Below are 72089 nucleotides of genomic sequence, written 5' to 3'. Positions count from 1 at the left end.
ACAAATTTTACTATAAGTCTAGGAACAAAAAAATTGGTACATATAATATATAACCAGAAAATATCCGCCAGAAGTTTGACCAAAAAAACACTGCTTTATTTATTGATTTTTAACAATTTTGGTTTGTGCGTTTTCCAGTCTTGGCACGAAAGTGACCCTAAACTTCATTTGAGGGGAATACTGTAAAGAGGAGAAATATTCTCCACTAAATTCCACTGCTAGTCTCAAAACAAAGTTTGGCTGTAGGTATAACAGGTTATTGGTGATTTACAATACAAAATTGAATTTCATGAAATTTTTCTTATTTGGGATAATATTTTGGTAATCTCATTGGACCAAATTTTCAAACTCAGTCCTACATTTTAGGGTCATCATACTAAAGGAAAAAATATTCTACGCTAAATTTCATTATAAGTCTCCGAATAAATAAAATTTGGTTCATATAATATATAACCAGAAAATATCCGCCAGAAGTTTGACCAAAAAAATACTGCTTTATTTATTGGTTTTTAACAATTTTGGTTTGTGCGTTTTCCAGTCTTGGCACGAAAGTGACCCTAAACTTCATTTGAGGGGAATACTGTAAAGAGGAGAAATATTCCCCACTAAATTCCACTGTTAGTCTCAAAACAAAGTTTAGCTGTAGATATAACAGATTATTGGAAATTTCCAAATTAAATTAGAATTTCAGAAAAATTTTCTTATTTGGGATAATTATTTGGTAATCCCATTGGACCAAATTTTCAAACTCAGTCCTACATTTTAGGGGCATGTTACTAAAGGAAAAAATATTCTACAGCAAATTTCACTATAAGTCACCGAACAAATGAAGTCTCTAATTGTTATATGTTTCTAAAAAAATCGCCTCTCATTTGGCACAAAAACCGAAATTTTAATATTGATGAAACATGGAACTCTTTTCGACCTCATAGCCAAATCTCCCAAAAAATTTCACTTTAGAGCAATGATGTTATTGGAAGATAGATTCTACATCGAATTTCAATTAGGGTCTCTGAAGAAAAGAAATTCGTAGGTTTAATATTTCATTCGAAATTCTCGAATTTATTTGTGGCACTTTCTTATACCTTAATATTCATCATATAGGGCGTATGAGTGTTGTCAACACGTATACGCACTAATACTACTTGGAACTAATAAAAACCCGGAGAAAAATTTATAGAAGACGTAAATATAGCCTACGTTCACATTTTTACAAATATATTTTTTGAAAATTGAATAGAATTCACAAAATTAATGTTATCAAAATAGCAAAGTGTTATAAAAATAGTTAAGTGTTAGGATCAAATTTTCTACAACAATCTCAACTTTTAGAAGCATGATATCAAAGGAAAAAATATTCTATAGAAAATTCGACTATATGTCACATAACAAAAGAAGTCTCTAATTCTAATAGGTTTCTTAAAAAATCCCCTCTCATTTGGCACAAAAACGGAAATTTTAATTTTGCTGAAATATGGAACTCCCTTCGACCTCATTGCCAAATCTCCCAAAAAATTCCACTTAAGAGGAATGATGTTAATGGAAGATATATTCTACGTCGAATTTCACTATGGGTCTCTGAAGAAAAGAAATCTCTAGGTGTAATAATTCGCTCACAATACTCGAATTGATTTGTGACATTTTCTTGACCGTTATTCTTTTATTAAAACATCCGTGGTGCGTATGAGTGTTGTCAGTACTTATACGCACTACAGTTTCTATATAAAATAGGGAATATTTTGGAGGTCAGAAAAGCTAAGACATTTCGTAATAATTCTATATTTTTCTATCTTTCCTCCTGCATCTTTTGATACCTATTTTCTAGAAATTACAACCAAGGAAGTTTTATATTTTAGTTATTTTTCTTTTTCATTTTATTTATTTTAAAGGCTGAATGGTGTATTGGTGATGTGGCCCGCAAAATAATATCCCGCTGTGCTGCCGCACATGGAACCAATGATGGTATTTCCGATATAAAAATTGAAAATATTTTATTTTTTTAAATAAAAAATTATTAAATATTCTCCCCTTGATTTTAGATGATTTGCAGCAATATCTTCAACTAAAACCGGCAGCATCCGATCCGGCAAAATGTTTCCGAGGCTGTCTATTTCAGGAGTGTCAATTGGTAGGAACTTTTCTTATATTAAAATTAAAAAAAAAATATTATTTTGGAAAATTATTTCCAGTTCAAAGAAGATCACACCTTTAGCTCTGACCTGGCCCGTCGTACCGCCTTCATAACTTCCTATGGCAATTGGGAAGTCTACAAGGTTATGGAACAAAATGCCAATTATTGTATACAACACATAAAGACTGGAGAAAATACGTAAGCAAAAGAAAATATATTTTTAATATATTTAAAATATTTGAAATTTACTCAGATTTTAATTGAATTGAATTTATCCTGAAATTTAAAATGATAAGAAGAAAAAAAATCAAAATTCGGAAAGATAAGAAATTTTAATGAAAAATGGTTTATTTTACTCTTCTTGGGGATAGATTTGGAATTGTGGATGTGGAATTTTCCCCATTCATTTTCTATATTCTATTTTGAAGTTAAAAATAATAAAATTGTCTCTTTTTTCCAGCTGTGATTCTGCAGAGGAATTTTTACAATGCTATGTGAACCACAGTCCAATTCCCATATCTCTGCAAGCTTTGTTTCAATAAAATTGTGAACGGATCCTAGACAACAGAAATGTGAATTAATCGGAAACACAAATCAAACGAATTCCTCTATTTAAAAAAATAATCAAAAACTTTAATAAAACAATTTGTGGTGGTTTCTTGTGCTATCAAAAATACGAATAAATATATTTACATATCAAAAGTTTTACGAATTTTTTCATTAACCTATTGGAGATACAGATTTATTTTATTCCAGGACCTCAATTGAAATTCGATAAAGAATAATTTTCCCTTTGAAGTCAAGACTCTGAAGGGAAGTTTTGTGGGAGAAATCGAGGCACAATTGAAATACCTAATAATTTCAAATTCAATTCCAATAAAAATTTAGTTAAGTAAACCGAATTCAATTCTTCAAAATAGTATCAATAAAGATATGAATTTTTGGCAAATATGCAGCTTCAAAATTCAGCAGCTACGCTCTCCATTTCATATTTAGTAGTACTGGTGCGTATAAGTATTGTCAAAACTCATACGCACCATTGGATGTATTTATGAAATATTAACACCTAAGAAATTGTCACATATAAATTCATTTACAGAGTTTTATATATTGCACCTAAAGATTTCATTTCTTCGGGAACCTATAGTGAAATTCGATGTAGAATATATTCACCCTTAGCATTAATATCCTAAAGTGGAGATTTATTAAGAAAAATAAGCAATCAATTAGAATATGTATGAAATTTTGTTTCAAAAATTTTCGGTTTTTGCATCATAATTCGAGGCGATTTTTAATATAATCTATAAAGTTTAGAAATTTCTTTTGTTTGAAGACTTATAGTGAAATTTTATGTAGAATATTTTTTCCTTTAATCCCATGCTCCTATAATGTAGAATTCTAGGAGAATATTTGGTTCAATTTGAATACCCAGAAAATTAACACTTAAAATCTCAACAAGAAATTAAGTCATAAATAAGTTATGATATTATGACTGACAATAATGTATCCCTACAGATTTCATTTCTTCGGGGACCTTTAGTGAAATTCGATGTAGAATATATTCTCCCTTAGCAATAATCACCTAAAATCGAGATTTATTAAAAAAAATCAGCAATCAATTAGAAAAAGTATGAAATTTGCCTTGCAAAAATTCTCGGTTTTTGTACCATAATTCGAGGCGATTTTTAATATAATCTTTAAAGTTTAGAAATTTCTTTTGTTTGAAGACTAATATTGAAATTTGATGCAGAATATTTTTTCCTTTCATCGCAAGCTTCTAAAATGCGTATAAGTATTGTCAAAACTGATACGCACCATTGGATGTATTTATGAAATATTTACACCTAAGAAATTGTCACATTTAAAATAAATTATAGAGATTTATATCTGACACCTACAGATTTCATTTCTTCGGGAACCTATAGTGAAATTCGATGTAGAATATATTCACCCTTAGCATTAATCTCATAAAGTGAATATTTATTAGGAAAAATAAGCATTCAATTAGAAAAGGCATGAAATTTGCTTCAAAAAATTTTCGGGTATTGCATCCTAATTCGAGATGATTTTTAATAAAATCTAAAATGTTTTGAGATTTTTTTGTATGGACACATAAAGTGAAATTTTATGCAGAATATTTTTTCCTTTAATCCCAAGCTCCTATAATGTAGAGTTCTAGGAGAAAATTTGGTTCAATTTGAATACCCAGAAAATTAACACTAAAAATGTCAATATGAAATTAAGTCATAAATATTATCCGATATTATGACTGACAGTGTATCCCTACAGATTTCATTACTTCAGGGACCTATAGTGAAATTCAATGTAGAATATGTTCTCCATTGGAAATATTCACCTAGAATTAAGATTTATTAGGAAAAATTAGCAATCAACTAGAAAAAGTATGAAATTTTGTTTCAAAAATTTTCGGTTTTTGCATCATAATTCTATGCGATTTTTAATAAAATCTGTAATGTTTAGGATTAAGAAAAATAAGCAATCAATTTTCGGTTTTTGCATCATAATTCTATGCGATTTTTAATAAAATCTGTAATGTTTAGGATTAAGAAAAATAAGCAATCAATTAGAAAAAGCATGAAATTTTGCTTGCAAAAATTTTCGGTTTTTGCATCATAATTTGAGGCGATTTTTAAAATAATCTATAAAGTTTAGAAATGTCTTTTGTTTGAAGACTTATAGTAAAATTTGATGCAGAATATTTTTTTCCTTGATCACAAGCTTCTAAAATGTAGGTTTCCAGCAGAAAATTTTGTTCAATTTGAATACCTAGAAAATTAACACAAAAAAAGTTATATGAAATTAAGTCATAAATAAGTTATAATATTATGACTTTTCTGACTTATGACTTATTTCCCCCTACCATTAATATCGTAATGTAAAGATTTAATAGGGAAGATTTTAAATTAATTCTTAAAACTACAAAAATTGGCTTGCGAAATTTTTCTGATTTTGCATAATAATTTAAGATGATTTTTATGAAAATCTATAGCTTATACAGATTTATTTTATTTGGTGACTTATTGTGAAATTTAATGCAGAATATGTTTTCCTTATATCGCAAGCTCCTAAAATGTAGGTTTCTAGGATAAAAGTTGATCCAATTTGAATACATCGAAAATTAACCCCAAACCAGTCAGTAGGAAATTATGTCGTAAATAAATTCCGATATTACGATTGACGGGTATCCCTACAGATTTCTTATGTTCAGACATCTATTGTAAAATTCGATGTAGAATATATTTTCCGTTTACAAGAACCTCTTAAAATTAAGATTTATAAGGAAAAATAAGCATTCAATGAGAAAAAATATGAAATTTTCTTTCAAAAATTTTCGGTTTTTGCAACACCATTCGATGCGATTTTAAATAAAATCTAAAATGTTTTGAGATTTCTTTTGTATGGAGACTTAAAGTGAAATTTGATGCAAAATATTTTTTCCTTTGCTACCATGCTCCTAAGATATACCAATCGGGGAGAAAAATCGGTTCAATTCAAATGCAAAAAAAGGTAAAAGAATCAATAAATACATTATTTAGATAAACTCAAAGGAAATCTAAAAGAAATATCTTTAAGAAATTGAAATTGTAATAAATGTCTATTATTCGAACAACCCATTTCTCCCTCTTTCAGATTTGTTGTTAGTGGTAATGGGGCGTATACGTGTTGACAACACTCATACGCACTATGACTACATTTCATGAAATATTAACTACTAAGAAAATATAATAAGCAAATTCAAATATTGTTATTGATAGGCTACACCTACAAATTTCGTTTCTTCCGAGACCCTTAGTGAAATTTAATGCAGAACCTTTCTTCTATTGACATCAACCATGTAAAGTGAAGATTTTTGGGAAATTTTGCATCGAAATCGAAAAAAACATGAAATTTTATTGCGAAAAAAATTTGCCTTTAAGTGGGTTTATTCAATGGCAATTTTTAATGAAACCCAGAGTATTAAACGATCTATTTTATGTGAAGACCTATAGTGAAATTTAATGAGGAATATTGTTTCCATTGGTAGACTGCTTCTAAAGTATAAGATTTAGTGAGAAAAATTGCTTCATATTAAATGTCAAAATTTTTAAAAATCAATAAAAAATATTTTGGTTAATTCAAAATAAAATTTCAAAGAAAAAATATTTTTAAGTTTGAATTATAGCAAATTTGCATTTCTCGACCATCAGTTTCTTCCTCTCTGTGCCTCTCTCTTTTCAGAGTTGCTATGGTATTGGTACTATGACGTATATGTGTTGACAACACTCATACGCACTATGATAAAGTTTCCTAATATTGACGGCTAAAAAAAATGACATGAGTTAATTCAAGTATTGTGATTGATGTATTCTTCTAAGACCCTTAGTGAAATTCAATGCAGATTCTTTCCTTCATTGACATCATTTATGTAAAATTAAGATTTTTGGGAAATTTTGCAATGAAATCGAAGAAAATATGAAATTAAAAAGGAAGGACATTTGTATAAAAGTGGGTTTCTTTGAGGGGATTTTTCGTGAAACCTGTAGCATTTAGAGATTTATGTTGAGTGGAGAACTATAGTGAAATTTAATGAGGAATATTGTTTCCATTGGTACCCTACCTCTAAAGTATAAGATTAGGGGAAACAAATCGTTCATGTTAAATGCCACAATTTTTAAAAATAAAAAAAAAAATATTTGAGTAAATTCCAATGAAATGTCAAGAAATATAATTTTAAATTTTAGCAAAATTTTATATTACTCGACCATCAGCTTCTCCCCCTCTCTCTCTCTTTTTCAGAGTTGCTTTGGTATTGGTAGTATGGCGTATACGTGTTGACAACACTCATACGCACTATGGCCTAGTTTCTTAATATTGACGGCTAAGAAAATGTCATGAGTAAATTCAAGTATTGTGATTGATGTATTACCCATAGATATTTCGTTTCTTCAGAGACCCTTAGTGAAATTCGATGAAGAATCTTTCTTTCATTGACGTCACCTATCTAAAGTGAAGATTTTTAGGAAATTTTGCAATGAACTTGGAAAAAGTGCAATATTTAATTGCCAAAAAATTTTTGTTAGTGTGAACTTATTCGAGGGGACTTTTCAATGGAACCTATAAGGTCAACAAAATTTCTTTGTGTGAAGGTGTATAGTGAAATTTAATGAGGAATAATTTTCTCTTTACGATCATGTCCCTAAAATGTGGTATTGGGGGAGAAAAGTTGACCCAATTTAGGAAAAGAGAATTATATATTTTTATTTTATACTTATTTTTCGAATCAATTTTTTCTTATTATATATTATATAAAGAGATATAGTTTATTTGGAAACCTATAGTGAAATTTTGTGTAGAATAAGTTTTTCTTTTAATGTCAACTTCGTATATTGGAGATTTAGGTTACTTTCAGGTACCCAATTGAGAAGAGAATGGTATAAAATGTATATTTCTTTGTTTTTAAATTATTTTTCTCAATTATTTAAAAATTTAAATTTCATGTTTATGAATTTATTTCGATTAGAATCTGTATTCAGAGTAAAACAACATTTAAATTATAAAAAATTGTTAATTTTATTTTTTTCAAAAAAATGTTTCCTTATTTCCTTGCCCCTAATACCCATATATCGATACCAAAATTCCATTCACCTTAGAATAATCCCTCATATGATGCTCCGTGGGGTAGATTGCTGCGCATACATTGCAAAAAGTCTTCAGTTTTATCGCAGCTATTAATAAAAAAATAAATAAAATTATTTTTTTTCTCTTCTATACGTTGGGCGCCACTTTGGTTTTCATCACATTTTCATACTTACATATTATAACTCCAATGTGGACTTTCAAATGTGATTTCTGGCAGTGATTTAATGCAAAAATTCGCCACCTCTATTGCATGATTCCAGAGGTGAGGATTTTTACGGGTAAAAGCAAAGGCTGTGGTCTCCGCTGCATTGGCGGCAAAGCTGCCATCGCTGTTGTACTGGAAATGAATAAAAGGGAAATTATTAAAATTATAGAGGGTAAAGGCCAGATCCTCTAAAGATTCCCTGGAGGTCCCAAGTGCTATTTTTTTTTTTTTTTTTTTTTTTTGAGATTTTTGGACTTATTTAAAAATTATGAAATTTGCCACTAAAACTTCCTCTAATACTCACCGCCTTACAGTCCACAAATTGGCAGGCTCTGTAACATTTCATGTGATAATTTCGGGCCGGTTTGACATATCTATAGTCATGGTAATCAGCTGAGAAAAAAGGTTTCAAAATTATTTCATTTTAATATTTTTTTCAATTCCCAAACCTCTTACCAATCGATGCTCCATAAATGGCCCCGCAACGCTTCAGGGAATTTTGTAAAAATTCTCCACTACACCAGTCATTCTAAAAATTCAAATTTTTATATTAAAAAATTTTCAAAATTGAAAATAAAAAAATCAAAATTCAACCTACCGGTTTCAAAGCTCCACTCCCGCTGCCATTGAATATGACATAAATCAAAATTAATCCAATTATTGACTTCATTATGAAGTTACCCTGAGAAGATCCAGTTCAATAATAAGTGTGAATTTGAATTAAATACTGCTGTTTTATATTCAAAATTTTTCTTCAAATAATTTTGAGATTTAATAAAATGTGTGTTTGAGAGTAAAAATTACAATTGTGTAAATGGGTCATTGCCCTTGTAATATTTTTACAGAACATGAAATTGAAATTAAGATGTAATGATATGGCGGCACACTTTGTTTGAGAATTTTCAGAATTTATTTGAAATATTCTTGTATTAAAAAGGTGTTAAATTCACACATTTCTTATAATCCAATTTTTAGTTCACTGAAAAAAATTTAATAAATCCAATTTTTAGGTCACAGAAAAAAATCTTTTTAATAAATCCACTCCTCTTTGAGGTCCTTGGAAACATATTTTTAATAAATCCACGCCGCTTTGAGGTCCTTGGAAAAATATTCTTAATAAACCCTCACCTCTTTGAGGTCCTTGGAAAAATATATTTAATAAATCTACGCCTCTTTGAGGTTATAAATAAATCCCCGCCTTTTTGAGGTAATATAGAAAATATATATGTGAGCTATATACAAATCTGACCCGATTTTCACGAAACTTAGCACACATCATTCTGTACCCACTTCAGTACCCTATGCCAAATTTCGTGCAAATCGAAAGATATATAGGGACTTTGGTGCCCTATTTACCTTAAATCGGACGAAAATATATATGGGAGCTATATACAAATCTGACCCGATTTTCACGAAACATAGCACACATCGTTCTGGACCCACTTCAGTACCCTATGCCAAATTTCGTGCAAATCGAATAATATATAGGGACTTTGGTGCCCTATTTACCTTAAATCGGACGAAAATATATATGGGAGCTATATACAAATCTGACCCGATTTTCACGAAACTTAGCACAAATCATTCTGCACCTAATTCAGTACTCTATGCCAAATTTCGTGCAAATCGAATGACATATAGGGACTTTGGTGCACCATTTACCTTAAACCGGACGAAACTATTAATGGGAGCTATATCTAAATCTGAACCGATTTTCTCGAATCTTTTCACACATCATTCTGGACCTAATTCAGTACTCTATGCCAAATTTCGTTCAAATCGAAAGATATATAGGGACTTTGGTGTATCATTTACCTTAAATCGGACGAAACTATATATGGGAGCTATATCTAAATCTAAACCGATTTGCACGAAACTTAGCACACATCATTCTGGACCTAATTCAGTACTTTATGCCAAATTTCGTGTAAATCGAAAGATATATAGTGACATTGATGCCCCATTTACCTTAAATCGGACGAATCTATGTATGGGAGCTATATCTAAATCTGAACCGATTTTCTCGAATCTTTTCACACATCATTCTGGACCCAATTCAGTGCTCTATGCCAAATTTCGTGCAAATCGAATGACATATAGGGACTTTGGTGCACCATTTACCTTAAATCGGACGAATCTATGTATGGGAGCTATATCTAAATATGAACCGATTTTCACGAAACTTAGCACACATTATTCTGAACCCAATTCAGTGCTCTATGCTAAATTTCGTGCAAATCGAAAGATATATAGGGACTTTGTTACCCCATTTACCTTAAATCGGACGAAACTATATATGGGAGCTATATCTAAATCTGAACCGATTTTCTCGAAACTTAGCACAAATCATTCTGCACCTAATTTAGTACTCTATGCCAAATTTCGTGCAAATCGAATGATATATAGGGACATTGGTGTCCCATTAACCTAAAATCGGACGAAACTATATATGAGAGCTATATCTAAATCTGAACCGATTTTTCCCAATTTCAATAGGGTTCGTCCTTGGGCCAAATAAGTGACTTGTGCCAAATTTCATCCAAATCGGATCATAAATGCGACCTGTACTTTTTTTACAATTTAACATCTACAGACAGACGGACATGCATAAATCGACACAGAAACTGATTCTGTGAATATTCTCGTTTCCTTTTGCCTGTTACAAACATATGCACAATGACATAATACCCTGTACCACAGTGTGGTGAAGGGTATAAAAATCCACGCCTAAGGAGGGTCCATGCAAAAAAATAGTTTTAGAAAATCACTTAAGGAGATCCATGAAAAAATATTTTTAAAAAATTCACATAACAACAAATCTCGTAATTTTTTAGTTCATTTATTTATTTTTATTTTACACCTTATCCTTATAAAAAATATTTTTTTTTATTATTTTTTTATGTGATAAGTAAGTCATTGTCCCCTCGGATCCATAATTATCCCTTCAAAGCAAAGCTTCCAGAGTTATTGGAATCGGACTGTGTGTTGCATAGCATTTTAACATCTCTTCAGCTGAATCACATCTGAAAAAAAATTGAAATAAAAAACTTGTGTCTAAAAAAAAATTTTCAAAAATTATAGATCCAGAATTTTCTGTCTGAATTAAAAAATATTTTAATTTCAGAAATTTGTTTGACTTACGTATTTGGTCCTGTCCGCACATGCTGTACACAATAATTCCCCACTGCCTCCATTGCCTTAAAGACCTCCCAATTCCCGTACGAAGTTAAAAATGCTGTGCGTCGTGCAAGATCGGAGCTAAAGGTGTGATCATCTTTGAACTGAAAAATATTGAAATATTTGAAATCATAATTTTTCATAATTTTAGAAGAAAAAAAATTCCCAAATTTCTTACCAATTTACATTCACTGAATATGCAGGCCCTGAAACATTTTGCTGCCTCAGAGGCGGCCGGTTTTAGGTGTATATATTGCTGGAAATCAACTGAAAAAAATAGGGGAAATATTTGAAAATAATTTTTAGTGGAATAAATATTAAAGTTATTTAAAAAAATATATTTTTTTTATTTAAAAATCCAAAAATACCTTCATTGGTGCCATGGGCAGCAGCACAGCGTACTGCGGCCTTCTTCAGATAGTTGCCGCTGCACCATTCCGACTGAAATAAAAAAAAAATATATATATATAGAAAAATAAATTAAGGCATATTAAATTTATCTTAAAGAGGCCTCAGTCGAACATATGACAGGGTAAAAACTCCCTTTTTCCTCCTTTGAAGGAGGATCCATAGATTTTTATTCTGGAATACCATATTGCGTATACGTGTTGACAACACTCATACGCCCTATAGCCTTCTTATAAAATAGTGAGGAAATTAGGTTATTATTTATCTAACTGACCTTTTCATGTACCGAACCCTGAACTAAGGCCACCATAAATGCCAACAGAATTCCATATTCGAAAAATTTCATTTTTTCCGCTGAGAGGCAACGAACTTAACTGAGATCGAATTTAATAACTCTACAAAAATATTTGAAAATCCTCAGTAATTTATAAAGTTTTTAATTTGTTGTTATTTATAATTTGCTGGATGACGATACCGGAAGACATGGCATATTTGTCACAGCTAATTATCATGTAATTGTCAAATGAATATTCGACTGGTTACTGACCTTTCGAACAATTACAGCAAAATAATAATGTGTAATATATGTTTATGTTTACTACAATATTTCTTTAATGACCTGAAATTGGCGTAGATTTATTAAAAATATTTTTTCGGTGACCCAAAATAGGCATGAATTTATCTAAGAGTAAAGTGATTGACTGATTGACTGACTGACTGATTCAACGATTCATCAACGCCCAGACGAAACGGTTGAAGCGTGAATCTTGAAATTTTGGGTGAGGGTCACTCTTGGTCCAAATTTGACAGATAAGGCTGGGCGTTTGGAAATTCGTACTAGAACGATACGAAAAGTACTAAATGTGATTTGGCGAACCGATGGAACTAGAACTCTGAAATTTGGATAGGTGGTCGTTGATAGAGTGTAGGATAGATGTACCAAAAGGTTTTTTGGAAATTCGAACTATAACTATCCCAAAACTAGGAAAATGTACTAAATTTTGTACAATTCCGTAGCATGTGAATGGATAGAGCTAAAAACTTGAAATTTGAAATTCGAATTAGGGTTGAGATGTAGAGTCTATTTAAGGAGATGGTTGGGAAAGTGTGTGATCATGTGTACGAAAAGTACTATATGGTACTATATTTGGTGCAAATTTTTTTGGAGGTAAAAATCGAGCTGGAATCCTGAAATTTGAAATTAACATTACCGTCGGAGTATAGGATTGGGATATGTACGTAGTTTTCGAAATTTTTTACTGATGTCTACGAAAAGTACTAAATCGTACTATAATTAGTACAATTTGGATTTGGATGAACCGATAGAGCGGAAACAATGAAATTTTGGAGTCAGGAGCACTGTAGGGGTTTAGGATTGGGGTCAGGATTCAGTTTAAGCAATTTATATTCATGGCTATTAAATGGTACTAAATTTGGTACAATTTGAATTTTAGGCGAACCAATAGAGCTAGAATCATGAAATTTGGTGTCATGATCACTGTAGAGGTATAAAATCGAGATATGTAGGAAGTTTTAAACATGTTTACTAATGTGTACTAAATTTGGTACAATTTGAATTGTGGAATTTTGGAAATTGGTACTACAGTGTACAAAATTTGGTACAATTTGAATTGTGCGGGTGAACCGATAGAGATGGAATCGCGAAATTTGGATTTAGGATTACTGTGGGGGTGTAGAATTGGGGTATGTAGTAAGTTTTGGAAATTGGTACTACTGTGTACTAAATTTGGTACAGCTTGAATTGTGGATGAACCGATAGAATTGGAATCCTGGAAGTTGGAGTTAGGATCACTATGGAAGTGTGTGGGAAGTTTTGGAACTTGAATTAGGATCACTGGTACTACTGTGTACTAAATTTGGTACAATTTGAATTGTGGGTGAACCGATAGAATTGGAATCCTGAAACTTGGAATTAAATCACTGTGGTGGTGTAGGTTTGCGGTGTGTAGGATGTTTTGGAACTTGAATTAGGATCACTGGTACTACTATGTACTAAATTTGGTACAATTTGAATTGTGCGGGTGAACCAATAGAGCTAGAATCATGAAATTTGGAGTCATGATCACTGTAGATGTGTAGAATTGGGGTGTGTAGAAAGTTTTGGAAATTCGTACTGTGTACTAAATTTAGTACAATTTGAATTGTGGGTGAACCGATAGAATTGGAATCCTGGAAGTTGGAATTAGGATCACTGTGGAGGTGTAGGTTTGGGTAAGAAGGACGTTTTGGAAATTGGTACTAAATTTGGTACAGCTTGAAATGTGGGTGAACCTATAGAGTTGGAATCCTGAAACTTGAATTTAAATCCCTATGGTGGTGTAGGTTTGAGGTGTGTAGGAAGTTTTGGAACTTGAATTAGGATCACTGGTACTACTGTGTACTAAATTTGGTACAATTTGAATTGTGGGTGAACCGATAGAATTGGAATCCTGGAACTTGGAGTTAGGATCACTGTGAAGGTGTAGGTTTGGCTTATGTAGGAAGTTTTGGAAATTCGTACTGTGTACTAGATTTAGTACAATTTGAATTGTGGGTGAATCGATAGAATTGTAATCCTGTAACTTGGATTTTGGATCACTGTGGAGGTGTAGGTTTGGGTTAAGTAGGAAGTTTTGGAAATTGGTACTATATTTGGTACAAATTGAATTGTGGGTGAACCTATAGAGTTGGAATCCTGAAACATGGAATTAAATCACTGTGGGGGTGTAGGTTTGGGGTATGTAGGAAGTTTTGGAACTTGAATTAGGATCACTGGTACTATTGTGTACTAAATTTGGTACAATTTGAATTGTTGGTAAACCGATAGAATTGGAATCCTGGAACTTGGAGTTAGGATCACTGTGGAGGTGTAGGTTTGGGTTAAGTAGGAAGTTTTGGAAATTCGTACTACTGTGTACTAAATTTGGTACAATTTGAATTGTGGGTGAATCGATAGAATTGTAATCCTGAAAATTGGATTAAGGATAACTATGGGTATGTGGGTACTAGTGTGTACAAAATTTGGTACAATTTAAATTGTGTGTGAACCGATAGACTTGGAAACCTGAAATTTGAATTTGGAATCATTGTGAGGGTGTAGGATCAGAGTATGCAGGAAGTTTTGTTGGATGGTTGAGGTGGGTACTCTTGGAAATAATGTGTGCTAAATTTGGTACAATTTGAATTTGGGTGAACATGTAGAGTTCGAATCATGACATTTGGTACTGGTAATGGTATTCAAATTTAATTTATGGTCGATATTAATGTGTGGATAGTTTAGTATTTCTGACATATGCAGTTTTCTGTGAAAATAAAATAATATGTTAATACGTGTTTAAATATATCCCACAATCGCTAACGAAGTAGCTGGCATATGCTAGTTAAAAATATTTATTCAAACATGCCATCCATTCTCTGACCCAAATATAGCAATTACACGTTTTGCCTAAACAAAAGAAATTCTCAAACATGTCTGCAAAAATTAAAAAAAAACAACAACATCATTATTATTCATAAAACATGAACCAGTTTTTTTTAATATCTGCATCACTTTTTATTTTGTTTTTTGTTGGTTGTTGAACTTGACTTTTGTTTTCAATCTCTGTCATCATCAATTGCGGCGAACAAGTAAATTTGTCCATATCACATCTTTCAAGTTTATTGCAATCGTAAAGTTCGTTGCTAAATTAATACAAATAATATTAAACAACAAAAATATAACAAATTTATCAAAACAACAAAAACTTTTCAAAAAAGTGACTTTGAAGTGCCGATTATTAAAAAGGTTAGGCAAACTTCGAAAAAATATTAAAAAAAAATCCAGACCTTGAGATACTTAAAGAAATATTTTTTTTTTTTAAATCCACTTCTAGAGATACTTAAAAAAATATTTGTTAATAAATCCACGCCTTGTGATAGCTTTGAAGAAATATTTTTTTAAAAAATCTGCTCCTTGGGTTGCCTAAAACCTCCCTTGTTCCATAACAGATTTCTTCGCATCGGCCACACCATCGTACTCTTCAATCGCCAGCTCGACTGAAGCAATTTTCTGTAAATTAGAAATTTGTGTAGGTGGACTTTTCCTTCGTAGCTCCTTACTGACATTGGTGACCATTAGCCTGGCCAACTCGACATGTAAGGCCTGTGCGGCTTGAAGTATCTTTTAATTTTTTCTGGTTCGTTTTTCAACACCACTCGACGAGACAGCTACTAAATACTTCCGCAGTCAAGGGCATTGACGACCTTTAGCCTGGCCAACTCACTTTTTACCCATACTTACTTATGGATGTCTTGTCTGGTGGCAGGGGGTGAATAAAAAGAAGCTGCTGGCAAAACTGAGCCTAGTACAGCGATCGGCTTCGATTCTGATCACCGGAGCACTAAGAAGCACACCACAGGCAGCCTTGAATGCAATCTTGAATCTCCAACCTTTGGATATTCTGATCAAATTCCAGGCGGCCAGGTGTGCCCTGAGACTCCGGGAAACAGATGCCTTGAAATCGCTGAACTATGGTCATGCCAGCATCCTAAACATAACGCCAGGTTATGGCCTTTTTATGGGGGATAGTCATATCAGTGATTATATTCCCCCTCATAGGGACTTTAATGACATAAAAGTTGAATTTGCTAGCAGGGAATCCTGGACTAGTGGCTCCCTACCTCTACCAGGTCTGTCAATCTTCACAGACGGGTCCAAGATGGAGGAAGGCACTGGCGCAGGCGTCTACTGCAGGGAATTAGGTATACAGAACTCATATAAACTCAACAATGATTGTAGCGTCTTTCAAGCAGAGATTCTTGCAATCACGAAAGCGGCCGAGATAGTTAAAGCACTTAATACCGACATTACGGGACCGGTGACTATCTACGTAGATAGTCAGGCGGCCCTGAAAGCAGTGAAGTCGCATACTATAAACTCGAAAGCAGTTCATGATTGTAAGACCGCTCTGAATGATATACGACAGATAGTTGGGCTATGCTGGGTTCCAGGACATAATGATATTGAAGGGAATGAAATAGCCGACGAGCTTGCTCGAGGGGGGTCACAGTCGTCCAGTCTTCTGATTGAGAGATCTGTGAAACCCCCTATTAGCTATTTCATTGGCAGAATCCGCGCGTTCCATTGCGAGGTAGTCGGCAACAGATGGCTGAGGGAACCTGCTTGCAGAATCTCTAAATCTATCTGGCCAGAATTCTCTCGTAAAAGAACGTCTTCGCTGCTGGATCACAGCAAGAGGGAGATCAAAATCGTTGTGGGGATCATTACTGGTCACTGCAAAGTTGGATCTCTCACTTCTAAGTGGGACTCCAGTGGAGAGGATTACTGTCGTCTATGTGAGGATGAAGAAGAAGTGTAAACAATTGAGCACATCCTCTGCAAATGTCCATCGCTAATCAGCAGAAGACATAAACAGTTTGGATGCTATGAAATTGATAATCTAGTCTTCTTCTCCAAAATAGACCCTAAACAAATTCTAGGCTTTGTCAAAAAATTGACTTGGCTAAAATAATGTCTCTTCCGCTTCCCCGTTCTCACTATTTCTCTCTCCACTCTTCCACTATTTTTTCTTCTTCTCTTTATAGGTATACCTATACATAAAGGATGATCACAATGTACATAGTTTCCGAGTGGACGGCTGTTATAGCAGCCGTACATCCCTAACCTAAACTCACCACGTTCGATCTCTGCTACTTCTCCGAAAGATCCAATTTTCTCTGTTTCGTTTTTCAACACCACTCGACTAGACAGCATAATACACTAACTACTTCCACAGCCAAGAACTCGTTTTGCAACTTCACTTACTACTATGCTTAACACTCTTATTTTTCTGAGCTTATATCTCTAATACATTTAAGACTAATTCTAATCTAATAAAAAACATACAATCTATCTATAACTATTTTTTATAAAAACAACAAACTATATAATCTCCTTAAAAAAAAAAGATGTCAAAAAACGGAGCCCCTATCGATTTTTTTATATTTTTCCTTACATAATAATATAGGAATATTTACACGGGGTTTGGAATGAGGAGATTTATTTACAATATATGCAAGAAAGGACGCTTTACCCTCTACTGAGATGTACTGTAAACGATACTAACTATATCTAGTGTCCCAAACCTACTATGGCAGAAGAGGAGCTGGTCATCTCTATATAGAAGACCTTTTTCATTCAAAGTAGCTAAATTGCTCGGAAGCCTATAGTTGGCCCGAAATATCATTTCGACGTCTGTTTCGTGCAAAAGGCTATCTCTAACTAACTTATTTTCTAAAGCTGCCGCTAGGTCTAGGAACCAAAGAGCGCTTGCCATTAGAAAGTTATCTATTCAGCTGAAGTCAATGGAATCATACACTACTCTGTTAGCAGGCAGTCGCCAGATTCCATCTACCCCTCGTACTGGCCTTAAGGCCAAGCAGCGCCTAGGAATTCACCTCTCAAATGCGCAGCCTGTCCATTGGTGGGAAGAGATTTTAAACCAAACAGGGAAGGCATACCCAATTAGTGGCCTTATTACATGCTTGTAGAGAAGTAGCCTAACTTTAACGGAAAGTCCACCAGTTGCCTTGATAGCACGCTGGTAGCACCAAAATACGCCTTTGACTTACCTGAGAAAGTAGTCAATATGCTTTGCAAACTCACATTTACTATTTAAGATAGCTCCCAGATATCTAATCTGGTCCGAGTTTCTTATTGTTTGCCCTCCAATAACACTGCGCTGCGGTATAAATATTTCCTCTTGTCTTTGAAGGCAATCGCCTTACATTTATCAACATTTAGATGCATTTTCCAAGTTTGGAAGTATTCGGAGAGTTATTCCAAATGTACATTTAGTCTGTTATTAGTATTCCCTGCTTGAGCTCCCGCTGCATCAACAAATATATCGTCTGTGTATGCTAGGAGTAATTGCCCTTCCAATTTCCCAAACTTCATACATACCTCAATCCTACACCAGTTCACCAAATACAAACGGTATCACATCTAGTACTTTTCATACCGTTCTAGTATGAATTTCCAAAAACCCAGCCTTATCTGTCACATTTGAACCAAGAGTGACCCTCACCCAAAACAAGATCATATTCGGAGAATTTTTCTCTCAAACACTCCAAGAGCTGCCTCATATGCTTGCGTAGGTACTCATGCTTCAGATCCGTATAACAGCACGCATAGTATCAGTGTCAATTAACGTCAGACTCAATTTGCAGGTACCTTCTCAATTTGTTCAAAGGTGACTGTTACCGCTCTCAATGTTCGACCCATTATGTCGATGTAATCGGCGTAGGCGAGTAGCATGTGTTGTTTGGTGTACATAGTTCCATTTCTATTCACTTTTGCCTCTCGTCGTATGACCTTTTTCAGCAGGATGTTAAATAGGTCACACGACAAACTATCACCTTGTCTGAATCCTCGTTCGGTATTAAGGGGCTCCGAGAGGTCTTTTCCGACATTAACTGCTGATCTTGTGCCAGTTAAAGTTATCCTGCATAACCGTATGAATTTTGCAGGAATGCCAAACGCAGACATGGCTTTATACACCTCTGAACTGATAGGGCTGTCGAAAATCTGGTCAATGGTGGATTTGCTAGGTCTGAAGCCACATTGGTATGGTCCAATAATGCCATTGACAATTGACTTCAATCGTTCACACAGCACACTGGATAGCACTTTATATGCGATGGGAAGGAGACGTATTCCTCTCTAGTTGGCACATATCGTCTTGTCTCTTTTTTTTTTTTGTGCTCGGGACACGGGATGCTGAGGAGGTTGCAATATTGGGCATGTATTCTTCTAGCCAAATTGTACTAATCACAAGTCTTGAATAGTTCGGCTTGTAAACCATCGGCACCTGCTGCTTTATTATTCTTCAGCCGATTGATTGTTATTCTGACTTCATCTTGGCTAGGTGGTATACACTCTATACCGTCATTTATTTTTTTGGTTCTGGGGTATCCACTTCACTGCTACTATTTGATACCAAAAGTTTTTCAAAGTGCTCCTTCCAGATCCTCAGAATGCTGATGCTGTCTGTATCTGTCACCAGGTTTTCTTCTTTATCTCTACAGGAGGATGTGCCTGCACTAAAGCCTTCGATGGGGTGTTTTACCCGTTGGTAGAATTTTTGGGACTTCATTCTGACTCCTGTACATCTCGATTTGTTCACGCTCACGTTTTTTGCTCTTTCTTCTTATTTTTGAAAATACGTTTCTCCCTCCTCCTTTTCTCCCGATAGTTCTCCATCGCATTACGTGTTCCTACTGACCACAGGGTTGCCCTATACGTATCAAAAAGTATTTTTTTGTTTTTAAATATCCACCCCTTGCCGTGGGTTCAAAAAATATTTTTTAATAAATCCACGCCGCTTGTAGATTTACAAAAAAAATCAGTCCACGCTAATTTTAGACCTTCAAAAAATATTCTTCAAAAATCGTTTTTTTTTATATTATTTTATTTAAAATTAATATATATATATATATACATGTTCAATTCATATTCTTTATAAAGCCCGATCTATGGCCAATGGAACGGGTGACGTTTTAACCATACAATAGATAAATGCATCAGCAGTATCGCAACTGAAAAATAACCCCATATTGAAAATATTGTTTCCAATAAAATGTAAATTCTCAATTACGTACACATTATTATATAGCGGTATATATTTCAAACAATTATGTGCCAGATTTTCAACCAAATGTGCCTTATTTGGATCTCCCACGGCCAGTATACTCTTCACTCGATGAGGTGTATCATGCCTCAAGGTGCCATCGGCATTGAACTAATTTGAAGGAAAAAAATCAATGTTTTATTCCAAAGATGTATAAATTCAGGGGCCTTACATATCTGCACTCAATCATGGAACATGCCCGGAAGCACTTCTCATTGCCACTGAGCGAAGGATGGCCATAAATAAGTCGGTTGATTTCCGCTGGAAAATAAAATTAAATTTTTTGTATTCAGAATTTGTAAAGTAAGCTGAAAAATTCCTCAGAAATGTCTAACCTACCTTGTCCCACCCGATGAGATATGGCACACCTGCGCATTGAATCCTTGAGACGTTCCTTATAACACCATTCCTAGAATTTTGAAACCATAATATTTTTTAATTAATAATAATTTAATTTGGTTTTTTTTTTATTCCCCCGATTTCAAACCTGTGCCTCTGCTGCCTTCACCACAAATACGCTGCAAATAATTAAAACAATTCCGTTTAATTTCATTGTGCAGCAATGTTTGAAATTTCTACAAATAATAACAGTTATTGAAATACTCAACCGGATTTTTATAGATTCTGAATTCGGAATCTTGAACTGGATTTTGTTATTACATATTGTTGTCTAATTTTTAACAATTAATAAATTAGAGGAATAACAATTTCTGTCATAGATGGTGAGAGACAATGAAAACAATCTTCGAAAACAATCTTCGAAGTATTTTAAAAACAAATTTATGACGGTTTCATCTCCTAAGTTCGGTGTAGTTTATATTTTATTTTCAAAAAATCCACGCCTATTATAGACCTTGAAAAATATGTTTTTATTCATCTTGCCTATTATATACCTTGAAAAAAAATTTTTTTCATCCACGCCAGGATTCCTTAAATACTATTAAACTAATATTGCATAGTCTAACATCAAACATCGCACCAAGTCCCCCTACCCTCACCCTCATTGTTCTTAGACAGTAGCATTGGCTTTAGGCAGTATCTTCCGTTCTCCACGATCTTCAATCGATGGTTTACCTTTCCAGTGATGAATACTTTTATGTATGTATGTATATGGCCTCTGACGGAAGGAATTCTCCTTAACCGATCTCCTCTCGATTCTTCAAAATTATTTGGATTTCCACAAAGAGAATTCATAAGAATTCAGTTCAGTTTTGATTTCTTCCGCTCTAGATACTTTTTCCTCCAGGTTTTTTCCGCATCTAGTTTCCTCCACAGGGTTTTTTACAATTAGACAACTTATTGAAGACAACGCGGTTCTTGCCGTCGGTGAATAGTGGGTCCCCTTGATTATCTCCATAAAAGTATCACCTTCGACTTTGATTTCTACTGCAATTTGTTCATATCTGGACATTAGCTGGCCCATAGCTTTGTACCGTTAAATTGCAGTAGTTCTCCTTGTTTCAGACTTTCATAGACCTTTCACGTTTTTTTTTTTCTCCTTCTACATAAATTCCTACACAATTAGACCCTTAAGGGAGGGGGCTGGTGATTACAATTTTTGGAAAGTTTTAACTATTTATTTCTGTACCTTCATTTCTTCGGAATATATATTGTGCATACGATTTAGAAATTCAATATCTGATTTCTCTGGAAGTTTTTCGACCTTCAAGATTCAATTCTGATTTTCGCAATACTTGTCCTTCTCGTTAGCAACGAACGTCTTTAATATAGGCAACTGCCAGCGTTCAATTTCCTCCACAGATATTCTACAATTAGACAACTTATTGAAGGCAACGTGGTTCTTACGGTCGGAGATTATCGCCATTGATCTGGTTTCTTCTACAATTTGCTCAACCATTGTCATCTGCCATTTTCTTAGACTTGTCCATTGGTTTTGTCACGATAAACTTCGGAAATTCTCCCTGTTCAAGCTTTTTATAGTCTTTGGTTTCTAGCTCACGCTTTTTTTGAGCCATTTCTAGTACTGAGCTTCTATTGACCAGAAAAATTGCCTGTTTGGAAGTAAATTTCCTCCACAGTGAGGTCTTGCATGGGACACCAACTATTGGAAGGCTTTAACAACTTCCTTCCGAAGTAATGAAGGTATTACTCGTAATAGATATTATACATTTAATAGTTTAATTTAATGAACATATCTTCAGACAACTCAATATCTGCTTTCTCTGGAAGTAACCGCCTGAGCCTACAGCGATTCAATACTTATCTTTACGATATCCTTATCCTTCTCATTAGCAACCAACGTCTTTATCATAGACATCTACACGCTTCTAGTTTCCTACACAGGTTTTCTGCAATTAGACAACGCTGTTCTCAACGAAAAAAATATCTTCTTCGACGGTGTGATTTTCCCCATAAAAATACTTTCTCCGACCTTGGGTTCTTCTGCAAAATGGGGTACCCATAGTAATTTTCTTTTTTCTTTAGCTGGCCCTTATGTTTTGTCCCGCTAGTTGTTCTTTTTTCTGCATTTCATATCCCTCTGATTCTAAATCACGCGTTTTCGAACTATTCTCCAGTGGAAAGGTTTAACTATTTTCTTCCGTACCTATATTACTTCGTTATATGTATTGTACATGCGATTTAATTTGAATAACATATATTCAGAAAACTCAATATCTGTTTTTTCTGGAAGTAGTTGCCTGAGCTCAATATTACTCGACTTCAAGGAGTCAATATTTATTTTCGTGGTAATACTTGACATAACAGGCAAACAATGTTTCATTGAACCGCGCTCACTAATTATGAACTCAGCTTCATTGTAAAGATTGTGTAATCGAATTCCAGATAATCCCGCTATTTTATAGTACTCGCTTCATTGTAGATTTCCTTCAATGCAAAATCATACGTTCGGGACTTCTTGGTAATATTATTTCCAGATAATCCCTCTTGATGTCCTCCCTCTTTTTTATTATAGATTCACAAATTAAATTTGTCCGCTCAAGTTCCGATTTTATTTTTTCATTGTTAATTTCGTATGAAAGTTGAAAGTAGGACAAACCCTTTAATAAAATATATTCATTCCTTTAGTAGACCTATATTCCGTATGGATATTCTTTTCGACATATAAATGCATATGGGGATTTCGATTAAATCGCCTTTAGAGTATTTTTCTCTCCCGCTCATCGAGAGCTTTTTCCCCTTTTTATGGTAAAATTATCAATATTGACTTAATTTTCGGGGCAGCCTCAAATATTTTAATCGCCATTTTAGGCACATTTCTCCGCCTTATTGGTTCTAAATTGATACTTTTAGTTCTCAGACCATATTCACACTCTACAAGACACTGATACTACCCGTGCTGGTGTATGGATCTGCAGCATGGGTACTTACGCAAACCGATGTGGCAGCTCTTGGAGTGTTTGAGAGAAAATACTACAAAAGATCTACGGGCTGATCTGCGTCGAGGGTGAATATCGGAGTCGAATGAAACACGAGTTGTAACATCTATACTCGAAGGACATCGACATAGTCAGACCTATCAAGCTGCAGGTCATGTTGTTAGAATGGATGAGGATGTCCCAGCTCAAAACGCATATAAAAGCGAGCCAACTGATGGTTCATACAGAAGGGGAAGGCCACGAATTCGATGGAAAGATCAAGTGGAAGACCACATATCGGAACATGGTATTTCAAGTTGGAAAAAGCTGCGCACAAGTCCGACGTGCATATAATTTTTTTATGCTTGGCATATGGAACAAATGTTCTGTCACGAGCCGGTAAATCTCAGAGGGTGTGAAATCTTCCTACCCATAAATATAAATGTTTTTTTATTAATTTCTCTTTCGAGATGAGCTACATGATCGGAGTTGCAATGAAAAGAAAAGCCAGAGATATACTACATTCCCATCACTATGCGACGCGTTTCGCCGTTGGTTAACTGGCTCATAAGGCATATTGGACAATGTGGCTTACAAATGTCTTTACTTGATAAGTTGTATTTATGTCGACTATTGTTGCGAAATTGCATCTACGAATTAAATTCAACCGTGTCAAGGTTCGAACATTTGGCATCACACCAGAACATTCCTTTTCAGAGCAGATTTTTCTTGTAGTGACGGACTTTTTCTCCATACAGACTACAATATTGTGCAACCTTAGGAAGATAATCAAATCCCAGCCGCGCTCAAGCTGAATTTTCTCCCTAAAAAGGCATAAAAACAAAATTCAATAAATATAAATATCGATCGATCTTGCACCACGTCCAGCACCTATTGATATTCCTAGATGCATTTTCCAACCGAGGGGACTATATTTTATCAATACGAAGTTATTGGTTACGTTCATATTCAGATGATACTTCATAAAGTGGCAACTCTTATTGTCTGAAAACGTCTTATATACCTTCGCAACTTCGTCTAGCACCTTCTTCTTCTAGATCATTCTTAATGGCTACTTGAGTCTACTTCCGATTATCCAAAGTAACCATGAATTACATATTTTCCATTATTATATATTAACAATGTAGGGATCTCTAATTAAAATATATGTGTTGCCAATTATAAAATCAATCACAATATTCCACAGCAGTGGCTGTAATTTAGCCTTCAGGAACCTTGGTGACTGAACATAATTTTCGGAGAACATTTTCAATATAAGTCCGTTTTCCTCATTTGATATTTATTTAACTAATAAATATTTTTTCAAACACAATTTTTTTATAACAAAATCCCCAAAAACCCTGCTACCAGGGCAAGGCCGGCGCCAGTGATACCTTAACCGGTGAATGTGTAACGAAGCACTGTATAAAAGCATCAGTGGTGTCGCAGCTAGAAGAACATTAATTAGAAGAAAAAAATTAATAGAAAGTAAAATAAAAATTTTAATTAAAAATCTACTTACACATTATTATGTAGCGGCGTAGTGTGCAAACAATGTCCAATAACTCTCTTCAACAGCTCATATTTGAAGGGATCTCCAGCCGATAATAATCTGGCAATTCTGTGAGGTGTGTCGTGTCTCAGCGTACCATCGGCGTTATACTGGAAAATTGAAGTGAAGAAAAAATCGAAAATTAAAGTATTGAATTAAAAAATGTATCAGCAAGATTCCCAAAAGATTCCCAAAAGATTCCCATTCCAATATTCCCAACTAATGCTTTTAATTTATTTCATTCTAGATCTGCTCTCCAATAACATAGCCCATTTATAGTTTGCCAAAATAAACCAGTAAGGAAAGTAGTAAAGTCGGACGGGGCCGACTATATGATACCCTTCACCACTATGGGTATATTAAGGCGGACTATAACATAAAATTGGATGAAAAAAATGTGATATTTATCTAACTGTGAATCTACCTAGATCTATCCATAAAGTATGTCAATCGACTTCAAACAAATATAAATAGGTCATCCGTTGGGCTATGTCTGCACTTCTAGAAAACGCAACTACGTAATTCTATGCTCAATTTTTTAAGTTGTGCAAAATTTGATGTCAATCTGACTAACATGAGGAGTTTGATGCCCAATTTACTAGAAATCGGGCGAAAATATATATGGAAGCTCTATCCAAATATTGAGCGATTTCAAACAAACTTGTCACAGGTTAGGTTATACAACTTTCAGAACGTTTTATTCCAATTGGTTCCTTAGTACGTCAATTACTTAAAATCAATCTATAATAAAAGGGAGCTATATCTAAATCTGGACCGATTTTCACGAAACTTGGCAGACATCATTCTAGGCTCAATTAAGTACGTTATGCCAAATTTCGTGCAAATCGAAGGATATATAGGGACTTTGGTGCACCATTTACATGAAATCGGACGAAACTATATAAGGGAGCTATATCTAAATCAGGACCTATTTTCACGAAACTTGGCAGACATCATTCTAGACTCAATTCAGTACGTTATGCCAAAATTCGTGCAAATCGGAAGATATTTAGCGACTTTGGTGGACCATTTACATCAAATCGGACGAAACTATATATGGGAGCTATATCTAAATCTGGACCGATTTTCTCCAAACTTGGCAGACATCCCTCTAGGCTTAATTCAGTACGTTATGCCAAATTTCGTGCAAATCAGAAGATATATAGGGACTTTGGGCACTATTTACATGAAATCGGACGAAACTATATATGGAAGCTATATCTAAATCTCTGATTTTCACGAAACTTGGCAGACATCATTCTAGACCTAAATGATTAGGCTGTACCAAATTTCGTGCAAATCGAAAGATATATAGGGACTTTGGGGCACCATTTACATGAAATCGGACGAAACTATATATGGGAGCTATATCTTTATTTTCTCCAAACTTGGCATACATCACTCAAGCACGTTATACCAAATTTCGTGCAAATCAAAAGATATATAGGGACTTTGGGGCACCATTTACATGAAATCGGACGAAACTATATATGGGAGCTATATCTAAATCTGGACAAACTTGGCAGACATCATTCTAGTCCTAAATGATTAGGCTGTACCAAATTTCGTGCAAATCTTATATAGGGACTTTTTCATTTTGAAATCACAATATATATGGGAGCTATATCAAATCTGGACCGATTTTCACGAAACTTGGCAGACATCATTCTAGACCTAAATGATTAGGCTGTACCAAATTTCGTGCAAATCGAAAGATATATAGGGACCGTTTACATTAAATCGGTTAAATATATATATGGGAGCTATATCTAAATCTGAACCGATTTTTCCCAATTTCAATAGAGAGTCCTTGGGCCGAATAAGTGACCTATGCCAAATTTCATCCAATTCGGATCATAAATGCGACCTGTACTTTGTTTCAATTTAACATGGACAGACGGACAGACGGACGGACGGACGGACGGACATGCATAAATCGACTCAGAAAGTGATTCTATGCATATTCTCAAAAGGAACCATGTGTCTATCTCGTTTCCTTTTGCCTGTTACAAACATATGCACAAAGACATAATACCCTGTACCACAGTGTGGTGAAGGGTATAAAAACTCCGGATTCTCGAATATTACTAAAATGCTACGATGAACTTTTTTATGGAAAATAAGGACATACAAATTTTTGGATACCAGAAAACTGGAAATCAATTTTTGTTGTACGAAAAAAAAAATAAAATTTTTCATAGAATTTTGGTTATGATGTGACTTGATGTCCTTTCCGTCCAAAACAGAAGGCACCTCTATGAAGAGAACGATCCGTCTAGGGACCAAAGCTAACCTAAATCACAATAAAGGATCTATTTTAAGAGCTTGCTCCATTTACCTACTGTTTTGTAGAGTTGGGTAGATCCGGAACGAACTAGTTCATTGGAACTATTCCGAGAAAGGAATGATCGGAACTAGTTCCAGGTCTTTGTGTTGTGATATTCGGCTTTCAATTTTGGCCTATAGATCGACTCGAAAAAGCACAAAAAATAAGTTTTCTGTCCACTTCATCCCAAAATTATTATCTGATCATCACCGAAAATTATAGGCGTTGTCGGTGACCACAACTTGAACCTCATGGAAAATTTCAAAGCGATCAGCGCTATATTTCCGCCCTCTAGTTTTCTAAATAATATATGAATACGTAAGCCCCTGTAAATATTTATGTGTAAGTCCCGCATCCGAGTACATACGACAATATAATTGGTATCAATTTAAAGGTCAACCACTCCTCTTGAACATACTATCAACTTTTCGGGTCTAGGACCTTCAGGTGCAAATATATACCCCATAGAATACAAATTTTGTAATTTTTCACACAAAAGTCAGGGTCCATTTGACCCGCTAAATATTGACCGATCTTTGTCAAAACAGCTTCACTTATTCTTTGGCCCGATCGCCTTCTCCGTGCAAAAATTCGCGGAGTTTGGGTCAAAATTGCGGCCCCTGGAGCGACCAGAAAAACCGACAAAAATAAAGTTTTTGATCCATTTCATCTCCTAAATAATAACCGATCTTTTCCAAAAACAATAGGGGTCTTCATTGGCCAGAACCCATCCTACATGCAAAATTTCGTGAAGATTGGTCCATAACTGTGGCCTTTATCGTATTTACAAATTATAATGGACAGACGGACGGACATACATATCTAGATCGACTCAGCTAGTCGAGATATGACGATCGGTATACTTAAAGGTGGGTCTAGGACCAATATTTCGCGGCGTTACAAACTTTTGGGGCTGCACAATGCTATAATACCCTTGTGTAGGGTATAACAAAGGAACTATTTGGAGCAAAGAACTGTATGGAGTAAAGGAACTATATGGAGCAAAGGAACTATATATGGAAAAAACGAACGATGGAAGAGAGAGATGCAAAGGAACTATATAGGAGTCGGAACTATATGGAGCAAAGGAACTACATTAAGGAACTAGTTCCATTTTAAAAAAGGAACGAGAAAGATCGATCCGCTATGTGAATTAGATTGCCCAACTCTACTGTTTTGATATGCACCAGTCGGAGTCTTCTCTTCTTAGGGGTCGATTATGGTAATAAAACCTGCATGCGTGGAGAAGCTGAATTATATCAAAAATATTAAATTTGTATGTGTTTTTAAGTACTTTGAGGACTGAAACAGATCCTGGGATAATTTGGAGAGTGATTGATTTTGAAGCAGCAAAGTAAAACTTGCAAATTTAATAAAAATCCGAGGTCTCGAATATTACTAAAATACTACTACAATATATTTCTGGGAAAGAAGGACAAGTTTAGATTAACCACATCTATTTTCCGAACACTTTCCTTTTTATAGATGAATTTAACACCAATACTCACATAACGACATCCAATCATTCCGCAGGCTCTGAAACATTTTTCCTGTTGGCTCTGTACCGGATGGAAATTTATTACTCGGTATATTTCGGCTAGAAAAAAAGTAAGAAAATAAGATATTAATACAAAATAAAAGTCCATCAGGTCTATATTTTTTGTATGGAAAATTGAGCAGTTCTTAAAGGTCCTACTTTTTCCATAGAAAAAATTACATCTCTGTGGGAAATTTGGATTTTTCACAGCCTTTGCAGATCTAAGTTTTTTCTATACAGACTAACTTTTTTCTTTAGAGCCGGTCTGATTTTCTTCTATATATTTCTTTCCTTTTTTAGTAAAATTTTAATTTCTTTCCGACTTACCCTTGGAAAATTGAGCAGTTCCCAAAGGTTCTACTTTTTCCATAGAAAAAATTACATCTCTTTGGGAAATTTGGATTTTTTCACAGCCTTTGCAGATCTGATTTTTTTATATACAGACTAAGTTTTTTTCTTTAGAGCCGGTCTGATTTTCTACTATATATTTCTTTCCTTTTTTAGTAAAATTTCTTTCCGACTTACCCTTTCCAACTCGCGTCGTTTTCAGACAATTTTGCAAGACATTTTTCAGATTTTCTTTGATGCACCATTCCTGTAATTTTTTAATAAAAATTCGATTTATTTTTCACCGAAAATTTCTTTATCAAAATTCTGGCAAACCTGTGATCGACCACACTGAACTACGGCTAGGCAAATAAATAGAACTGCGACTAATTTCATTGTGTCTATGTTGGATGATCTGCAAATACTATTTTTGTTCAGCAGGTATATACTTGATTTTTATAGAATTCGATTTAATCTAAGAACAAATTAAGGCCTTTATGAACAGGGACTGGTTTTTATGAGGTTTTAATTTTTTTCTTTTGTATTAAATAGATTTCTGTTATTCATTTCGTGCTTGGAGCTACGGCGAGAGATTTGCAGATCTACTGATCAAGTGACTAACTCAAGAGGGCGGTTGGAAATGCGACAACTAGAGTCTAGCTAGCAGCAGATAATGGTGTAATGGATGCTATGATCGTTCAGAGACAAGAAATAGGGAATAAATTAAACACTAGAATAATTATTTAAATTATCTAAATTATAATAAATTACTCCCTATGTAATTTATGCATAAGGTGACTACCCTAAATGCCACGTGACGCGACAGAATTGCAACAATGTTATTAAAGGTGTATACAAATTCCAACGACCATACCATGCTGAGCACAGCGATTCCCATTCAAAGTGTCTACGACAAAACAACACGCTACATGTTCGATCACCAACATTAAACAACTTCCGGTTCAATTTTTTTAAAGGTGGAGGACCTTGGTCCAATAATTTACAATGTGAAATTCAAAAGTGGAAAAATAAACCCGATATTTAAAAATTAAATTGAGGCCCTACAATAGACACTGATTTTTTTAAAATCATTTGTATATGTCCTACCAAAGGGATGGATTTTTTTAAAAACATTTTTCAAGCTCTATCAAGGACCTACATATGGCCTGGATTTCTTTAAAAATATTTTTCAAGGCCTATTAGAGGCGTGGATTTTTTTATATTTTTTCGAGGTCTATTAAAGGCGTGGATTCTTTTAGAACTAGTTCTTTTTTCAAGGACCTTCAAAGGCCTATAAAAAGTGAACATTTTTTAAAAACATTTTTATAACGAGTGGTTTTATCTAGGGCTGAGGTAAGCTCATCCGTTGCCAGGGTCAATTCATGGACCCACAAACCTTAAATAATAACACGAGTTGTAAATGACTGTATCTTTTATTACAATACTCGGATGTTAAGACAATGGATAATGTGTGTAAATTCAGATGTTCTTATATATGGTTTACAGTAATTACTCTTGATCGTTGGCCTTTGGGCGGAACGCAGAAGCAAGCTGAACGCGGGAGCGTGTTAGATGCTGGAGCGTGTTGAATATGGGAGCGGGCAGAGCGCAGGAGCGAGATAGATGCTGGAGCGTGTTGAATACAGGAACGGTTATATGTAGGAGGGCGCAGAGTTCAGGAGCGAGCTGAACGCGGGAGCGAGTTAGATACTGGAGCGTGTTGGAAACAGGAACGGTTATATGGTTCCTGTATATACATATACAGGAACCAGTTAGGTGCTGGAACGTGTGAAATGCAGAAAGCTGGCTACGAGCGTGGAGCTGGCTGTGAGCGGGAAACTGGCTACCATGGTCTATAAATAAGATCACCAAGGCAGACCAGCTGATAATCGATACCTCTCAAGTTTGCTGTCAAAATGCATTATTATGAATTGGCTTCCATTATGAAAACGTAAACAAAGTCGAAATTTTTGACATTAGACTTGAGAAAAAACAGCTGTTTTCCGATTTCGATTGCTATCTTGGTGACCTTATTAATAGATCTTGCTGGCTACGAGCGGGGATCTGGCAATGAGGTCGGATCTAGCAAAGAGCGGGGAGCTGGCAAAGAGCTGGGGCCTAGTAAAGAGTGCAGGAACGAGTTAGGTGCTGGAGCGTGTGAAATGCATGGAGCTGGCTCCGAACGTGGAGCTGGCTGTGAGCGGGAAGCTGGCAAAGAGCAGGGAGCTGGCAAAGAACTGGGAGCTAGCAAAGAGCGGGGAGCTAGCAAAGAGCGGGGAGCTAGCAAAGAGCGGGGAGCTAGCAAAGATCGGGGAGCTGGCAAAGAGTGGGGAGCTGGCAAAGAGCTAGGAGCTGGCAAAGAGCAGGGAGCAGGCAAAGAGCAGGGACCGGGCAAAGCGCAAGGCCGCAGAATTTTTTTAACGACTGACGAGCTACTATGACTGCGGTCCTGCCACACGTCGACTTCACTGTTCGCTAACTCTGGTTTTCGACCACTTCGCTAATGAAAAGTGAAACACTTATCCATATGGCCTAATTAAGTGAATGAGAATTATTCACTCACTCTACAGTGCAAAATACACTAATGTTAAAATGGGGGAATGAATAAGCATTGATGGTTGTATTGTTGATCGCACAAGTCATGTGTTGTTGTAATAGAGGTAAAATTGTGTTATAGATATTAGGGTGGTAGTATTACTGGTATTTTATAAGAAAACTGTATGGATATTAGGGTGGGCAGTATTACTAGTATTTTATGATGAATATGTTGTGGAGCTATGTGACGGCCACGTTACATCTCCCCCCTTCGAAATAAAAAATATATATTTATTTTATAGCTTTAAAACAATTGTTTACTGTTTAGTGTTGTTTGTTTTCCTAAATTTAAAAGGTTTCAGGCGGCTGTTCTACAGCTTGAAAAGAAAAAAATTACAAATTATAGCCTATCTGATTTCTAGTAGAACTAACTATGCTGTCTTACAGCATTAAAATGTTTCAGTCGGCTGTCCTACAGCTTGAAAAAAGAAAACTAATTATAACCTATCGGATTTCTAGTAAGAACTAACTATTCTGTCCTACAGTATTAATATAAATTTTCTTAAATGTTTTTTGTTTGAGGATTATAGAGACGGGAGTGTTGATTATTTGGCACCAAAGAAACGACTACGGATACCCCTCCACATTGTAGTCGTGCTCGTCCAGACACCAAGAAAGCAATTTTGACTTGAGGTCGATTGGGGTAGTGCACCACTGACTGGTGACGACGACCACGTGGTTTCTGGATTCACAACGACTGCAATCATTCTGCCAATTCCTGTTTTCAATCAGGGGCACGCAAATAAGAAAGCGGGGTTGGTGCTATTGCAATATTTCGTTCAACAGTTGTGACATTGATGGGTTATGGACCATCGTAGAGAATCCTCCCGAAGCACTATTTGGGTATTCAGATAGTTCACTGTCATAGAAGGGCTGTCGACATCTGGTATTTGGGGCATATTGTGATCAGGTGCGTGTTGAGGAGGTGTCGTCACCGTCGATACAATTACCGATCTGTGACTAGTTATGGACACAGTTGGGTCCTGCCGAAGTCTCCCTTGGAACTAGGCTGCTATCACTATTCGATATTTCGGACGAAGAGAATGCCTGCGGTGGAGATTCTGGACTATCCCGAAATCGAATAACTCGGTCAGAAATTATCCTTGGCCGGGCTTCTAATGGAGGCACATATGGTTTTGGGCGTTGTGGAAGTGTAACTATCTTCCGTGGCCTTGCGTTCCATGTCGTTCGCTAGTTATTAACAGAATGATTAAGTTCTCCTCTGTGGTTTATAAAGAAACTTCGCAACGAATGATAACGGTATCCTTCTAGATTTTAGTACATTAGAATGTTGCTGATTGTTTTTTTTTCTTCTCTCTTCATTTCTATGAATGACGTGGATTTTTTAAAAATATTTTTTCAAGGCCCATCAAAGGCGTGGATTCCTTTAAAATGTTTTTTTCAAGGCCCGTCAAAGGCGTGGGTTTTTTGAAAATATTTTTTCAAGGCCTAAAAGAGCCTTGGATTTTTAAAAATATTTTTTCAAAGACCTACATAATGTGTGGATTTTTTTTAAAATATTTTTTCAAGGCCCATCAAAGACGTTGATTTTTTTTTAAATATTTTTCAAGGCTCATCAAAGGCGTTGATTTTTTTAATATTTTTTCAAGGCAAGGCGTTAACGGACTAAGGCAAGACGTGGATTTTTTTTAAAATATTTTTTCAAGGCCTAAAAGAGGCTTGGATTTTTAAAATTATTTTTTTCAAAGACCTACATAAGGCGTGGATTTTTTTAAAATATTTTTTCATGACCTAAAAGAGCCTTGGATTTTTAAAAATATTTTTTTCAAAGACCTACATAAGGCGTGGATTTTTTAAAAATATTTTTTCATGACCTAAAAGAGCCTTGGATTTTTAAAAATATTTTTTTCAAAGACCTACATAAGGCGTGGATTTTTTAAAAATATTTATTCAAGGACCTATATTTGGTAGACTGTACATACAACGCAGAGTTCTTCCGTTAAATTTCAGGTGTCAGCCTTGAAGTCAGGACCAAAAAAAAGAGTAATTTAAAACATTCGGGTCTCGAATATTACTATGAAAAAAATTACAATAAGCAATTCAAAAGTAGGAGAATAATACTCAAGTGCTTAGAATTCTCTACGACCCACTAAATGTAGGAATTACAAAAACTGCCTTGAAGTAGAAGGTGATCCTACCTTTGTAACCCCGTCAACGACCAGTAAGGAGAAGATGGGAAAGGAAAGCAGCTTTAAAATTATATAAGGTATACGATTTCAAAAACTTTAAAGAAGTCTCGATAAATTGAATTCCTCATTTGGAAATCTAGCTACTATTGAAGAATCGAAATAAGTTCAGAAGCAGTGATCTAGATGAATGAAAGAACCGGATCTAATACCGATCGTTACTCTTCGCAGAATGGCTGCTTTGAACATGTTCGCTCGGAATTTCCAGGGAATTTTGGGAATTCCGATTTTAAATCATAGCTGCAATTCCATAGAAGAATGTTAAGGAGTATACATAGGTTGAAGTTTAAAAAAAATATAACTACTTTTTTTCTAGGGGCATAATATAAAATCCGTTGATCTCGAATATTACTATTAAACAATATATTTTGTCAGGAGAGGAACCAAAACCGAATATATCCAGAAAAAAACTGAGATAAAGTTGGTTAATATATTCTACGTCCGAATGTAGGAACTCAATCAATCTTTTTCGAACGCAAGGCAGGAGCTAGCGCTACCAAGAGGAAAATAATTACAACTCTATGTAAGCAAGGACCCCAAACAAAGCGCAAATTTAAAGGAGGTATTTTTTCTAGGCAACGATAGATAGCAGACCCATTAAGCTAGGGCAGACTATAGAACACGAATAATCTACCTAAAAACACGTTGACCTCGAATTACTTTGCCATGAATCAAAATCGAAAGTATCCAGAAAAAAGGCAACTGAGATAAGGGGCGATAAGGTAAGGTGGAGAGGAACAAATATGGCTTCTAAACTCAATCAATCTTTTTCGAACATGAAGTTGGAATGTACGAACAGGGTTGCCAAAGCATAAATACAAATTTTATTCTGTGATAACCTATCATCTCTTCCTATCATCTTCAGTTATATTATCAGTTCACAAAATGTATCTGCGAATATGGAGACATTGATCCCGACTATTTTATTATCTGGAAATATTTCCTTCACAAGTTTTAACAAAAAAAACAATAAAAACTCATCTTCACTGTAGCCTTCAATTCTTTAAAGCAGCACCCAAATCCAAGCCGCAATCCTTGCAGGTTCCCAGCACACATCTGGACCAGTTTTCACCGCTGTTGCAGCTGAAAAATAAATGTATACACATCACTCAAAATTGGAACCACTTCCTTTATCTGTGACAGAACTTACATATCCTTCTCATCATATTCCATGGTGGCCAGACATTTCTTGCCGGCTGCTAAGATTTTTGGGATTTTACTTTCATCACCACCATATAAAACATAGGCAGCCCTCAAGGGAACTTCTTCGGTAAGTTTGGCATTTTCATCGAACTGAAAATAAAGTTAAGGAAAGTAAAGAAATTTAATTTACAGAGGAAGAGGGTCATCAAGGAAAGTACTAGGTAAGGCAATGAATAATAAATTAAGACAAAAATCCAGAAAAAACACTTTGAAAGGGTGACTTCCAAAAGTATGGAACTGCCGGTATAACTTTGATTTATGGGTACTATAATCGATTCAGAAAAAAACTTAGAGAGTTGCGGAGTTAATGAGATAACGAGGAAGGCTTGAGGAAAAAAATAGAATTTACAGAAAGGAAGATTTCATAGAGAAATGGATTTAAAATTTAAAAATATGCCTTTGTTTCGAATAACTCTGAAGTTTCCACCCAATTTGGGAATCAGACTTCCCTCTCAAAAGAAGTCAGTTTGTACTAAAAAAACTTATCCAACCGCCAAAATAGAATTTACATAAGGAAAGCGGTGATAGAGAAATTGATTCACCGTGCGATTAAAAAATATCGCTTGAGGAATAAGGCCTTTGTTTCGAAAAACTCTGAAGTCTCCTCCCAATTCGCGAACCAGACTTCCCTTTGTCACTCTGAAGTCGCCTCCAAATTCGCGAATCTGACTTCCCTCCAAAAAAAAAAAAAAACAGTTAATATCAAAATACTTACCCAACCGCAATCCCTCATAGTACAGGTACGGAAGCACTTGCCTTTTTGATCAACAGCTTCCTTGTGGGCAATCCAATCCGTCAGAAGAGCTAGAAATAGAAAATAAGACACAGAAATTAAATAGAAATTTTCGATTCAAGTGGCTATGGATCCAACATGTGGAATATATCAGGTAATTAAAGGAATAATCTGGCTAATTGTAAAATCTCTTGGAAAAATCCTGCAAAAATCGAAATACGAATATATTTGTACTAAAATGAAAAGGTTCCCCACAAATAGAGGACAAAATATCTTCTCGCGTCTCAAAATAAATTTAAAAAATATTTTTTAGATCCCTAAAAAATTAAAAAATATAAATAAAAATTTCAACTCTAACTAAGCGAAGACAAATTTCAAGGAGATATTTTTTCTAGGCAACGATAGATGGCAGCCCCATTCATCTACTTCTAAGTAAGCGAGGACATCAAACATAGCACAAATTTCAAGGAGGTATTTCTTATAGGCAACGATAGATGGCAGCCCCATTCATCTATCGTTGCCTAGAAGAAATTCCTCATTGAAATTTGCGCTATGTTTAATGACCTCGCTTATTTAGAAGTATTCAGGAGAAAAAGGAGGAGTATATTAGGAGATAAAAATCGTGTATTATCTCTGATAATTTTTCTGGAGGTCTCGAATATTACTAAACACTAAAATGCAATGTAAATTTTTATATATAAAAATTGCAACTCTAAGTAAGCGAGGACATCAAACATAGCGCAAAATTCAAGGAGGTATTTCGTCTACGCAACGATAGATGGCAGCCCCCTTCAGCTAGGGCGGACCATAGCACACAAATCATCTACTTAACTGATACAAGGACTAATCGATCAAGATTGGAAAATTAATATTTTAAAAAATCCAATGGCAAATTAGATCAATCATCTACACGCCTGGCAATGCTTTGGCGGAAGAAGTATTCAGGAGAGAAAAGAGGAGCTATGAGGAGATAAAAATCCTGTGTTATCTATGATAATTTATCTGGCGGTCTCGAATATTACTAAATACTAAAATGCAACATGAAACTTTGTAGGTCTATGGAAAATTAATATTTAAAAAATCCACGCCTTGTAGATCTATGGAATATTAATATTTAAAAAATCCACGCCTTGTCGGTCTATGGAAAATTAATATTTAAAAAATCCACGCCTTGTCGGTCAATGGAAAATTAATATTTAAAAAACCCACGCCTTGTCGGTCAATGGAAAATTAATATTTAAAAAATCCACGCCTTGTCGGTCAATGGAAAATTAATATTTAAAAAAATCCACGCCTTGTAGATCTATGGAAAATTAATATTTAAAAAATCCACGCCTTGTGGATCTATGGAAAATTAATATTTAAAAAATCCACGCCTTGTGGATCTATGGAAAATTAATATTTAAAAAATCCACGCCTTGTGGATCTATGGAAAATTAATATTTAAAAAATCCACGCCTTGTAGATCTATGGAAAATTAATATTTAAAAAATCCACGCCTTGTAGATCTATGGAAAATTAATATTTAAAAAATCCACGCCTTGTAGATCTATGGAAAATTAATATTTAAAAAATCCACGCCGTGTAGATCTATGGAAAATTAATATTTAAAAAATCCACGCCTTGTAGATCTATGGAAAATTAATATTTAAAAAATCCACGCCTTGTAGATCTATGGAAAATTAATATTTAAAAAATCCACGCCTTGTAGATCTATGGAAAATTAATATTTAAAAAATCCACGCCTTGTAGATCTATGGAAAATTAATATTTAAAAAATCCACGCCTTGTAGATCTATGGAAAATTAATATTTAAAAAATCCACGCCTTGTAGATCTATGGTAAATTAATATTAAAAAAATCCACGACTTGTAGATCTATGGAAAATTCATATTTAAAAAATCCACGCCTTGTAGATCTATGGAAAATTAATATTAAAAAAAATCCACGCATTGTAGATCTATGGAGAATTAACATTTAAAAAAATCTACGCCTTATAGATCTATGGAAAATTAATATTTAAAAAATCCACGCCTTGTAGATCTATGGAAAATTAATATTTAAAAAATCCACGCCTTGTAGATCTATGGAATATTAATATTTAAAAAATCTACGCCTTGTAGATCTATGGAAAATTGAAAAAATCTGGCGGTCTCGAATATTACTATGAAAAAATATTATTTAAAAAAAATCCACGACTCGGCAAATATACTCACCCTTATCTCCACCATATTCCTTAAGGCAATCGGCAAATACCTTCTTCATATCCGATCCTGGGCACACATCGATCTGGAATTTGAAGAAAAAAAAGTAAAATAATTCAAAATTTGTCCATTAAACAAATCCCTCAAATAGAAACTTACCAGGCCATAACAGCCAACAACAATTAACAAGAAAATTCCGATTGTCTTCATTGCGCGACGTTTAAACTGCGAATTACAACTGTTCGCAATCTTAAGTGCCGTTGTAGGTTTATAAAGGTGTGCGGCCTAAGTAAAATATAACAGGTTCTGTCAGCTGGCATGTAATTATTCATACAATTATTTAATAATAATTGTGACGTTTGCATATATTTTAATAAATAAATACCTTAAATGGTGAGGTGATCTATAAAACAAATTATTTAATATATTCTAGATTTTCGAGATCATTACAAAGTCTAATTTGTTGTTGTGACCTAAATAGAATATTTTCAACGACATTGAAAAATTAATTTTAAAAAATCCACGCCTATGTTGAGACATTGAAAAATTCATTTGAAAAAAATCCAATCTTAAAATGTGAATTTTCATCACAATTTTAATTGCAGGACTTGGATCCATTCAATTCACATCATCACTCATTGATATTTCAGAACTTTTAACCATGTCTTTATCAAAGCAATTTGTCTATATTCCGGGTAAGTAAAATATAATTCCCAATTTTTGCTAATTTATATTTTTTTATTTCAGGATGATCCGAATATTACTATATCCAAATGGAAATACCTACAATGGAAGGACCTTAATATGGACACAGTTTAAAATTAAAATTACTCCTTGGCCACCAGATCGCCTATAGAGACTCCCAGTTTCTGCCTGGCAGGAGGTACAATTTCTGGAATCGGAACAAAAAAAAAATAAAACTTATAAAAACATCCGGAGATCCGAATATTACTATATCCAAATGAAAATACCTAAAATCGAAGGACCTTACATATTACTATACCCAAATGAAAATACCTAGAATGGGAAAGACCTTAATATGGACACATTTTAAAGACAATAGCCTTTTTCGTTTTGTTTCTACTTTTACTTCCAGAACTCAAACACATCTTCTACTCAAAAAAGGCCGACAATTTTCTGATGTATTTTATACCCACATGGGCACACCGTTCGCATATAGAGACTCCATGCTTCAGCTCACCTTGGGAGGCAATCAGGCCTCATTTCATCTATGGAGGCTCCTTGGGCTTCAATTGGCCATTAAAGACTTATGAGAACTGTCTGCACGTCTCCTTGACCATCAGCTCGGCTATATAGACTCCCTGACCTTCAGCTTCAGTCTATAGAGATACCCTGACTTTCAGCTTGTCTATAGAGTCTTCCTGACCATCAGCACGGCTATAGTGAATTTAATTAATTCTTAAGAAAAAAATATATTAACAGGTTGTTCTTTAATATCACAAACACTTCCTGACCCACCCAATCCTTGGACTTCAGATCGAATATATACTCTTTGTTTTAGTTCTCACGCTTTAGCTATATAGACTTCTTGGCCTTCAGCTGCTCTATATAGAGACTGCATTCACCTCGTCGTTAGAGACTTTCTGATTCTATTCGTTTATAGAGAGACTTCATTGCCTTCAGTTCATATATTCTCCTTGGCCATCAGATCGCCTATAGAGGCTCTCAGTTCCTGCCTGGCTCGTCTGTAAAGAGCTGGCCGTCCTAACATTCGGCCCACCGTTCGCTGCAGCTCATCGGCTTATATATATCTATACTACAGCTCACCTTTGGAGACAATCAGGCCTCATTTCATCTATAGAGGCTCCTTGGACTTCAGTTGGCCATTAAAGACTTATGGGAACTGCCTGCACGTCTCCTTGACCATCAGCTCGTCTATACAGACTCCCTGACATTCAGCTCGTCTATAGAGACTCCCTGACTTTCAGTGAATTAGTGAATTTAAAAAAATCTTAAGAAAAAAATATTACCAAATAAAATCAGAATTGATTCGAACATTCAGGTTGTTCTTCAATATCACAAACACTCTCTGACCCACTCAATACTTGGACTTCAGATCGCATATTTAATCTTCGTTTTAGTTCTCACACTTTAGCTTTATAGACTTATTGGCCTTCAGCTCCTCTACATAGAGACTGCATTAACCTCGTCGTTAGAGACTGTCTGATTCTATTCGCCTATAGAGAGGCGTCATTGTCTTCAGCTCATATATTCTCCTTGGCCATTAGATCGCCTATAGAAACTCTCAGTTCCTGCCTGGCTCGTCTGTAAAGAGCTGGCCATCCTAACATTCAGCCTGTATATAAATTCATGGCTTCTGATCGGCTACTAGCCTTCTATTTATCCATCTATTGAGACTTTCTGGCCTTCAGCTTGGCTATTGATTTTTTTTTCAGATCGCCTAAAGAAATTATTTACCTACAACTTGTCTAAAGGGAATCAATGCTTCTTCTAGACACTCACTGGCCTTCTGAAAGTCCATAGATACTATCTATCCTCGAGCCTAGATATAAAAAAACCCATATATAAAAAAACCCAAAAAGCCTACAGGTAATCTATAAATAATCACTCCTTCTGTTAGGCACTCCCTGGCCTTCTGAAAGTCCATAGAAACTACCTAGTATTTAAAAAAAATCTATAGGCAGAATCTCCTGCTTCTAATCGTCTATAGAGATTCGATTTTCTTAAAAATTAAACCCACATATTTTATTTCTTATTTATTTATTCCATCAAAAATTTAACAAAAAAAATTGCAATAACCTCTCCAAATTAAAGTAGTGTCGCCAACACAGCCAAACTACAATTTTTACAGTGTCCCAGTAGGCAACGCGACCAATTTTCACCGCTGTTGCAGCTGAAATCATAATAAAGGCATTTGTATTTAAAAAAATAATTCGAACGAGACCCTAAAGAACTTACATATTTTTCTCATCATATTGTAAAGAACTCAAGCATCTTTTACCAGTTTCCGCAATTAGAGGTACATTACTTTCATCGCCCCCAAATAACACATAGGCAGCACGTTGAGGAACCTCGGGTGTAAATTTTCCATTGGAATCGAACTGGAAACAAATTAATCAAATATAAAATTAAAGTTATGGAGAGAAATCCGAAATCTGAATTTTTTCAAACTTACCCAACCACAGTTCTTCATGGCACAGGTGCGAAAACATTTGCTCTTGTCATCCTGAGCCTTCTTGAAGGCAATCCAATCGGTTAAAAGGGCTAAATTTAAAAAAAATCCCAAAAAATAAAATAAAAAAATAGAAATATTCGAAAACGAATATTACTAATCTATTGAATATTGTTTACAGCTTTACAGATGGATCTCATCTTATATTGGACCCTGCAAAATATAGGATTTACGTCAAAAATTGAATCTTTATTGAAAATTGGATGACAGAGGATCATATACCCAATCGAATAACAAGTTACAATCTATTCTTTAAACAAGTTCAATACCGAAAATTGCCAGTGCAGTAATATGGACACATTTGACATTAAAAAATCAGAAAATTTTCCAGTGCAGTAATAGTTTGAAACAAAAAAATCCTGCCATTTAAAAATCATAAACAAAGTTGAAAAACGTAATACAATTCTATACCTGAATGTAATAGCTAAAATCTCCGTCCTATTGTGTTTTGAATAATAAAAAATCTGAATATAGAGAACACGCAACATAAATTGTGGTGAATATGATCATTCAAAACTAAAAAAACCGGTGTCTCGAATATTTCTAATGCTGCCCTGAATACTAAATATCCTATAATGCTGAATATAATAGTTCAAAACACCGATGTCTGGATCATTACTAATGTCGCCTTGAATAATAAAAAATCTAAAGCCAAAACCTGAGGTCGAATATTACTAGTGACGTCTTGAATACGAAACGAAGCCGAGAGAACACGCAACTTAAATTGTGTATAGTCCTTTCGGTTGGAAAGGAAAACTCTTCGTCCTATAGTGGTGAATACGATAACTGAAAACTAAAAATTCCGGTGTCTCGAATATTACTAATGCTGCCCTACAATACTAAAAAAAATACATGTCAAAAGTCTTGAATAAGAAACAAAACATCGTATAAAAAATCTGCGATCGAATATTACTAATGATCAATCCAATAACCGCACAAGTTCCCAAAATAAGTGCAGGGTACGAATATAAAACGATAACAAACCACTTAAAAGTGAACCTTTAAAGTACAGCCATTTTAGTTGGTGTTCACGTAGCGAACATGGTTTTTAAATAATAAAAATAGTGAACGTCTTGCTGTGGGTCTCTTGTGTAGAAGAGAGAATATTTAGTTAAACAGGGATCTATTTTTGTCTACAGTCCACTTGAGATAAGAGATTATTTTGGTTAAATGTTTGTACGCAATAATAAGATTGGAGTTTTCTATTGCCACATGTGGTATGTTTGAGTGAGATTACGGGGAGTGATCTTCACTACAGACTGATAAGCATGCTTGCCACATGTGCTTGCACTCTCTCTCTCTCTCTTTTACACATTAGTCTAAGATAGGTTAAGTCAGATTGTAATATTTAGTTCTTAAGAAACACTTTTTATATTAATAAATTAGTGTGTAAATGCACCACAAACAATACAGAAGTGCTATCACTCCGCGGAGAATATCCGCGTAACCTAGAACAGATCCCTAGTTTTTCAGTTGAGAAAACGGTTCAATATACCCTTTGACCTATAGACCAATAAATCGAAACAAAAACTCCGGTATCTCGAATATTACTAATTTCATCAGGGATAATAAAAAAACTCCGACTAACCTGCCACTCTAAGATACAAATATGTACCTTATCTTCTTCGAAGTACATATTCTCATCGAAAAACATATCCTCCTAATCCAAGAAGTTTATGTTTGAAGTCTATTCCCTTTTTATACCCTACACAACTATGTTGTCAGGGTATTATAGCTTTGTGCAGCCCCAAGAGTTTGTAACACCGCGAAATATTGGTCATAGACCCACCTTTAAGTATACCGATCGTCATATCTCGACTAGCTGAGTCGATCTTGACATGTGTGTCCGTCCGTCTGCCCATTATAAATTGTAAACACCATACAGGCCACAGTTATGGACCAATTTTCACGAAATTTTGCATGTAGACCCCTATTGTTTTTGGTAAAGATCGGTAAATATTTAGTCGATGAAATGGATCAAATACTTCATTTTTGTCGGTTTTTCTGATCGCTCCAGAGGCCGCAATTATGGCCCAAACATCTCGAATTTTTACATGGAGAAGGGAATTGGGCCAAATAATAAGCATGTCTGTTTTAATAAAGATCGGTCAATATTTAGCGGATCAAATGGACCATGACTTTTGTGTGAAAAATGACTAATTTTGTATTCTACAGCTTATATATTTGCTCGTGAAGGACATAGAGCCGAGAAGTTGATAGTATATCCAAGACGAGTGATTGACCTTTAAATTGATACCAATTATATATATTATACTCGGATGTGGGAGTTGTACGTAAATATTTGCAGGTGCTTACGTATTCAGATATTATTTTATAAACCATTATCAAATTAGAGGGTGGAAATATAGCGCGGATCGCTTTGAAATGTTTCATGAGGTTCCAGTTATGGTCATGGACAACGCCTATAATTTTCGGTGATGATCAGATAATAATTTTGGGATGAAGTGGACCGAAAACTTATTTTTTGTGTTTTTTTTTTTCGATTCAATCTATAGGCTACAATTATAAACCGAACATACAACACAACCCACGGTGAAGGGAATATGGAAAAGTAATTAGAAGGGCTGTACTGAATATTTGTAATATTCGCAAAATATGTCAGTGGTTTTAAATTGCATTGCAAATAAAAATTCGCAAAAAGATAGAGTTCTGTGGTAGTTGTGTAGGGTAAACCTGCTCCGCTCACTGGTTTCTTTGTTAGGGATGATAACTAAAAACCTACTAAGCCTTATCTCCGTCCTGTTCTTGCAGACAATTCAGGAATATTTCCTAAAAACTCTGGTGTCTCGAATATTACTAATTGTCGTCTTGAATAATAAAAAAACAAAATAAATTGGCAACCTTGGACAAACATCCGGTGTCTCGAATATTACTAATTGTCATCCTGAATAATAAAAAACTAACTGGCAACCTACCGTTTTAAGATATATGTGCCTTATATGATCCACGAAAGTACATATCCTCATCGAAATACAGCTCTCCTAACCCAAGGCCCTTTCTGTTTGCCGATTATTCCCCCTTTCCCGAAAACAAAATTCTACTTACACTTATCTCCGCCATATTCCTGCCAAATTCCGCAAATATTTCCTTTATATCACAGCTAGGACAAAAATCCGATGTCTCGAATATTACTAATTTCTTCATGAATAATAAAAAAACTCTGAGGAGCCTGCCTTTCAAAGATATATGTGCCTTATCTTCTCTGGAAGTATATCCCCTTCGCAACACTGCTCTCCTAATCCAATGGGCTTTCTGTTTGCCGACTATTCCCCCTTTCCCAAAAATGGTTTTTCAATGACTAAAAAAATTTCCACTTACCCTTATCTCCACCATATTCCTGCAGACAATCGGCAAATATTTTCTTAATATCACCGCCAGGGCAAACATCAATCTAAAATAAAACACTTGCATTTAATTTATTATCCTGATTATCCCAAAAAAATGAACTTACAAGGCCATAACAGCCAACAACAACAATTATTAGCAAAATTCCGATCGATTTCATGGTTTACTTTTTGAATTTAAACACGAACTGAAGGCAATTTTAGGTTATAATACTCATATATAAACAAATTATGGCCAAAAATTCCTTATGAGCTTAAAACCGTATTTCGAATAAACGCACATTTAAAAAAAAATCCATTTATATTCGAATAATGTCTTCTAATTGCAAATAAATCTAATAAATATTGGGATTCGTTTATTAAAATTCTAGAGCAATAGCATATTTCATCAAAATCACATCAAAAAGTGTGAATTAAGGCAATGTATGTATACAGAGAGTGACATTAAAAAGGTGCACACTAAGACGGGATAGGAGGTATAGAAATTATATATAGACAAATTTTCTTTTACGGATGTCCTGAAAAATCATTCTTTAAAAAAGAAAATCCTGAAAAAATATTCTTTTAAAAGATACACGCCTCAGGCTGCCCTGAAAAATATACCTTAAAAACATACACGCCTTAGGCTGTCCTATAAAGATCCTTTAAAAACATACAAGCCTCAGGCTGCCCTGAAAAAAAAAATATTTTTTTAAAAAGAAACACACCTGTGGCTGTCAGAAAAAATATTCTTTCAAAAGATACACAACTCAGACTGTCCTGAAAAAAATGTTCTTTAAAAAGATACAGGCCTCAGGCTACCTTAAAAAATATTCTTTAATAAGATGCACGCCTCAAGCCATCCTGAAAAAATATTCTTTAAAAAGATACACACCTGAGACTGTCCTGAAAAAATGTTCTTTAAAAAGATGCACGCCTCCAGCCTACCCTAAAAAAAATTCTTTAATAAATCTACGTTTCAGAGTCCTCTGAAAAATATTCTTTAATAAATCCATACCTCTGGCTGTCCTGAAAAAATATTTTTTAATAAATCCACACGTCAGAGTCCCCTGAATTTTTTTCTTTACTAAATCCACGCCTCAGGCTGCCCTGAAAAAATACTATTCAATAAATCCATGCCTAAGATTGCCTTATAAATTGTACAGCCAATGGATCAATATACCCTTCGTCCTATAGTGGTGAATATATTAAATTGAAACTAAAAATTCTGGAGTCTCGAATATTACTAATGATTCATATTGAAAAAATTACTAAATATTTCAAAAAACAAAACTTCGATAACAAATCCCCACGCCTAAGGCTGTTCGGAATAAATATTCTTTTATAACTCCACGCCTAAGGCTGTTCGGAATAAATATTCTTTTATAACTCCACGCCTAAGGCTGTTCGGAATAAATATTCTTTTATAACTCCACGCCTAAGGCTGTTCGGAATAAATATTCTTTTATAACTCCACGCCTAAGGCTGTTCGGAATAAATATTCTTTTATAACTCCACGCCTAAGGCTGTTCGGAATAAATATTCTTTTATAACTCCACGCCTAAGGCTGTTCGGAATAAATATTCTTTTATAACTCCACGCCTAAGGCTGTTCGGAATAAATATTCTTTTATAACTCCACGCCTAAGGCTGTTCGGAATAAATATTCTTTTATAACTCCACGCCTAAGGCTGTTCGGAATAAATATTCTTTTATAACTCCACGCCTAAGGCTGTTCGGAATAAATATTCTTTTATAACTCCACGCCTAAGGCTGTTCGGAATAAATATTCTTTTATAACTCCACGCCTAAGGCTGTTCGGAATAAATATTCTTTTATAACTCCACGCCTAAGGCTGTTCGGAATAAATATTCTTTTATAACTCCACGCCTAAGACTGTTCGGAATAAATATTCTTTTATAACTCCACGCCTCATTTGGCCCTTGTTTTATTTTATTTTATTATCCACGCCTCAGTTGGCCCTGGAAAAATATTCTTTAATAAATCCACGCCTCAGTTGGCCCTTGAAAAATATTCTTTAATAAATCCACGCCTCAGTTGGCCCTTGAAAAATATTCTTTAATAAATCCACGCCTCAGTTGGCCCTTGAAAAATATTCTTTAATAAATTCACGCCTCAGTTGGCCCTTGAAAAATATTCTTTAATAAATCCACGCCTCAGTTGGCCCTTGAAAAATATTCTTTAATAAATCCACGCCTCAGTTGGCCCTTGAAAAATATTCTTTAATAAATCCACGCCTTTAGTTGGCCCTTGAAAAATATTTTTATGATAAAGTTTCAGTGGCCCTTGAAAAATATTCTTTAATAAATCCACGCCTCAGTTGGCCCTTGAAAAATATTCTTTAATAAATCCAAACCACAGTTGGCCCTTGAAAAATATTCTTTAATAAATCCACGCCTCAGTTTACCCTTGAAAAATATTCTTTAATAAATCCACGCCTCAGTTGGCCCTTGAAAAATATTCTTTAATAAATCCACGCCTCAGTTGGCCCTTGAAAAATATTCTTTAATAAATCCACGCCTCAGTTGGCCCTTGAAAAATAATTTATTAATATTTTTTAATCCACGCCTCAGTTGGCCCTTGAAAAATATTCTTTAATACACATCCCGAAAACATTTCTCAGTTGGCCCTTGAAAAATATTCTTTAATAAATCCACGCCTCAGTTGGCCCTTGAAAAATATTCTTTAATAAATCCACGCCTCAGTTGGCCCTTAAAAAATATTCTTTAATAAATCCACGCCTCAGTTGGCCCTTGAAAAATATTCTTTAATAAATCCACACCTCAGTTGGCCCTTGAAAAATATTCTTTAATAAATCCACGCCTCAGTTGGCCCTTGAAAAATATTCTTTAATAAATCCACGCCTCAGTTGGCCCTTGAAAAATATTCTTTAATAAATCCACGCCTCAGTTGGCCCTTGAAAAATATTCTTTAATAAATCCACGCCTCAGTTGGCCCTTGAAAAATATTATTTAATAAATCCACGCCTCAGGGCCCTTGAAAAATATTCTTTGATAAATCCACGCCTCAGTTGGCCCTTGAAAAATATTCTTTAATAAATCCACGCCTTGTTGGCCCTTTTTTTTTTAATATTGTTAAATAAATCCACGCCTAGTTTATTGAAAATTGTTTGTAATAAATCCACGATTCAGTTGGCCCTTGAAAAATATTCTTTAATAAATCCACGCCTCAGTTGGCCCTTGAAAAATATTCTTTAATAAATCCACGCCTTTTTGGCCCTTGAAAAATATTCTTTAATAAATCAACGCCTAAGTTGGCCCTTGAAAAATATTCTTTAGTAAATCCAGTTGGCCCTTGAAAAATCCAGTTGGCCCTTGAAAAAATATTCTTTAATAAATCCACGCCTCAGTTGGCCCTTGAAAAATATTCTTTAATAAATCCACGCCTCAGTTGGCCCTTGAAAAATATTCTTTAATAAATCCACGCCTCAGTTGGCCCTTGAAAAATATTCTTTAATAAATCCACGCCTCAGTTGGCCCTTGAAAAATATTCTTTAATAAATCCACGCCTCAGTTGGCCCTTGAAAAATATTCTTTAATAAATCCACGCCTCAGTTGGCCCTTGAAAAATATTCTTTAATAAATCCACGCCTCAGTTGGCCCTTGAAAAATATTCTTTAATAAATCCACGCCTCAGTTGGCCCTTGAAAAAAATTCTTTAATAAATCCACGCCTCAGTTGGCCCTTGAAAAATATTCTTTAATAAATCCACGCCTCAGTTGGCCCTTGAAAAAATATTCTTTAATAAATCCACGCCTCAGTGGCCCTTGAAAAATATTCTTTAATAAATCCACGCCTCAGTTGGCCCTTGAAAAATATTCTTTAATAAATCCACGCCTCTGTTGGCCCTTGAAAAATATTCTTTAATAAATCCACGCCTCAGTTGGCCCTTGAAAAATATTCTTTAATAAATCCACGCCTCAGGCGGCCCTTGAAAAATATTCTTTAATAAATCCACGCCTCAGTTGGCCCTTGAAAAATATTCTTTAATAAATCCACGCCTCAGTTGGCCCTTGAAAAATATTCTTTAATAAATCCACGCCTCAGTTGGCCCTTGAAAAATATTCTTTAATAAATCCACGCCTCAGTTGGCCCTTGAAAAATATTCTTTAATAAATCCACGCCTCAGTTGGCCCTTGAAAAATATTCTTTAATAAATCCACGCCTCAGTTGGCCCTTGAAAAATATTCTTTAATAAATCCACGCCTCAGTTGGCCCTTGAAAAATATTCTTTAATAAATCCACGCCTCAGTTGGCCCTTGAAAAATATTCTTTAATAAATCCACGCCTCAGTTGGCCCTTGAAAAATATTCTTTAATAAATCCACGCCTCAGTTGGCCCTTGAAAAATATTCTTTAATAAATCCACGCCTCAGTTGGCCCTTGAAAAATATTCTTTAATAAATCCACGCCTCAGTTGGCCCTTGAAAAATATTCTTTAATAAATCCACGCCTCAGTTGGCCCTTGAAAAATATTCTTTAATAAATCCACGCCTCAGTTGGCCCTTGAAAAATATTCTTTAATAAATCCACGCCTCAGTTGTCCCTTGAAAAATATTCTTTAATAAATCCACGCCTCAGTTGGCCCTTGAAAAATATTCTTTAATAAATCCACGCCTCAGTTGGCCCTTGAAAAATATTCTTTAATAAATCCACGCCTCAGTTGGCCCTTGAAAAATATTCTTTAATAAATCCACGCCTCAGTTGGCCCTTGAAAAAATATTCTTTAATAAATCCACGCCTCAGGTGGTCCCTTGAAAAAAATATTCTTTAATAAATCCACGCCTCAGTTGGCCCTTGAAAAATATTCTTTAATAAATCCACGCCTCAGTTGGCCCTTGAAAAATATTCTTTAATAAATCCACGCCTCAGTTGGCCCTTGAAAAATATTCTTTAATAAATCCACGCCTCAGTTGGCCCTTGAAAAATATTCTTTAATAAATCCACGCCTCAGTTGGCCCTTGAAAAATATTCTTTAATAAATCCACGCCTCAGTTGGCCCTTGAAAAATATTCTTTAATAAATCCACGCCTCAGTTGGCCCTTGAAAAATATTCTTTAATAAATCCACGCCTCAGTTGGCCCTTGAAAAATATTCTTTAATAAATCCACGCCTCAGTTGGCCCTTGAAAAATATTCTTTAATAAATCCACGCCTCAGTTGGCCCTTGAAAAATATTCTTTAATAAATCCACGCCTCAGTTGGCCCTTGAAAAATATTCTTTAATAAATCCACGCCTCAGTTGGCCCTTGAAAAATATTCTTTAATAAATCCACGCCTCAGTTGGCCCTTGAAAAATATTCTTTAATAAATCCACGCCTCAGTTGGCCCTTGAAAAATATTCTTTAATAAATCCCCGCCTCTTTTGGCCCTTGAAAAATATTCTTTAATACCACGCCTCAGTTGGCCCTTGAAAAATATTCTTTAATAAATCGCAATTTTATTTTTTAATAAATCCACCTCAGTTGGCCCTTGAAAAATATTCTTTAATAAATCCACGCCTCAGTTGGCCCTTGAAAAATATTCTTTAATAAATCCACGCCTCAGTTGGCCCTTGAAAAATATTCTTTAATAAATCCACGCCTCAGTTGGCCCTTGAAAAATATTCTTTAATAAATCCACGCCTCAGTTGGCCCTTGAAAAATATTCTTTAATAAATCCACGCCTCAGTTGGCCCTTGAAAAATATTCTTTAATAAATCCACGCCTCAGTTGGCCCTTGAAAAATATTCTTTAATAAATCCACGCCTACTTGGCCCTTAAAAAAATAATCCACGCCTCATGTTGGAATTAAAAATATCTTTAATAAATCCACGCCTCAGTTGGCCCTTGAAAAATATTCTTTAATAAATCCACGCCTCAGTTGGCCCTTGAAAAATATTCTTTAATAAATCCACGCCTCAGTTGGCCCTTGAAAAATAATCTTTAATAAATCCACGCCTCAGTTTGGCCCTTGAAAAATATTCTTTTATAAATCCACGCCTCAGTTGGCCCTTTAAAAATATTCTTTAATAAATCTTTAATAAATCCACTCCTCAGATGGCCCTCGAAAACCTATTCTTTAATAAATCCACGCCTCAGTTGGCCCTTGAAAAATATTCTTTAATAAATCCACGCCTCAGTTGGCCCTTGAAAAATATTCTTTAATAAATCCACGCCTCAGTTGGCCCTTGAAAAATATTCTTTAATAAATCCACGCCTCAGTTGGCCCTTGAAAAATATTCTTTAATAAATCCACGCCTCAGTTGGCCCTTGAAAAATATTCTTTAATAAATCCACGCCTCAGTTGGCCCTTGAAAAATATTCTTTAATAAATCCACGCCTCAGTTGGCCCTTGAAAAATATTCTTTAATAAATCCACGCCTCAGTTGGCCCTTGAAAAATATTCTTTAATAAATCCACGCCTCAGTTGGCCCTTGAAAAATATTCTTTAATAAATCCACGCCTCAGTTGGCCCTTGAAAAATATTCTTTAATAAATCCACGCCTCAGTTGGCCCTTGAAAAATATTCTTTAATAAATCCACGCCTCAGTTGGCCCTTGAAAAATATTCTTTAATAAATCCACGCCTCAGTTGGCCCTTGAAAAATATTCTTTTATTAATCCACGCCTCAGTTGGCCCTTGAAAAATATTTTTAATAAATCCACGCCTCAGTTGGCCCTTGAAAAATATTCTTTAATAAATCCACGCCTCAGTTGGCCCTTGAAAAATATTCTTTAATAAATCCACGCCTCAGTTGGCCCTTGAAAAATATTTTTAATAAATCCACGCCTCAGTTGGCCCTTGAAAAATATTCTTTAATAAATCCACGCCTCAGTTGGCCCTTGAAAAATATTCTTTAATAAATCCACGCCTCAGTTGGCCCTTGAAAAATATTCTTTAATAAATCCACGCCTCAGTTGGCCCTTGAAAAATATTCTTTAATAAATCCACGCCTCAGTTGGCCCTTGAAAAATATTCTTTAATAAATCCACGCCTCAGTTGGCCCTTGAAAAATATTCTTTAATAAATCCACGCCTCAGTTGGCCCTTGAAAAATATTCTTTAATAAATCCACGCCCAGTTGGCCCTTGAAAAATATTCTTTAATAAATCCACGCCTCAGTTGGCCCTTGAAAAATATTCTTTAATAAATCCACGCCTCAGTTGGCCCTTGAAAAATATTCTTTAATAAATCCACGCCTCAGTTGGCCCTTGAAAAATATTCTTTAATAAATCCACGCCTCAGTTGGCCCTTGAAAAATATTCTTTAATAAATCCACGCCTCAGTTGGCCCTTGAAAAATATTCTTTAATAAATCCACGCCTCAGTTGGCCCTTGAAAAATATTCTTTAATAAATCCACGCCTCAGTTGGCCCTTGAAAAATATTCTTTAATAAATCCACGCCTCAGTTGGCCCTTGAAAAATATTCTTTAATAAATCCACGCCTCAGTTGGCCCTTGAAAAATATTCTTTAATAAATCCACGCCTCAGTTGGCCCTTGAAAAATATTCTTTAATAAATCCACGCCTCAGTTGGCCCTTGAAAAATATTCTTTAATAAATCCACGCCTCAGTTGGCCCTCAGTTGGCCCTTGAAAAATATTCTTTAATAAATCCACGCCTCAGTTGGCCCTTGAAAAATATTCTTTAATAAATCCACGCCTCAGTTGGCCCTTGAAAAATATTCTTTAATAAATCCACGCCTCAGTTGGCCCTTGAAAAATATTCTTTAATAAATCCACGCCTCAGTTGGCCCTTGAAAAATATTCTTTAATAAATCCACGCCTCAGTTGGCCCTTGAAAAATATTCTTTAATAAATCCACGCCTCAGTTGGCCCTTGAAAAATATTCTTTAATAAATCCACGCCTCAGTTGGCCCTTGAAAAATATTCTTTAATAAATCCACGCCTCAGTTGGCCCTTGAAAAATATTCTTTAATAAATCCACGCCTCAGTTGGCCCTTGAAAAATATTCTTTAATAAATCCACGCCTCAGTTGGCCCTTGAAAAATATTCTTTAATAAATCCACGCCTCAGTTGGCCCTTGAAAAATATTCTTTAATAAATCCACGCCTCAGTTGGCCCTTGAAAAATATTCTTTAATAAATCCACGCCTCACGCCTCAGTTGGCCCTTGAAAAATATTCTTTAATAAATCCACGCCTCAGTTGGCCCTTGAAAAATATTCTTTAATAAATCCACGCCTCAGTTGGCCCTTGAAAAATATTCTTTAATAAATCCACGCCTCAGTTGGCCCTTGAAAAATATTCTTTAATAAATCCACGCCTCAGTTGGCCCTTGAAAAATATTCTTTAATAAATCCACGCCTCAGTTGGCCCTTGAAAAATATTCTTTAATAAATCCACGCCTCAGTTGGCCCTTGAAAAATATTCTTTAATAAATCCACGCCTCAGTTGGCCCTTGAAAAATATTCTTTAATAAATCCACGCCTCAGTTGGCCCTTGAAAAATATTCTTTAATAAATCCACGCCTCAGTTGGCCCTTGAAAAATATTCTTTAATAAATCCACGCCTCAGTTGGCCCTTGAAAAATATTCTTTAATAAATCCACGCCTCAGTTGGCCCTTGAAAAATATTCTTTAATAAATCCACGCCTCAGTTGGCCCTTGAAAAATATTCTTTAATAAATCCACGCCTCAGTTGGCCCTTGAAAAATATTCTTTAATAAATCCACGCCTCAGTTGGCCCTTGAAAAATATTCTTTAATAAATCCACGCCTCAGTTGGCCCTTGAAAAATATTCTTTAATAAATCCACGCCTCAGTTGGCCCTTGAAAAATATTCTTTAATAAATCCACGCCTCAGTTGGCCCTTGAAAAATATTCTTTAATAAATCCACGCCTCAGTTGGCCCTTGAAAAATATTCTTTAATAAATCCACGCCTCAGTTGGCCCTTGAAAAATATTCTTTAATAAATCCACGCCTCAGTTGGCCCTTGAAAAATATTCTTTAATAAATCCACGCCTCAGTTGGCCCTTGAAAAATATTCTTTAATAAATCCACGCCTCAGTTGGCCCTTGAAAAATATTCTTTAATAAATCCACGCCTCAGTTGGCCCTTGAAAAAATATTCTTTAATAAATCCACGCCTCAGTTGGCCCTTGAAAAATATTCTTTAATAAATCCACGCCTCAGTTGGCCCTTGAAAATATTCTTTAATAAATCCACGCCTCAGTTGGCCCTTGAAAAATATTCTTTAATAAATCCACGCCTCAGTTGCCCCTTGAAAAATATTCTTTAATAAATCCACGCCTCAGTTGGCCCTTGAAAAATATTCTTTAATAAATCCACGCCTCAGTTGGCCCTTGAAAAATATTCTTTAATAAATCCACGCCTCAGTTGGCCCTTGAAAAATATTCTTTAATAAATCCACGCCTCAGTTGGCCCTTGAAAAATATTCTTTAATAAATTTCACGCCTCAGTTGGCCCTTGAAAAATATTCTTTAATAAATCCACGCCTCAGTTGGCCCTTGAAAAATATTCTTTAATAAATCCACGCCTCAGTTGGCCCTTGAAAAATATTCTTTAATAAATCCACGCCTCAGTTGGCCCTTGAAAAATATTCTTTAATAAATCCACGCCTCAGTTGGCCCTTGAAAAATATTCTTTCATAAATCCACGCCTCAGTTGGCCCTTGAAAAATATTCTTTAGTAAATCCACGCCTCAGTTGGCCCTTGAAAAATATTCTTTAATTAATCCACGCCTCAGTTGGCCCTTGAAAAATATTCTTTAATAAATCCACGCCTCAGTTGGCCCTTGAAAAATATTCTTTAATAAATCCACGCCTCAGTTGGCCCTTGAAAAATATTCTTTAATAAATCCACGCCTCAGTTGGCCCTTGAAAAATATTCTTTAATAAATCCACGCCTCAGTTGGCCCTTGAAAAATATTCTTTAATAAATCCACGCCTCAGTTGGCCCTTGAAAAAAATTCTTTAATAAATCCACGCCTCAGTTGGCCCTTGAAAAATATTCTTTAATAAATCCACGCCTAAGTTGGCCCTTGAAAAATTTTCTTTAATAAATCCACGCCTCAGCTGGCCCTTGAAAAATATTCTTTAATAAATCCACGCCTCAGTTGGCCCTTGAAAAATCAAATTGTAATAAATCCACGCCATTTCAGTTGGCCCTTGAAAAATATCAATAAATCCACGCCTAGTTGGCCCTGAATATATTCTATTAATAAAAATTCTCAGTTGGCCCTTGAAAAATATTCTTTAATAAATCCACGCCTCAGTTGGCCCTTGAAAAATATTCTTTAATAAATCCACGCCTCAGTTGGCCCTTGAAAAAAATATTCTTTAATAAATCCACGCCTCAGTTGGCCCTTGAAAAATATTCTTTAATAAATCCACGCCTCAGTTGGCCCTTGAAAAATATTCTTTAATAAATCCACGCCTCAGTTGGCCCTTGAAAAATATTCTTTAATAAATCCACGCCTCAGTTGGCCCTTGAAAAATATATTCTTTAATAAATCCACGCCTCAGTTGGCCCTTGAAAAATATTCTTTAATAAATCCACGCCTCAGTTGGCCCTTGAAAAATATTCTTTAATAAATTCACGCCTCAGATAAATCCCCACCTATGGCTGCCCTGCAAAAATATTCTTTAAATAAATCCGCACCCCTTGTTACTCACCATATTACACTCCTTGAGAACACAGGCTCGAAAACATTTCGCTTTCTCATTTTGTGCCGGTTTTTGATCAATAAAATCGGACAGGTCGGCTGAAAAAAAATAAACAATTTTTTGTTTTCAATAATTATTTGAAAAATAAAATTATATTTGAATATTAGTTACCTTTTGATATCCCCGAATCCTCCATACACTGTTTGTAGACCATTTTCAAGCGATCACCAATGCAAAGGGGCTGTGGAGGTATAAAAAATTAAAATTTGAAAAAAAAACAAAATTTTTTTTTCAAACTCACCGTAAAATCCAATTGACCATAACATCCAAGAATGGAAGAAGAATATAGAAAAAGGAGAAGATAAAATTTCATATTTAGATTTTTGTTCTCAACTTTTTCAAAAAACACCAACAAACTGTATTGAAAATTGTTTACAAAAATGGACGAAAAACATGTCACTGCCTTCCTTTATAAAGATTTCCTGCAAATGCTGAGATCAATTTATTTTCGTTTGTCTTAAAAGAGTTATTAAATTTTCAAATAACAAAATTACACTAGGCTACAAAAATGACAACAAAAGTTCCTTCACATGCCTGCTTGAAAAGTATTTAAAATAAATTACGCCCTTGGTCCTCTGAAAAATATTATTTTAAAAATCCAGACCTAAGGCGGCCTTGAAAAGTCAAATTGTAAATTGTAAAGCCATTTCAGTTGGAGAACAGATCAATATACCCTTCGTCCTATAGGGGCGAATGTATAAATTATAAAATAAAAACTCTGGAGTCTCGAATATTACTAATAATTCTTATTGAATAAAAAATAAATTATACATCCAAAAATCCGAGGTTTTATATTTTTAAAGAAAAATTATCGATAACTATTTTTCCCCAATAAAAACTTCACCAAGACTGTCTTGAAAAAATATGCTTTAATAAATACACCCCTCAGAGTCCTCTGACAAAACATTATTTAATAAATCTACGCCTCAGAGTCCTCTGAAAAAAAATATATTTTTTTTTTTAAATCCACGCCTATGGTTGCTCTAAAAAAATATTCTTTAATAAATCCATGCTTTCGGATGGGTATCCTAAATATATTATTTTAAAATATTCCGCTGAAAAAAATATTCTCTGTAGCTTAGTGTTATCGATTTTTTTTTTAATTTCGTGATGCTGTAATTCAAAATTGACAATAAATGTTATACCGAAGTGTGTTAAAGGCTGACAAATTTTAGTACCGGAGTTCATTAACATTAATTAACAAATTATTTATTACTGTTATTGTCGTTTTTTTATTTTTATTATTATTTTTTTTTTATTTGAAAATATTATATAAACTGCAATTATGTTTTTATTGACACTTTTTCAATTTGTTATACAAAAATCGTTGAGGTGAGCGGAATTGACGCCATAAAAACATAAATATTTTTATTGCATTTGAAATCAAATCGCTGCAGGTGATTGGCCCACAAAAAACGTCACGATAAATTCTCCACAAGTGGGCAAAATTTATTATATCCAGAATTCGGAAGAATAAATTCACAAAAATCCTGGCCTATATTCTTACTTGAAAATATATTTAAAAAAACGACAACAATGCAATATATATTTTTTTTCCAAAATTCTAAACAAAAATCCACTCCAAAAATCCTTGACTATACTCTTGATGAAACATATATTTAAAAAAAAAAAATCCTAAACATAATTCAATTTGAAAAAATATGTATATATAAATCTTCACCTTTGGTACAACTTCAAAAAATATTCACAAATTTTAAATAATTCGACGATTAAGGCACTGCATAAAAAATAATTATTTAAAAAAAAATCTATGCCTTAGGTACGTCAATAAAAAAATATTACGCCTAAGGTTACAAAATCCATGCCCAGGTTCCTACTAACACACTTTATCCTAAAATCAATGGTCTCAATCAAACATATATAGGGAGTTTGACGGAGCTATATCTAAATCTGAGCCGATTTCTTCAAAATTTAACACACATCATTATAGACTGAAGTCAAAACGCTATGTAAAATTTCTAATTTACATAAAATCGAATGAAAATATATGGGAGCTATATCTGATCAGATTTCAACGAAACTTCGCACACATCATTCTAGACGCAATACGGTATGGTATTCCAAATTTCGTCTCAATCGGACAAACAATGGGAGTTTGGTGCACTATTTACATAAAATCGGACATGAATATATATGGGAGCTATATTAAAATCTGAATCGATTTCCCCGAAACTTCGCACACATCGTTATAGATTCAATTCAATACGCTGTGCTAAATTTCGTCTCAATCGGACAAATAATGGTGAAGCATTTGCCTAAAATCGGACACGAATATATATGGGAATTATATCAAAATCTTAATCGATTTTAACGAAACTTCGCACACATCATTCTAGGCTCAATTTAATACGCTATGCAAATTTTCGTCTCAATCGGACAAATATTGGGAGTTTGGTATACTATTTACTTAAAATCAGACGGAAAATATATGGGTGCCATATCTAAATATGAATCGATTTCAACGAAACTTCGCACACATTATTATAGGCACAACACGGTATGGTATTCCAAATTTTGTCTAAATCTGACAAACCTTGGTAGTTTTGTGCACCATTTACCTAAAATCGGATGAAAAAATATATATGAGATATATCTAAATCTGAACCGATTTTCAGGAAACTTAACACACATCATTCTAGACCTAATTCAGTACACTATGCCAAATTTCGTGCAATTCGAACGATATATAGTGTCTTTCGTGTCCCATTTATGTTCAATCGGACGAAAATATATAAGGGAGCTATATCTAAATCTGGGCCGATTTTTACGAAACTTGGCAGACATCATTCTAGACCTTATTCATTACGCTGTGCCAAATTTCGTGCAAATCGAAAGGTATATAGGGACCGTTTACATTACCTTAAATCGGACGAAAATATATATGGGAGCTATATGTAAATCTCAACCGATTTTTCCCAATTTCAATATGGTTCATCCTTGGACCGAACAAGTGGGCTGTGTCAAATTTCATCGCATTCGGATCATAAATGTGCCTTGTTCTTTGTTAACAATTTTACATGGACAGACAGACATACGGACGGACGAACATGCATAAATCGACTCAAAAAGTGATTCTATGCATATTCTCAAAAGGAACCCTGGGTCTATCTCGTTTCCTTTTGCCTGTTGCAAATATATACACAAATACATAATACCCTGTCCCACAGTGTGGTGAAGGGTATAAAAATCGCATTCTGGGAAACACCTTGACAAATATTTTGAAAAATTCCCATCCCAAGTTCCCACATATACTTTCTATGTGGGTATTTTTCAAAATTATATTTTCCAACTTGACACTACTAGGTGGAAAAAATTTTGAAAATATATTTTCAATTAGAAAAAATATTTTGTTAAATACCCACATACGGTGCAGTTGGAAAAATATTTCCCAAAAAATCACCATCTTATAATCATTTTTGAAAACTAGTTTGGAAAAAATTATAAAATAATATAAAAATATTTAAAAAAATCTCCATCTACTACACAGCATAAAATAAAATAATTATTAAATAAAAATAACCAAAAAGGGTACATCCTGAAAAAATTTTTTAAAAATTCCATTTTTTTTTCAAAAAAAAAAAAAAAAAAATAAAAATGTTCGGTAATCATGATAAAATTTTTTTTTTTAGAAAAAATCCACCTTGGATACACTTAAAAAATGTTTTTTTTTAATATGCACTTAGCATACAGCATAAAAACAATTATTGCAATATCTAGACGTTTATAAAAAAATATTCGATTTTTTTTAATTTACAATTATCTTAACCCAAACAAATTTCAACACTGAATTCAATACCTTCCAATTAAATTTTTTTTGTTTATTTTATTATTTTGTCAATATATATTTTTCTCTTATTTATTTATTTCCTCTCCTTTACACAATTTTTTTCCAATAACTCAATTTCTTTTGTGGTTTACCAATCCATTGGCTAGTGTTTCAGCTTGTTCTAAATCTATTATTTAACAAAGAAAAGAAAAAACATTTTCAATATTTTCTTGTGATTTTGTTGTATTTTTTTATTGAGTTGTATTTTTTTATTTTTATTATTATTTTTAAATATTACGGTTTTTACAAAATCATCATGAAAAAAAATCAAAACAAAAAAAAAAGAAAAAAAATTAAAAAATGATGTGAAATTTATTTAAATAAAATAAAAATTAGAAGCTATACTGAATGGCTAGAGAGAAATGTCCAAACAGTTTAACGTAATTTTAAATAAAAAAACACAAGGAGTCTATATTCAAAATGAATGGGATGGGTAAAAGGAAAGGAGAATGTGTTTTTGTATAAATCTATTTAATTTGTTTTTTTTTCTTATTTAATTTTTTTTTGCTTTATAATCTTTTTTATTTAATAATTTTCTTTTTTATTTTCTTGTTTTTGTTTTTTTTTAATATAAAATGGAGATGTTTTTTGTTTCTGTTTTCTTTTCTTGTTTTACTAACTTAATACTTAGATTACTATAACTAACATTTAAGTATATATGTATATCTGTCTGTCTGTTTTTGTTTTCTTTTAGATTTTACATCTCCAAACTATTTCATCTATGCCTTAAGGCCATGACGGAACGAAAAAAATGAATATGTTTGGTTGAAGTTTGTTTTTTGTTTTCCAATTTTTTAAAGGATTTAAAAAAATTGGTTTAACTTCCCGAAAAAAATTAAAGGATACCTTGAAATGTTTTGTATTTTGTTTTTTTTTTATAAATTTTTTTATTATTTTATTTTGTTTTTTATTTATTTTTTTTATTGTAGTTCGTCAACATTTGATATTGATTATCTTTTGTTTTATTTTTTTTATTCTTGATGTGTGGCTTTGCGTTTTTCTTTTTTTTTTTGTGATTTAATAGTAGTGAGTAATAGTAGTTTATAGTCTAGAGGGATTGATGGTGGCATTGTTGTTGTTGCTGTTCTGTTCTGCTGTTGTTATTTTTGTTGGGGTTTTCTTAATTTTACTTTTAAAGGAAATAATCGGCTTGAGGCTTTTTCGAGGGTATACCTCGACTTTCTTGTGGTGCTGCTTCGAATATAACAAAATCACGATGCAGGTACTCGTTTAGTTCCAATATAGCTGCCACATTGCCACATCTGGAAAACAGAAAGAAAAAGAAGGAATTAATAAAAATAAAATAATGGGATTATACTCCTTAAAGAAAAGCTTCAAATCCTCACTTAAAGAAAAGCTTCAAAAATCTTAAAAAAAATATTTAAAAAAAAAAATCCAACAAAGGGTACAGCTTGAAAAAAAGCGCATAAATACTTACAAAAAATCCCCCACCAATGAAAAGAAACAGAAATATATAATAAAATCCTTTAAAAAGGGCGTCCGGAAAGTCTCAAAAAATCGAATATTGGTGTTACTGTTCTGTGGGGGCTATACGAAAACTTGAGCCGATTTTGATAATTTTTGGCAGGTAGGTTTAACAACCAATTAGAAACCATTATATAAAATTGCAGGCATATTGGATAAAAAAAAGTTACCCAAATCCCCAAAATAGCGAAATTTGGGAGGTGTGGCTATATGGAGGCTATCCTAAAAATTTGACAAATTTTCATAATTTTTGGTAGGACGATGTATTATCCAATGAGAACCTAAAATATTAAATTACAGCTAATTTGGTTGAAAATGTGCCGAAATATCCCTAAAATACCGAATATTGGTGGTATCGTTATATGGGGGCTACCAGAAAAACTTCACCAATATTGATAATTTTTGGTAGGGAGATTCTGCACTTAATGAGAACCAAACATACCTAATTACAGTCAATTCGGTTAAAAAAGGTGCCCAAGCTCCCCAAATTATCGAAATTTTGAAGGTACTGCTCCATGGGTGCTACCATAAAATGTAGACCAATATTGATAATTTTTGGCTGAAATTTTTGACAAAATATAAAATTACCGCCAATTTGGTTGAAAATCTAGCCCAAGCTCCCCAAAATACAGAAATATGCGCGGTACTTTTATATGGGGGCTTACCTTAAAAAGTTGGACAATATTGATAATTTTTGGTAGGGAGATTCTCCACTTAATGAGAACCCAAAATACCCACTTACAGCCAATTCGTTTGAAAAATGTGCCCAAGCTCCCCAAAATATATAAAACTGGGAGGTACTGCTATATGGGGGCTACACCAAAAACTTGATCAATATTGATAAATTTTGGTAGGGAGATTTTCTGCCCAATTAGAATTCAAAATATAAAATTACAGCCTATTTGGTTGAAAATCGTGCCCATTCTCACCAAAATATCGAAATTTGGGAGGCAACGTTTTATGCGGAATACCCTGAAACTTGGGCCAATATTGATAATTTTTGGTAGGGAGATTCTCCACTTAATGAGAACCCAAAATACCTAATTACAGCCAATTCGGTTGAAAAATTTGTCCAAGCTCCCTAAAATATAGAAATTTGGAAGGTACTGTTATATGAGGTTTACCAGAAAAACTTCACCAATATTGATAATTTTTGGTAGGGTGATTCCCTACTATATGAGAACCCAAAATGCCTAATTACAGTCAATTAGCTTGAAAAATGTGTCCAAGCTCCCAAAAATATCGAAATTGTGAAGATGCCGCTCTATGGGGGCTACCCTAAAAAGTTAATCAATATGTATAATTTTTGGTAGGGAGATTATCTACTTAATTATGAACCAAAATATAAAATTAAAGCCAATTTGGCTGAAAATCTTGCCCAATCTCATCCAAACATCGAAATTTGGGAGGCAACGTTATATGGGGACTACCCTGAAATTTCGGCCAATATGGATAATTTTTGTTAGGGAGATTTTCTATTCAATTATAAACCAAAATATAAAATTAGAGCCAATTTGTTTGAAAAATATGCTCAAGCTCCCCAAAATATAGAAATCTGGGTGGTACTGTTATATGGGGGCTATCAGAAAAACTTGACCAATATTGATAATTTTTGGAAGGGAGATTTTCCACTTAATGAGAATCCAATATACAAAATTACAGCCAATTTTTGAAAAATGTGCCCAAACTTCCCAAAATGTCGAAATTTTGAAGGTACCGCTCTATGGGGACTACCATAAAATGTAGACCAATATGGATAATTTTGGTAAGGATATTTTTTCTTAATGATATCCCAAAATACCAAATTACAGGAATTTTGCTTGAAAAATGTGCTGAATAATGAGGGGTAGAATAATGGGGACCGTCCTGAAATTTGGACCAATATTCATAATTTTTGGTAGGAAGATTATTTACCTAATAAGTATCAGAAATATAAAATTATAGTCAATTTGGTTGAAAACATAGAAATTTGGGTGGCAACGTTATAAGAGGACTACCCTGAAACTTCGGCCAATATTCATAATTTTTGGTAGGGAGATTTTCTACTCAATTAGATTTTAAAATATAAAATTACAGCCACTTTGGTTGAAAAATGTGTCCAAGCTACCCAAAATATAGAAAGGTACTGCTATATGGGGACTACCCTAAAACTTGGACCAATATTGATAATTTTTGGTGGGGAGATTTTCTACTCAATTATAATCCAAAATAAAAAAAATACAGTCAATTCAGTTGAAAAACGTGCCTAAAATCCACAAATTCGGAAATTTAAGAGAGACAACGGTATATGGGGAATACCCTGAAATTAGGACCAATATTGATAATTATTGGCAGGAAGATTTTGTACCTAATAAGAATTCAAAATATAATATTAAGGCCAATTTGTTTGGAAAACGTGCTAAAATTTCTCAAAATATCGAAATTCGTGAAGCAACGTTATACGGGGACTACCCTGAAACTTAGGCCAATATTGATAATTTTTGGTATTAAGATTTCAAAATATAAAATTACAGCCAATTTTGTTGAAAATCCTGCCCAAACTTACAAAAAATACAAAATTTAGAATTTTCCGCTCTATGGGGGCTATCCTAAAATGTTGATCAATATCAATAATTTTTGGTACGAGGATTTACTATTAAATGAAGACTGTAATTATCAAATTACAGTCAAATCGCTTTTAAGAATTGCCCAAAATTCCGAATATTGGGGGTATCGTTATATGGGAACTAACCCGTATTTTGGGACAACATTCATAATTTTTGGTAGGAAAATTTGCCTGCCTGCCAATGGGAACCTCATGTACCAAATTTCAGTCAATTTGGTTAGAATTAGTGTCCAAAATCCCCTATATAACGAATATTTGGGTGGTACCATTATATGGGTGCTATACCAAAAATTGCGCCGATATATCCCATTTTCAGTACCAAACATCCTAGAAGTTGTAACAATGTATGTGTGAATGTTCAAAGCTCTATCTTAAATATTGGAAGTTCTATCGTGATTTCAATTGACGGACAGGGCTATAATTTAATTCTGATCAAAAATGGGGTCTCCCGTGATTATATCGAGGTACTGTAAAACGGAATGACAAATTTAACAAACACTACCAGCTTATGATGGAGGTCATATAAATCCCGATATCGAGTAGTGATGAAAATATTTAAATTTTAAATTTCAGGCCCTTATAGTACGTTTACATTGTACTGGATTTCGTTAACACCGAGGGTTTAAATTGCCAAATTCCTTTGAAAATGTGTCAAATAAATCCTCATGAAGGTTAATATTTCTAATGTATATGTCGTTTAAGGAACTACTTGAAAAAATCCTTTTTGAAAAATTCTAACTGCAAAATAAATGTTAAATTAAAAATTTGATTTAAATATTTCATTTCCACTCACCTATAACAGTAATTCGGTGCCGACCACACCGTGAGTACAGCTTCTCCGAAATGCCACTTGAAACCCTCCATAACCAGCTGATGGGCACGACATATCATATCGATGTCATTGGTACGGGTAAATTGCATAACAACATCAGCTCCAAATAAATATCCCGCTCCACGAGGTGATACACCCCAACCGGTTTGATCCTCTGGATCGGACCACAACAAATCACACATAGGACCATCATGCGGCACTTCCTGTTTACGATCTATGGTACGAATTTGATCTAAATACTGTATGGATGGTGATAGGCCACCGTGGACACAAAAGATTTTACCATCAATGATGGCCGATAGCGATAGATAATCAAAGATTTCGGTGCAGTAACGCCACACAGCCGTCGAACCATATTTTCGTAGACATTCATCATAGAAACCATAGACTTGGGTAATTTGACGAGATTCATGATTACCTCGAATCAATGTGATGCGATCGGGATAACGTACCTTGAGTGCGAGGAGCAGAAGAAATGTCTCCACACTATAGTAACCGCGATCGACAAAATCTCCCATAAAGAGATAATTTTTCTCTGGAACATCTCCGCCAACTTTAAACAGCTCCTTGAGGTCATAGAACTGACCATGAATGTCACCGCACACGGTTACCGGTGAATCGACACGTTGAACATTACCCTCCTCGACAAGGATCTCACGGGCCTTGGCACACAAGGCTTTCACTTCATTCTCTTTGATTATTTCACAGCGTTTGAGCTGCTCAATTTGCCGATCCAAATCACTGTAATCAGTCATAGTGTCAGTCTGTCAGGGTTGGTTGGTTGGCTGCGAGCGAGCGTATGTATTAGCGGCAAGGCGAGCAAGTGTGTTTGTATGTGTGTGTTTGAAGTAAATCTTCCAAAGCAATGAACCTCCAATAAATGGCAGGTGTTCGGAAAAAATGTTGTGATTCCAAAAATAAAACAATTCCTAAATTGAAGATCCTTTGAGGGGTACTGGCTGCTACTGCTACCCAGTTTAAATGTTGACTCACACAAATCTGCAAAGAGGGGGGAAAAACACAAACAATCATTAAATGGTTTTTCAACAAATTTCGAAATTATTTTTTGCATAAATGTAGACACTGAAACCTTGAGTTATAGGCCCGGTATTCCCCTCTGGCCAAATTCAGCAAATCTCTCCCTGGGCCATATTTTGGAACAACTCTAGTTTAGTAAAAACGATCAAATTTTTCTGAAATTTTTTCCAGAGGTAGGTATTTTTACCCTAATTATGGGGATATCTTTTTTTCTTGGGGGACGTACCCGGTTACCCGGTTATTTGACCCGGAAGTTCGGGTACGGGTACCCGGTTATATCCGGTTCTACGGATCCGGTTAATATAATATGGGTATCATTTTAAAGGTTATAAAAATACCTTTCCATTGAGTGGTAATATGATGGGGTTATCTCAAACCATTTTGGGGATATAGTCAAAAAACTGGGTTTTGGTCCCCGATTTTTTTGAAAAACTCCCTAAAAGTCGAACTTGGGTCCATTATAGTCCCTCTCCAAACAGGACCCAAATGATAGACCACAATTTGCCCTTTCCAAAATGGTGCGATATGTGGCTGTATCTGTTGTGGATCAAAAGATATGGGCCTTAGAACCCTATAAAAACAAGGAAAATCTTTCTACATGACAGAATCTCCTTTTAAATAGCATGGTGTTTTTTGGGTGACCGGCCTTCGGCCGGGCATTTAAGACTTTCTCCTATGGACAGATGCCAACACCGGCTACGCGACAGTAAGAATATTTTTTTTGGGTTTCGGCCGGGCATTCTTTCTCCTATGGACAAAACACCGGCTAACGCGGCAGAAACTCCTTCTAAATAGAATATTTTTTTGTGTAGCCGGCCTTCGGCCGGGTATTTAAGTATTTCTCCAATGGACAGATACCAACACCGGCTACGCGACAGAATCTCTTGTTAAATGGAATACTTTGTTGGGTGGCCGGCCTTCGGCCGGGGATTTAAGACTTTCTCCTATGGACAGATGCCAACACCGGCTAACGCGGCAGAAAATCCTTCTGGGGATTTAAAACTTTCACCTATGGACAGATGCCAACACCGGCTAACGCGGCAGAAAATCCTTCTAAATAGAATATTTTTTGTGTAGCCGGCCTTCGGCCGGGGAATTTAAAACTTTCTCCTATGGACAGATACCAACACCGGCTACGCGACAGAATCTCTTGTTAAATGGAATATTTTTTTTGGGTGACCGGCCTTCGGCCGGGGATTTAAGACTTTCACCTATGGACAGATGCCAACACCGGCTAACGCGGCAGAAAATCCTTCTAAATAGAATATTTTTTGTGTAGCCGGCCTTCGGCCGGGGATTTAAGACTTTCTCCTATGGACAGATACCAACACCGGCTACGCGACAGAATTTTCTTGTTTTTGTAGGGTTCTAAGGCCCATATCTTTTGATCCACAACAGATACAGCCACATATCGCACCATTTTGGAAAGGGCAAATTGTGGTCTATCATTTGAGTTTGGGTTAGAGAGGTACTATAATGGGCCCAAGTTCGACTTTTAGGGAGTTTTTAAAAAAAATCGGGGACCAAAACCCAGTTTTTTGACTATATCTCCAAAATGGTTTGAGATAACCCCATCATATTACCACTCAATGGAAAGGTATTTTTATAACCTTTAAAATGATACCCATATTATATTAACCGGATCCGTAGAACCGGATATAACCGGGTACCCGTACCCGAACTTCCGGGTCAAATAACCGGGTAACCGGGTACGTCCCCCAAGAAAAAAAGATATCCCCATAATTAGGGTAAAAATACCTACCTCTGGAAAATTTTTCAGAAAAATCTGATCGTTTTTACTAAACTAGAGTTAAGCCCATATTTTTTACATCTACGAAGCCATGTTTGCCCTGTGGCCTCGATAACACCACTACCAGGTTTCTCTTGCAAAATTTCACAGCACTCTGGAGACAAGGTTGGAAGACTCAATGATGGCCTGACTCACTGACTGGCCACTCTCTGCACCAACTTCAAGCCATACAATATTTATTTTTCACAAAACGATGCTCACCTTTTTTTGACAAAAACACCAACAAAAAAACCAAACACTTTTTTCTTGGCTGCTGCTGTTTTTCTTTCTTTTTCCTTTTCACTCCTTTTCCACCAAAATTCCACACTTTACATTACTTGTTGTTTCTTTGCGTCGTCGTTGCCGTTTTGTTTTTCATATTTTTGGCGTAATTATTGCTTCCGCTTTTCTATTGTTTTTCCATTAAAAAAAATAAAATATATTATCCAAAAAGAAGCAGCAACTTCCACTCGTAATTGACGAAAGAAAACAACAAAAGAATGAAATTTGTCGTGACGCTTGCTAAAAGTTATCGATGGCAATGCGGGTTAATCGGTTGTTATCGGACACTCTCCCTCTCATACACACGCTCTCTCACCCAACATTCGACCACTCGTGCAAAAACAAATCAACTTTGTTTTGCGGTTAGCGGGTATTTTAGTGCTGTGCAATGGCTAAGGGTAATGATTAACCGCCATTTTCATCACGTACACCGAACAGTGGTGTCAATGCAGCGTTTTTTATCAAGGGAAATGTGTGGATTTATTTGTAGTAAAGGAAAATTAATGGAAAATGAGGATTAAAAAATATAAATAAATATATGTAAATAAAATAAATTAAAATAAAATTAATTAAATAAAAAAAATCAAATAAAAATTAAAATAAATTTAAAATTAAAAAAAAATTGAATACGATATATAAAAATACATAAAATAAACATAAAGTAAAGTTAAAAATAAGCAAACATTAAAATAAATTGTAACAAATTAAATTAAAATAATAGAATAATAAATTAATAAAATTTACTAAATATAAATAAATAAGATATAAATGAAATTAAAATAAATTAAACTAAACTCAAATAAATATAAATAAAAAATAATAACTTTACTTAGTTGGCTTGTTACAGAACGGTTGTTCCATAAGCCGAGATTAAAAAAGATTTCCGCTGGTTCGATGTTGTTTTCTTTTATATGCATTTTGGGCCATCAGTAGGCTCGCTTTTATATGCCTTTTGAGCTGGCGCATTCTCATTCATTCGCACAGCATAGCCTAGCCATCGTAGTCGCTGCAGCTCAATACGACTATGTCGATGTCGGCGTATAAATTATAAAGCTCGTGGTTCATTCGACGTCGATATTCACCGTCAACGCAGATCGGCCAGTAAATCTTTCGGAGGATTTTTCTTTCAAACACCCCAAGAGCTGCCTCATCTGCTTGCGTAAGTACCCATGCTTCAGATCCATATAACAGCACGGGTGGTATCAGCGTCTTGTAGAGTGATAGTTCTGACGGGAGGTGGCCTTGTTTATAAAATGCTTACTCAGACCATAGCAGCATCCGTTGGGCAACACAGTTCTTCTGCGAATTTCAAAACTGGTGTTATTAGTTTTATTTATGGCGGTACTGAGGTTTATAAAATCGTTCACGGCCCCGAATCTGTTGGTTTCAAGTTCCACAGTTGGTCCGAGTCTACTGGACGTCTTGCGCGTTGATACCATCAGCTTGCTCTTCTCGCCGTTTACTGCCAGACCCACTTTGGAAGACTCCTTCTCAATTTTTTCAAAGTGGCAATGTTCGACCCATTATATCGATGTCTTCCAGCAGGATGTTTAAAAGATCACACGACAAACAGTCACCTTGTCTGAATCTTCGTTCGGTATTGAAGGGCTTCGATATGTCCTTTCCGACTTCAACTGCTGATCTTGTGCCAGTTAAAGTTATCCTGCATAGAAGTGTTAATTTTGCAGGAATGTCAAACGCAGACATGGCTTTATACACCTCTGAACGGTTAAGGCTAACGAATGCGGCTTTATAGTTGACGAATACCTGGAATGTGTCGATGAATTATTCCATGATTAGGCGCAGTGTGTAAATCAGGTTAATGGTGGATTTGCCAGGTCTGAAGCCGCATTGGTGTGGTCCAATAATGTCATTGACCATTGGCTTCAGTCGTTCACACAGTACGCTGGATAGCACATTATATGCGATGGGAAGGAGACTTATTCCTCAATAGTTGGCACATATCGTCTTGTCTCCATTGCTGATGTTGATGCTGATGTTTTCAATCATTGGGCATGCATGCTTCTAGCCAAATTGTACTAATCAGCTGGTGCATGCTCCTTACCAGTATCTGACCACCAGTCTTGAATAGTTCGGCTTGTAACCCATTGGCTTCTGCTGCTTTATTATTCTTCAGCCTATTGATTGCTATTCTGACTTCATCTTGGCTATGTGGTATACAATCTATACCGTCATCTTTTATGGGTCTGGGGTATCCTCTTCACCGCTACTATTTGATACCACAAGTTTTTCGAACTTCATTCTGACTCCTGCACATTTTGATTTGCTCACGTTGACGTTATTCTTGTTCTTTCTTCTTTTTCGGAAAATACGTTTCTTCTCTCTCCTTTTCTCCCGATAATTCTCCATCACATTACGTTTTGCTACTGTCTGCAGGGTTGCCCTATACGCTGCGTTTTTCACATCAGTAGCATTACGACACTGCTGATCGTAGCATGGATTTCTTGATGGTTTTTGGTACCCAAGTGTTGATTTTGCTGCAGTTTGCAGGGAGTGGGCAATTCTCTGCCATTGTGCTTCTATATTATTATCGGGACAAGGGGTGCTTTCGTCAAGCAGTTGGGTAAGTTGAGCGGAGTAGGCCTCGGCTAACTGTTGTGTTTGCAGATTTTCGACGTCAAATTTCCGTGTTACATTAGATCGCACCTTTGCTGCTACATTAAGACGGGTGCGAACTTTGGCTGCTATAAGGTAATGGTCCGAATCGATATTAGCTCCTAGTATCGATCGAACATCTAAAACACTGGACGAATGTCTTCCGTCTATCACAACATGGTCAAATTGATTTCTCGTTGCTTGATCAGGAGAAATCCAGGTGGTCTTGTGTATATCGAGATGCTTGAATCTGGCGCTGTTTCCTGTTGTTTTTTGCTGCCGCGAAGTTAGTCAACCTCATGCCGTTGTCAAATGTTTCTTCATGAATTTTCCGGTGGTGGGGCCAAAAATATTTTCCCTTCCGATTTTTGCATTAAAATCTCCTAGCTGAATTTTAATGTCATGGCCAGGGTAGCGGTCATATGCAGTTTCTAGGCGCTCATAAAATATATCTTTGGTCTGTTCATCTTTGTCTTCCGTTGGGGCATGGGCGCAAATAAGACTGATGTAGAAAAACTTCGCTATTATACGGATTATAGCAATTTTTCTTTTTCGTTGCTGAAACATTGAAAATTTTTGGTAGCAAAACCTTCTACTCTATGTGTATTCAAAATACCAAAAAAAAAACAGCTAAATTGGTTGAAAAAAAAAATAAAATAACGAATATTAAGGAGTACCCTTATACCGGAGCTACCCGCAAACATGAACCAATAATGATAATTTTTGGTAGGAATTTTTACTGCCCAGAGGGAACCCAAAAAAACATATTACAGCTGATTTGTATGAAAATCTTGCCAAAAATTCCTAAAATACCGAATAAGTAGGGCTGATGCTCTATGGGCCCTACCCCAAAAATTTTCGGTTGTGAAACTTGCTTAATCTCTACTAAATATAGAAATAACGGGGGTAACCTTATATGGGTGCTAAGCGGAATCTTGGGCCAATATTGATAATTTTCGGTGGGAAGATGTTTTGTCCGATTATAAAGGAAAATACCAAATTTCAGCTAATTTGGATGAAAAACGTGCCCAAAAACGCCCAAAAATACCGAACATTGAGGTTACCCTTATATGGGAGCTATCCAGAAACTTGGGCCAATATTGACAATTGTTGGTAGGAAAATTTACTAACCAATGAGAACCAGAAAATATCAAATTACGGGCAAGATGGTTGAAAAATGTGCTCAAAGTTTTCTTAATATCGAATATTGAGGGGTACCGCTGTATGGGGGATATCCATAAAAGTGGACCTATACTGATAATAATTTGTTGAAAGATTTACTACCCAATGAAAACCTGATATATGAAATTAAAGCCTATTTCGTGGTGGAACGTGCTTAATCTCTTCAAAATATCGACATTTCGGAGGTGCCTTATATGGGAGCTAAGCGGAATCTTGGACCAATATTGAAAATTTTTTGTGGAGAGATTTTCTACCCAATGAGAAACGAATATACAAAATTACAAACAATTTGGTTGAAAAACTTGCCCAAAAACACCCGAAATACCGAATGCTGAGGGTACCTTTATATGCGCACTAACCGGAAACGGGCCAATATTCACAATTGTTGGTAGGAAAATTTACTAACCAATAAGAACCCAAAATATCAAATTACAGCCAATTCGATAGAAAAAACATGTCAAAAAATACTGAATATTTTGGATACCTTTATATGGGGGATACCCTTAAACGTGGACCTATATATCCTAATTTTAATACCAATCATCCTAGAAGTAGTAGCAATGTATGTAAAAAATTTCCTTCAATATTTCAAGTTCTATAGTGATTTCAAGAGACGGGCGGACAGATGGAGAGACGGTCATTTCAAGGCGTGGATTTATTAAAAAAATATTTTTTGTCAAGTAGCCAAGGCGTGGATTTATTAAAAAAATATTTTTTGTCAAGTAGCCAAGGCGTGGATTTATTAAAAAAATATTTTTTGTCAAGTAGCCAAGGCTTGGATTTATTAAAAAAATATTTTTTGTCAAGTAGCCAAGGCGTGGATTTAATAAAAAATATTTTTTGAAGCCACGACAAGGCGTGGATTTATTAAAAAATATTTTTTGT

At 34.8% G+C, this 72089-nt stretch overlaps 4 protein-coding genes and 1 long non-coding RNA gene across 5 annotated transcripts in view; 1 reads left to right on the top strand and 4 right to left on the bottom strand.

Annotated features, from left to right (window-relative positions):
• LOC133337897 (general odorant-binding protein 19d-like) overlaps positions 1-2673 on the top strand; it is a 2825-nt gene extending 152 nt beyond the window's left edge. Inside the window, exons 2-5 of the mRNA XM_061546100.1 lie at positions 1890-1962; positions 2040-2128; positions 2190-2329; positions 2592-2673. Coding sequence (XP_061402084.1) covers positions 1890-1962; positions 2040-2128; positions 2190-2329; positions 2592-2673 — 384 coding nt within the window. The remainder of the gene's footprint in view (positions 1-1889; positions 1963-2039; positions 2129-2189; positions 2330-2591) is intronic.
• Positions 2674-35104: 32431 nt separating this feature from the next.
• LOC133337896 (general odorant-binding protein 28a-like) lies at positions 35105-38459 on the bottom strand. Its single transcript, XM_061546098.1, has 5 exons — positions 38409-38459; positions 38262-38334; positions 36028-36116; positions 35260-35402; positions 35105-35192 (listed from the first exon to the last, which is right to left on the bottom strand). Exons 1-5 carry the CDS (start codon positions 38457-38459, stop codon positions 35105-35107), a joined length of 444 nt encoding a protein of 147 aa, XP_061402082.1.
• A 2580-nt stretch (positions 38460-41039) lies between these two features.
• On the bottom strand, positions 41040-44989 carry LOC133337895 (general odorant-binding protein 28a-like). Its single transcript, XM_061546097.1, has 5 exons — positions 44936-44989; positions 44803-44875; positions 41407-41495; positions 41190-41332; positions 41040-41124 (listed from the first exon to the last, which is right to left on the bottom strand). The coding sequence occupies exons 1-5, from the start codon at positions 44987-44989 to the stop codon at positions 41040-41042; spliced, it is 444 nt and encodes a 147-aa protein (XP_061402081.1).
• Positions 44990-55493: 10504 nt separating this feature from the next.
• On the bottom strand, positions 55494-55798 carry LOC133337888 (uncharacterized). Its single transcript, XR_009754610.1, has 3 exons — positions 55770-55798; positions 55640-55709; positions 55494-55566 (listed from the first exon to the last, which is right to left on the bottom strand). It is a non-coding gene; the product is annotated as an uncharacterized LOC133337888 (long non-coding RNA).
• Positions 55799-60499: 4701 nt separating this feature from the next.
• Positions 60500-65091, bottom strand: LOC133337890 (serine/threonine-protein phosphatase 4 catalytic subunit). Its single transcript, XM_061546093.1, has 2 exons — positions 64259-65091; positions 60500-60637 (listed from the first exon to the last, which is right to left on the bottom strand). Exons 1-2 carry the CDS (start codon positions 65050-65052, stop codon positions 60508-60510), a joined length of 924 nt encoding a protein of 307 aa, XP_061402077.1. The 5' UTR covers positions 65053-65091; the 3' UTR covers positions 60500-60507.
• Positions 65092-72089: the final 6998 nt, after the last annotated feature.

This window comes from Musca vetustissima, unplaced genomic scaffold, assembly GCF_032173495.1.
Source record: "Musca vetustissima isolate MV318-11 ecotype Yass unplaced genomic scaffold, APGP_CSIRO_Mvet_v1 utg1273, whole genome shotgun sequence".
NCBI lineage: Eukaryota > Metazoa > Arthropoda > Insecta > Diptera > Muscidae > Musca > Musca vetustissima.
This window is presented reverse-complemented; position numbering and strand designations above follow the sequence as displayed.

Coding starts and splice junctions, on each gene's coding strand:
- LOC133337896 (XM_061546098.1), bottom strand. CDS start 38,459: ATGAAGACAATCGGAATTTTCTTGTTAATTGTTGTTGGCTGTTATGGC. Junction 38,335..38,408: donor TTGTTGGCTGTTATGGCCTG/GTAAGTTTCTAT, acceptor TTCAAATTCCAG/ATCGATGTGTGCCCAGGATC. Junction 36,117..38,261: donor GGAATATGGTGGAGATAAGG/GTGAGTATATTT, acceptor TTCTATTTCTAG/CTCTTCTGACGGATTGGATT.
- LOC133337895 (XM_061546097.1), bottom strand. CDS start 44,989: ATGAAATCGATCGGAATTTTGCTAATAATTGTTGTTGTTGGCTGTTAT. Junction 44,876..44,935: donor TTGTTGGCTGTTATGGCCTT/GTAAGTTCATTT, acceptor GTTTTATTTTAG/ATTGATGTTTGCCCTGGCGG. Junction 41,333..41,406: donor CCATGAAGAACTGTGGTTGG/GTAAGTTTGAAA, acceptor ATTTGTTTCCAG/TTCGATTCCAATGGAAAATT.
- LOC133337890 (XM_061546093.1), bottom strand. CDS start 65,052: ATGACTGATTACAGTGATTTGGATCGGCAAATTGAGCAGCTCAAACGC. Junction 60,638..64,258: donor GCACCGAATTACTGTTATAG/GTGAGTGGAAAT, acceptor TCTGTTTTCCAG/ATGTGGCAATGTGGCAGCTA.